The sequence below is a fragment of the Glycine max genome, chromosome 14 (assembly GCF_000004515.6).
Source record: "Glycine max cultivar Williams 82 chromosome 14, Glycine_max_v4.0, whole genome shotgun sequence".
In the NCBI taxonomy this organism is placed as follows: Eukaryota; Viridiplantae; Streptophyta; class Magnoliopsida; order Fabales; family Fabaceae; genus Glycine; species Glycine max.
Genome location: NC_038250.2, coordinates 23531918 through 23592865, shown reverse-complemented (window position 1 = coordinate 23592865; position 60948 = coordinate 23531918). Strand labels below are relative to the sequence as shown.

Here is a 60948-nt window from a genome sequence, read left to right as displayed (position 1 = left end):
GTTCCGCCGTGTTAACAGGGTTGGCCTATGTATATATGGCGGTTCAAGTTCCTGTTTTAGACTTCTACAAAGAAAGAAAAATATATCACTAGTATTTATATAAGTTTTGATATTAGATGATTTAGTATAGTGATAATTTACATGTATTTTTTTCTTGGTGAATAAGGTTCAAACCTTGCTGAAAGAAAAAGTATTTATATCCTTTATGGTGCTCCTAATTTTTGGTTACTTGTATTAGTTTTGAAAAGATTTCTCCTCAAAATTCAAATGAGTCTCATAGTTATAACACCTAATAATTAACGTTTCCCAATTAATCTCTAAAAAGATTGGTAGGTTTTTTTTCCAGCAAAATACTAATATCATTAAGTAAATGGGTGCAAGGGTACCCCAACCCATGTACTCTAAAAGGATTTGATAGTGTTAATTGAATAGAGCTAAAATTATCTTAGCTTAAGAGTGCACAATTTGAAGCATAAATAATCTATTGGCCTCACAAAATCACACATGCATCTCAACCTTCTTCGTAGTAAAAATCTATAGCGTCTCTTGTAATAAATTAAGTAGAACTGTGAGAGAAGCTAAATTGGGGATCACGAAATACATGTTATGGAACTCCTTTTTATCTTCTTCCCTTGGTTTGAGCCATATATTCAACCAAACTCTCTTTGTATTTACTTGAATTTAATCAATTCTCGTTCCCCTCTCTTTTTCTACCCATCCGTCCCTTGCCACATGAAAGCAACTAAAATTCGTTGAACCACGGGTAGTTTAATTGAATTTAAGTTCACAATAAATCTAGTTGATAATTGGTGCTCAATCACTATTCATGCAAGCCACTTAAGAAACCATTCACTATATATATAAAGGCTACGAGCCACTTTGTTTCTCAACCTCACTTGATCAATTCTCCAAATACCTAATATGGAGTTTCACATTCTTCCCATCATTACTTTTCTCATGGTGAGCCCCTACTCCTCTTCACACGCATTCATTTTTCTTTAAATAGTAGCGGCTTAATTTATCTATAAATAAACTATTTATTTAATCGCTATAGTTATGTCTAATTTAAACTTTAGTTCCTATACACACAATAAAATTATAAGTTTTAATCCCTACATAATTTTTTGTAGCAACTTATCACTACTACAAAGTTTTTGTAGCGATTTTATATCATTAAAATGTTTTTATCTAGTGTTAACAATAGGGATCAAAACTTAAACTTTTATGCATGTAGACTAAAACTAAAATAATAGCATCTATAGGACCAAATAAGTAGTTTATCTATTATTTATTTTCTTTTGTAAACTTCTAAGTCTCTATTTGCATGTGAAAATGATTGTGTCATTGCAACCAAAAAAAAATGATTGTGATAAGAGAAACTGAAGAGGTTGTGTTATGAAATGCAGCTTGTTGTGGCAACTAATGCTGATGCTGCATTACCTCCTGCATTTTACTGGAAGTCCAAGCTTCCTACCACACCAATGCCGAAAGCCATCACTGATTTGCTACAACCTGGTCAGATTATTGGCAATTCTCGTAGGCTTTACATATGCATGGAATATTAGTTTCGATTGCTTAATTTCAAGTTCTATTCTATCAATAATTTGGCACAAAAGATCATTAAATAATTAAGAACATTTCACAATTATTTTAGTTCATTCAAATTTTTTTTTTTAGTTTATGCACCTCAATATCTCTGTTTTATATATGTACAGACACTAGACAGGGTATGTTGTGAATACGACAGGAACACGCACCTAGTAGGAGGGCTACAGGCTAGTCCTGTTGTGTTAAGATAAAGAGAAATATTAGCCATACACCTTTCTTAATACACCATTTAGAGAAATACCAATAACACTAACATTATCACTAAGTTGCACTTTCTTTTATGATTAGATGAAATCCATGTGAATTTTATTAAATATGTGGGTCTCATTTTCGGTGGATCACATTCTCAAACTAAAAAGACCCACATTAATTTTATTACTCGGAAGAAGTAAGTGTGTTCCAAAGAGCTGTAAAAAAAAAGTGTGTTCCAAAGAGATAGTCCGTTGTACGTAATTACGATACAGTAAAGCATAAGCGTCAAATATTAAAATAAAATCACAAGCAATAGGGCTATGGTCGGATGGTTTTAAAATAAAAATAAAAAAAAACTCTTCTTATATTTCAGAATTGTTCATATTAAACAGACAATAGAATATATTAATAATGAAAACGGTGTCCAACTAACTATATCTCTAATAGTGAATTGTATATAACCAATTTCGATGATTACTCTTTTTTAAGTGAAACCTGAAAAACTATGCAGATTGGAAGGAAGAGAAAGACACCTCTGTGGATGTAGGGAAAGGTGGAGTAAATGTTGGTGTAGAAAAGGGAAACCAAGGACCAGGAGATGGCACTGATGTTAATGTTGGTGGTGGAGACGGTGGAGTGAATGTGCACACAGGACCAAAGGGTAAGCCAGTTCACGTTGGAGTGGGCCCACATTCTCCATTTGATTACAACTATGCAGCCAGCGAGACCCAATTACATGATGACCCCAATGTGGCACTCTTCTTCTTGGAAAAGGACTTGCACCACGGAACAAAATTGAACCTTCACTTCACTATCTACTACACCTCAAATGTTGATGCCACGTTCTTGCCTCGATCAGTTTCTGATTCCATACCCTTTTCGTCAAACAAGGTGATGATGGAAAAAAAAGTAATAGAACAATGTACATAGATACTAGATTATAGCATGTTAGTATAGGGATAATGTATAAAAGGCTATCAAACACTAACCTAAATTCGCACTCATCTCCATGAAAGTGATTTGGTGGGAAAAATCGTCAATTCCTCATTGGTAGGAAGCTCTTTACGGACTATCTACTAATGATTGACTCAATCCATCACATAATCAATTTTATCATAATTCCATACAAATATCCGTAATCTAGTTATATTAGTTGTTATATTTTTAACTGTCAATTGATGATTAAAAAAAAAGATAATTGATTGATACTGATTCACAACAATTATTTTAACAGGTGAATGATGTATTAAACAAGTTTTCAATCAAGGACGGGTCAGATGAGGCTAAAACTGTGAAGAACACTATTAATGAGTGTGAAGGACCTAGCATTAAGGGAGAGGAAAAGCGTTGCGTGACTTCACTTGAGTCCATGGTTGATTTCGCCACTACCAAGCTCGGGAGCAACAATGTTGATGCTGTTTCCACAGAAGTGACAAAAAAAGATAATGAGTTACAACAGTATACAATGGCACCAGGGGTTAAGAGGTTGGGTGAGGACAAGGCTAGTGTTGTGTGTCACAAGGAGAATTACCCTTATGCAGTGTTTTATTGCCACAAATCAGAAACCACAAAAGCCTATTCTGTCCCATTGGAGGGTGCTGATGGAAGCAGGGTCAAAGCAGTTGCAGTGTGCCATACTGACACATCAAAGTGGAATCCCAAGCATTTGGCGTTTCAAGTGCTTAAGGTTCAGCCAGGAACTGTTCCTGTCTGCCACTTCCTGCCTCAGGATCATGTTGTCTTTGTTCCCAAGTAGAAACACACACGAGTCCCATTTCTGATGTTGGTGAATAATTTGGCAGTTTTAATAGCATGAAATGAGCTTTTAAAACTGAATGCGTAGTATTTGCATTATGTTATCCTACGTTGTCAGCATGTTTGCTTTTACAGGTTTACTGTTATCTCAATATATGTATATGTACTAGTGATGTATTAAATGTGCTAATATGTGATATATATATATATATAGCTTTTTCATTCACATGAAAATCTGTGTCCATGGTTTTCTGGGGTGGGTCACTTATTTGCACGTCAATGTTTATTTCACTAAATTTACCTACTTTTATTAGAAATAGGCAAGCATGTGATGGAATGTGCATTTTTTTTATTTGGTATTCTATCATCTAAAAAGGAAGTGAAATGAGATTTGGGAATTCAATAAATCACTAAACAAATGTAAAATGAATTCGCTTTACATTAGCTTTGAATGATACAATGGGGAGAGAAGATCATGTTCATTTTTCTTTCCAACTCAACCCTACAGCCAGATACTTGAGTATATACAGATCCCTAAAAAAATTTGTATTCCTATCATAAAAAAGGATTTAATGAAAAATAGCAGTGCTATCAGTGGCTAGGCACTGAAACTCATTTTATTTTGAATGACATGGACACGTCAATATTACAAACACTCATTTGACACACTGCCTGGATCGTTTTCTTCTCGTGTCACATTACTTGTGACATCTATCACTTCGCTATCTTCTATTTCTTTTTCAGCATATGGGTGTACACAAAACATTACCCTTTTGTCTATTACTCAGCGAGGACTCCAGATACTATACACCGTAAGCCTCTTCGTCATAATTCTTCCCTTGGGCATTCGGATAATTCCCCACCACACCAAACCTCCGAATCAATTATGGAGAATGCATCCTCAACATCATCAAATACTTTATCCTTGGGTCATAAAAATAACCTCTGTGCTTCAGGATTCAGCCACAAGAGTGGCATTGTTGAATTTATCGGATGTATATGGCTCCAAAGATCCCCATGTTCTTCCAACCTTAAGTTTGACATGCAAAGGAACTGCAGAAGCATAAATGTAAATAGTGAATGTTTTTTCACCATACGAGCAGAACTTCAATTCATTTTACCAACCTCCATTCCCCCCCCCCCCCCCCAAAAAAAAAAAAAAAAAGTCCCAAAAGAATATAGTTAATGGAATACGAACCAAGAAGTGAGACCGCATTCTCCATGCTTGTCTGCAATAGTAGGGCTGCTTCTTTTATCACAGAAGGATCAACTTCCAACATTAATTCATCGTGTACCTATTAACAATCAATATAACTATATAAGTAGTGAAACAATTAAACAAACAAGAGTAAGAGGATACAAATCCTCTAAAATTTACCTGTAACAGAATCCGGCAACGATCTTTAAGCATGTGAAACTTGGTTGCTAGTGAAGAACTGGAATCTGGACTATCAAATCCAGTGACAATTGCAGAGTAAATTCTTAACATTGCAATCTTAATTATGTCTGCCGCAGATCCCTGGGAGGGGTAGAGGGAGATGAAACAACACAAAAAATACTGACATGTTCTGAAATAATCATCCTCAACCAGGAAGAGAGAGAAAATTGTACTACACCTGACAAATGGAATTTACAGCTTGCCTCTGAGCTTTTGATTTTTCTGTACTGCTGCCATATTTTATTTTTGACAAAAACCTTTTTCTTCCCTTAAGAGTCTCAACATATCTGGATCATGCATATAGAAATGAATCCACAATTCCCAAAAGTAACACAAGTTTCACTAGAATGTATAAATACAGTGCAATAATAAATCACCTTTTATCATTGATAAGCAGTTTCCAATATGGTTTGATGTAGAGATCACAAACAAGAATCAACTTGTGTGCAAATTAAGAGATTACATATTTTAAATACCAAGAAAAATATCAATTTGCAATAAGAATATCTTAAATCCTACCAAAAAATATCAATTTGCAATAAGAATATCTTAAATCCTACCAAAAAATATCAATTTGTAAAAGGAAAGACAAAAGCACTGGCACAAAATAATCAATACAATTGTCCAAACAAGAATAACCAATGCTTACCACAACAAGAGTATGTTAGTTATTGTATCACTGCAAAAGGGATATTTGAGTTGGGATACGCAAGAGTGGAACAAGGTCTCCTTACCCTTTACTGCGACAAGACGCAACGGCTTCAAGAAGCCAGGAAGAAACACCAGGAAAAGAGCTTTTGAAGTTAGCAATCTTTTCAGCAGCTTCATCAGAAGTGCAATCCAGTTGTTCTGCAAGGCTATTGACCCCCATACCATAAAGAATGCCATACACCATCCTTTTGGTCTGCTCTCTCTCCTTAGAACACACAGAAACCTCAGGACACCCAGTCCATCTTGCTGCTATCATTGTAAAGACATCACCATCAGGCTTACTGAGAAGTTCAACAAGTGAAGAGTCTTTAGAGAAGTGAGCCATCAATCTCAATTCTATCTGAGAATAATCTGCTGTTAACAGTAACCAGTTGTCCTGCAATTGAAAGAAATAAATGAGGATAGACCGCAGGTACACCAAATATTTAAAACACACAAGACCAGAAAGTTACATAGAAAATTAAAGGAAAAAGCAGAGGGAGTGATGAATTACAAAACGGCAGTTCTGTATTAGAAACTCTAGGATGACAGTAACGTGCAGAAAATAACTGCTGGTAGTTTTGTATTATAAACTGCAAGATGGTATTTATGTATAGAAAATGACTTCTGGTAGTTATGCATTAGAAGTACATATGTGTAGGTTGTGTAATTAGGAGTGTGAAGTTATTTGCAGTTTGCGGACAGTGAATACTCTCTGTAGGACACTTGTCTATGGGATATATTGATGACGGGAAGGGAAAGTTGCCTTCCTCTGGTTAAAAAGCTTTAAGGGAAATTTTCTTCACCTATTTAGAGAGATAGGATGGAACAGAAGACATAAAAGTTTAAAATCTTGGGAGGTAAGGGAGGGGATGTTCCCTTTGTTCAAAAGTACATGACACGGGAGGGGAATTCTTTTTTTCTTGTTTGGGAGTTAGAGTGGAATTAAAATTTCAAATAGGCACATTATATCATTATATATTCCTTTTTAATTTTATACACCTTATTATACAGATGGTTAATTGCATGTGAAGAGATTTACTCTACAGAAATTAAAAAACCATATAAAAAAGGATATCTTATATTAAATCATTTTCAGTACACACGTGACATTAGTTTTATTGCATTCACCCATCAGAGACTGACAAAAAAACGTATATGAAACTGGGCTATTTTATTTTTAAGAAACAACCTAGCATATATGAAGTATCATTTTATACTTCTCAAAGGATAATAATAATATATAAAAAATAAAAAAAATAAAAAACTGTTTGATATGTTTACTACTTTTCTCTCTTATTCTTTTGGAAGAGGCAAAAAATTATTTTCCATCATAGCTCCAACTGTGGTAGGCATGACAATGGAGCCCGAACCCGCAGGGATCGCCCTGGACCTACCCCGATTTTGACGGGAAAAAATCCCAAGTTGACTGGGTCGGGGTCGGATTTTCCCCGACAGCCAAAATCGGGTTTGGGGTCGAGAATGAGATTATTAATACCTGCCCCAAACATGCCCCCGAACCCGTCCCCCTAATAATTAATTTACAAAAATATCTTTGCATATATATAACACACTAAAACTATTGGATTGGATTTTATAATACTGTTGAATTGGATTTTATGTTGTCATGTATGATCTAAAAATATATTGTGGTTGCTATTCAAAATTGTATTTTTCATTCCATGAAAAATTGTATTTTTTATAGGATTTTATAAGCATGTTGAGGGCGGGACGGGGCGGGAAAAACCCGATCCCATCGGGACGGGGATGGGGGGTAAATCTACAGCCTCGTTGGGTTTCGGGGGCGGGGGAAAAATGGGGAGTCGGGGGTGGAGTAAGCAAAAATCGTCCCTAACCCACCCTATTGCCATGCCTAAACTATGGGACATGAGAGCTATCCCAAATTTTGTCGTTCATTTCTCTCATTAGCCAGAAATATGAAGAGAGGTGAGAGCATTGAGTTCTCTTGAAACCCTTCCTCCTTAGTTATAAAATTCCCAAAAATAAAGCTTATGTTCCATGCTCAATTGAGGACTACATAACATATAGGTAATAAATGTGCCCTTGAGTATGGCATAAGCTTTCTGAACTTGACGAGAATCTTTTTACAAAAACCAACTTCAGAAAAATCAGGCATATACTTGTGAATCTTACCTAAAAGTTCCATGATTGAAATAATTTTGTGGTTATTTTAGGGAAAATAATTGCATGGAGAGATTAAGATAAGAAACTCACATTAATAAAATACAATTTAGCTTTATGCCAGACAGATGGACTATGGAAGCAAGGTATTTGCTATGACAATTGATGGAGAGATACTGAAGAAATCAAAAAGTCTTACATATGATCTTCACTATTTAGGAAAAGGCTGGCTGTCAAGATAGGTGTCTTGCACTAAAGCAAAACCAAAGAAATATCAACTATGGGTATCAAAAAGATTCTAGGATGCAAGGACCAATAGTAATCAGGAAAGTGTCTTCTAAATCCAGAGCCTGGGATCAAGCAACAGAAGTTTGTTTTGTTCTGCTTTAAAAGTGACTAGAATATCAGTAGGTGTCTAGCAGTATGTTTACAACATTAAAATTCTTTTCATGATATACACGAATATTTAAGTTTGTCAATGTGACATTGGAAAGGGTGTTTTACAATATCAGCAAACAAAGTCTTAGAAAGTGGATAATGGGTCTAACTCGGCCCTATAAAACCGGTTTGTAAGGTGAGGTTTACACCTCACTTATATACACTACTTGGCCATATCACTAGTCGATGTGGGATCTCCAACACACACCCCTCACGTCAAGGACTGGACATCTCAAACGTGAAGTTTGCAGGACTGGACATCTGTTGGTGGTCTGATAGCAGGTGGCACGATTGTCCAACATGGGATAGACTCTGATACCATCTTAAAAAATGGGTTATGGGCATAACTTATTCCTACAAAATCAGCAGGTAAGGTGAGGTTTGCACCTCACTTATATATACTAACTAGGTCATATCACTAGTCAATGTGGGATTTTCAACACAAAGAACACAAGTACAGAAGAAACAAAAAAGTAAAGTTAAAAGCCTATCACCTGAGTAGGAACAAAGAAATCACGAGCATTAATTGTACAATAACTCTCGTCAGCATCACCTTCATTTTCATCTTTCATTTTGAATTCTACTGCATGCTCAACACACTGCAGCACTCAACAAGACAGTACATAACATTAAATGTAATAAACCAACTTCAAAAGTTTAAGCTATTAGGTGAAGACACATGAATCATTTATATTATATTTCTAACATGCTCCCTCATTCAAGAGCCCTCTGGAATTTATGCGCAGATAATGGACAAACCACAAACCCATATTCCTTGTGTCGAAATTAAACTTTTCTTTATTAGAAAAAGAGGAAATTGCACCTGTACTCCCTGAGTTTTTAGCGAATTGCGTTTAATACCCCTCTATTATTTGACCCTATAAAAACCCCCCAAATTATTTACCAAGAATAATACCGTGTACCCCTCCCACCAAACGCCATTGACACTTTACTGGAAAAAGGGCCTACGATTACACTTGCACTCACTGTGTTTCCTGCAAATCGTGCCAGATACTCCTTACTTTTATTAATACAATACTTATATAATAATAAATCATTGAGTGATTATAACAAAAGTTAATGTGTGTATGTGTGTGTATATATATACATATAAATATATATATATATATATATATATATATATATATATAAATTAATATGTATATATATATATAATAATTTATTTCATAATTTCTTTCGACTGCAGTTAACAGCATGTTCATTAACGGTGTTATAATAAGGGGGTAAAAGTAATGTCAAATAACGGATGGGATCGGGCGCAATTTGCATAAAACATAGAAGTGCGAGTGTAAATTACTTTTAAAAAAATGAAAGCAACTAGCGTCATACTCTGGACTACTTGGTTATATAGAGGTTTTGATACCTTTTCATAAGGTGAGGAAAATTGCTTTATATTGTATTTCTATCGTTAAATATAGCAGTTAACTGAAAGAAAAAGAAAAAGAAGACATGTTAATAAAATAACCCAAACCTGAAGATTAGGTTCCTCCATTGAAAGCCGACCAGTTGCCGTGGACGTCTGGAGCCAATGACCATGTAATGTATACTTCTGTGTGCTTACAGATAGCCTAGCCAGGGAACAAATTGATCCTAACGTAGAGTTCAACAGCTTTGCCATTGTTCGATGTTCTTTAATGACTGGAACAATGGGATGTTCATGCCTGAAATAATAATCAAATTTCCTAGAACACGGTTTGCAAATAAAGAATACAAATCTAAATTCCTACGTGTTGCACACAACGCATATTAGTAGAGCTGAAAAGTTATAGAACTTTTAAATAGCAATCATAGATATATGGGATATATCTATACGGAGATATAATGAATATTTTTTTAAAATTAATTTACACTCTCCAGCATAGTAAATATACACTCATCCTGAATGTCTACGTTTTAGTTATTCGGAGATATAATGAATATTAAAAAGGAAATTGAATATTTTTTTCATAGATATATGAATAACTAGAGAAATGATAGGGAAGATTTCTTGTAATGTTACTAGAAAATATGAACATAATTTAGTTGTCAGAGATGACAGTAAGTAACCCCCATACAAACATATTACAAGTTGCATAGAACCAATCCTTTCTAACATGCTTCTTTTGTTGCCCTGTTTTAATATTCCCTATGACCATCAAGAAGCTAAAGGAAAATTATACAAATCACATAAAAGAGCTACAATTACATTATCAACTAATTTTCTTAATGATATGAAAGCACAGTCAAATGTTTTATATCTGTTAGATAGCATATTTAACACATGATAAATATATGTGTGGCAGTTGCCGAAAATTAGGGATACAGTTACTATAACTTGGGATTTGCTTTATTCAGATATATTCCTTCTATATGGTATTCAGATATATAGTAATTGAGTCAATAAAGTGCTTTGTCACCTTTTGCTTTGGTTCACTCTAATATTTGGGGTCCAGTCCTGTCTGTTCGACTTTAGGTTACTATTATTTTGTCACCTTCATTGATGATTTTTTCTGCTGTACTTGGTTATTCTTAATGAAAAATTGTTATGGCATTTATAATATATTTCAAGGTTTCTACACTGAAATTCAAAATCAATTTGGTTCCTCTATTAAAATTTTGGACACTAATAATGCACATGAATATAAGTCTTCTCAGTTTCAATTGTCTATGACTTCACAGCATTATTCATCAAACAACTTGTGAACTGCTTACACACCACAGCAAAATCAAAAGAAAGAATTAGCACTTGGACTACCCGTACCCTTCTTCACCATAATGTTCCTCTTCTCTTCTGAAGTGATGTGCTTCTCATGGCATGTTATCTTATCAACTGCATGCCTTCCTCTGTTCCTCACAATCAGGTTTCCAACTCTCTTATACAACCAATCTATTGGGATTAAAAACCCCCTCAATCCACACATCGTTTTGTAGAGATTAAAAATCAAAGAAAATGGAGATCTATGTGCAATATGAAACTAGAGGTGTGGACTTTGATTTGCAAACCTAGGAGTGGTCAATGTTATTACTATTGTATTTATAGTCTAAAGTGACTACTAACAGAACAAGAAAGCATAAAAAATCATTAAAAAATTTTCTTTTAATACGGATTATGGTATGGGATACAAATGGGAAAGGGAAAGTTGTTTAATACCTCAGTGCATCCAAGCAGTGCTTGCTAGTACTCGGATGTTGCTTTCCCTTATTCCGCACATCAGGTATGGGCAGCTTCAAGTGTTCATACAGCACTCTTGCAATATCTGCTGGCATATTTAATGAAAATGTCGTTCCAGCCAGTTTATAAGCTTCCTTCTCAAGATGCTTTAGCCTTTTAATCAACAATTTACGAGCCTGGATGCATCTCTCCAAATCAACACCAATTCCCCAAAGCTCCATGTCAGCAACAACATTCACCTAACAGAAATGTTAGTAGTATCAGATAATCCAAGCATGTAACCTGTAAAGATCCCACATCAGCATAGGTATAAAGGCAAAGTATCCCTTACTTTGGCTGTCCTCTCCCTTGAACTAGCTATACAGGTTGATTAGCCCAATGTATTCTCGGTTCTAATATAATCATTTAAATTAATTGTATACATAAAATCTTAAAGTAAACAAGAAGGTAACTTGGTATAGCTAATAATAATCTTACTCCTTTTTCCTTGATTCCTTTTCCTAAACTGATCACTTTCTCATCCTTCTTGCTTCATATTTTCAGCACAAGTATTAAATTAAAAGTACAGCATAATATATATATATATATATATAGAGAGAGAGAGAGAGAGAGAGATCAAATAACTTTTTCATATGTATGTATCATGCCCACAATAATCCAAAATTGTTTTGTGCTCTATCAAATGTCTTAAAATTAACATACAACAGTAACAGCACACTTTACAAATAAAAGCCCACATCAACCATTTTAGTTACATTTGTTTTTGTATAATTTCATTTTTATTGAAGTTTCCATGCAATATCAATATTAGTATGTATACTTTAACTGTAAAGATCATCAAAATCACTTTCTACAATAAGTGTTTGGTGTCAAGATTGACAATGTTAACCTAACCCTTTTAAGACATGTCACCAAATATATAAAGTTTAAAACATAATACATTATTTACATTCTTCACTAAAGGTAAACTACATCAATAAATAAACATTTAGTCTACATAAATATATCAATATGCAATATAAACAAATAACTTGTGCAGGAACTAACTTCCCCAAAAACTTAAGCTGTTAGGTGACTTATGCACAATTTTACATTGAATATGCTCCTTCATGCCAAAGCGGGTTGGAATTATAGATAATGCACAACCCCAGCTAGCAGCTACATTGAGCTGAAACCCAACTTCTATTTGGTAGTATAGAGGTACCAAGGATCAAACTCTAGGCCACTTGGTCATAGAGACTAATACGTAATACCATGTCAAGAACCTCACAAAAGATAAAATTTAACATGTAAGGTGAAGGCTCATATATGGTTTTATATCTAATATAATCTTTTTAATTTTTTGTGCATGTTGCAGGTGTTAGAAAAAAACAAAATCCTTAAGAACGGACCAAGCTGTGTTAAGTGAATGATTAAGATGTATCTGTCACATATTGATGAGAGCATTCTAAGTTAATCCAAAAATTGTTCAACATTAGATTTTTGTTTTATTTTGATAAATATTCGATATTATAATTTATATTTTATTGTAACGCATACTGACATGCTTACAAAGAAAATTGAGTATAAAATAGACATCAGACATAATACCAGTCTTTGAGTATACCAAAGCTTCATAAATTCTTACCAATGGGATTTCTATATCCATAAGCACTTCAACAAGTTTCTCAGAAACAAGTAATTTCCAAAGAACAGAACTTAATGCTCGTATTTGAGCAACCCGACGGCAGCAACCATTATGAGCAGCCCTTCGCATCTGATTCCTCCACCTGCCACTCTGATTGGCGACTGCAGCATCCTCAGAGGATAACCTCTTCTTTACCTCCTATATTATCAACATAATTGTTAACACTAGTAAGATACACTACGAAATCATCACAAATTGATGCCAAACAAGTGAACATGTTTGTACATTTATGTATGCAGTACAAGTATTTACATTACCTTATCCAGGTTTGGACTAGAGCTACTCTCTTCATCGGGCCAAAGAATCCAAGCCACAATGCACATATCAATTGCATCTTTAACATGTATAGGGGGCAATAACACATAAGAATTGTCTACAACTTCAAGGTCCATACTTTTTCCAAGTGTGTCCAAGCAACCAAATCTCTGAACTGAAAATGCTGGCCTTTTCAGCACCTGCATCTGAATCTTCAAATTCCAGGTGAACTTTCTGACATTTATTTTCCCTATTATTTTACTAATTCTGTTCCATCTAGATCTAGCAATCTCTAGATCTTGCTTAGAATTAGAAGATGAAACTTTCTTCTTATGACTGCATGCACTCAAGGATAAACAGCCATCTTTTATACTGTCAGACAACAGAATATCTCTGGGAAGATTAATGTAGTACACAGAAGAGTTTTCCCAACAAACAGCTATGCCATGTATTTCAAAGGGAGCAGTAGAGTGCAATTCCAATCGTTTGATATAATGGATATCAAAATAGAACTCTGGCATAGAGTCCCATAGATCCAAAAATGAATCAAGCCCACCAGGACTACTAACTGCATTAATGGGACCTTTCTGGCTGGAACTACCAGCATTACCACTAGCCAAATTTCCATTCTTATGCGCTTCCTCTGTACAATGAGCATCGCACCCATCATGTACACCAGATTTATCATTTGGTTTCTGCAATTGAACAGAGAGAATGGTCATGTCTGCATTTTTGGTATGGTCAGAAGTCCTATTGAGTTCATCCATTTTAGGTCCTGCAACTGGAACACTGGACAAGCTACATATCATCCTGCTTCTTGATTTTCCTTCTACAGAAGCCACAGTACCGTTAACAGATAATTTTATTAAGTCTTCTTTTTCTTTATCTAAAGTAAATTTATTAGTATTATCAATGCAATCTGCATTAACAAAACTATGACTAGTATCAGTTGTGTCACTTCCAGAGGTACTTCCAGTTCCTAGCCTGATAGAATCACGAGCAGCAGTAGATAATATTTGAGGATCAAACTGTGGGACATTGAACCCAAGTGATTTAAAGGCTGAGAAAGCAGCGTTACTTGCCTCCTCAGCTTTATCAAAAACAATCTTGCGGGCACCATTCTTTATCTTTTTTGCTATACCAAATTGAAATCCCCTTTGTGCAGAACCTTCAAAAGAAATAAAATCAACTCTCAATATATGAAAAGTCAAAAGCAGCTTCACAGACTCCAAGTTAAAAGATTGATGTAATGAATTTAAGAAACAAAATCTACATAAAGAGATAAACTTGAAAAGATTAAAAGTAGACTACATTGCCAATGGGGTTTCACTTTGAAAAAATGTTAATCCAGTTATTTTAGTTTCATATTTACCATATATAGTTTCCAGGGACCTAGATCAAAATATCAAACTTAAACCAACACAAAAGAATTCAGATAACTTAATCCACAGATCACCTTCTGTGGCCCATGATGAAGATTCAAAAAGTGCTTTTACTATCTCAGGAATGGATGCCTCAGCAATTGCATGGGGTGTACGTAAACCAGCTTTATAGAGTGATCTGGCTCGAGAACCCTGAAAATTGAATGAAAGAAACAGAGCATAAAATTACTAGTACAAGCCAATAACAATAGAAATTATATCAATGAGTATGTCAAGCTATCATAGAACTTGAGCATGCTTACTTTAACATAGGGAATAGTGGTAAGTTCTACAATCTCTGCTCTAACTCCAAATGATACACGGTTTTGAAACTTAGCAACTAAGCCTTCAAGATCATGCCACCCAAGTCGCTCACAAAACACAGCAACCATAGATGCAAACCTACCAGCATTCTCTTGCAAGGCTTGAACCATTCCCCTGGCAACTTTGAATGCTTCACAAACCTCACCCACAGGAATTTCCTACATAAAATCACGTTTATTCAAGAAACAATATAAGCTCTAATGAAATTCCAAGCCTTAGATGGAAAGGGAAAAAGAGAGATGAAGACAAACCAGAAAAGAGTAACAATAATTACTGATGAGACTCTTAAAACATAAAGCTCGCCTAATACCCTTATTAGCCTATTTATATGAATAACGTAGGTATAGTGCAAGTTCAGTGCAGTCATCACTAGCCCAGCCCAATAGCACTCAGAGCATACAAAGAAGTACTCTAACATAGGATGTGTTAATATTGTAACACAAAATACTAAATCGCATAGCTTGTTACAGATGAATATTAGAGATAGCTATGTACTAGGAGTCCTGTTATATTAGTAGTTCTTCAATTGCTAGTATTACACAAGCACTTGAACTAGACTATCAATATAACAGGAGATATGTTTTCTAATATAACTCATTGATCTATCACAAATCAGATCTGTTAAGATGAAGAGGAAACAAGAGACATATAGCCAAACCCACGCACAGCAAAGGCTCTACAACATGCACTAAAAATCAAAATTACAAGAATCACTAAGTATTCCAATATCCAAATTACTATGATTAAAAAATATTATTAACCTATCTAGATCATTTACAATTTTTCCAACAAGATCTAATATTATTGACAATCATTCTCTCTTTTCCACTTTTTCCTCCTCTTCCACCTAATCAAATAATTTTAACAAAATAAATACACATAAAAGGCCACTTAAAAACATAATGATTCTATAAACTACAGCTTCTAATGGGGGCTTAGAAACAATGACTTGCAACTACAATCAGACAGAAAGCAAACACTTGGGAAAGGCAACAAAATGAGAATATAGCTACATTGATGCACAACCAAAAGAGCAGGCAGAAAAGTAGTGAAGCAGTGGAAAGATAGACTCTGCTCAAAAAATACAGTGCAGGAATGCAAAAAGCAATTACGGAAAAAAGCACACTGCAAAAGAGACACATTTCCTTGACAACAATTGTAAACAAGGTAACTTAAAGACCAAACATATTCAAAACATCAATTGAAAACCTCAAACAGAATCAATTACTTCAAAATTGAGCTCAGGAGACCCTAAAGAAAAAGGGAATAACACATAAGTTCTAAAACATAGCCTGCTAATAAACAGATCATTTAAAGGTGGTTTAAGCAATTGAGACAATTCAGTCAACATTCAGCCTGGAAAGCAGCTCAACTCAGAAATAAATGGCTGTCACAAAACTAAAATGTGGTCAGCTAAATGTGGAGAGATTTCTACTAAAAGTTATTCCACTTAAAGGCTAATCAGCAACCTCTGGATATGATGATAAAGTATTTTTTTTAGAATGGGAACCATAAAAGAGTTAAAGATAGTCTACCATCTTAGGATGAACTTTTCACCACAAAATGACATCAGTCTGGCCTTCAATGATGAAGATACCAGAATGTGACAGGCCATTAAAGTTTGAAGTTTCTGGCACCAAAAGCATCACAAAGTATGTGGTAAAAAACAGAACAGCTTGCTTGAAAGGATATTCCAGAAAATTACAAGCAAGACCCAAGCTGAAATTTCAGAGAGCGGGCACTGGACTGACTGGAGATTGACGGAAAAGGGGGAAACTAGTTCAGTGCCTGGCAGCAGCATAAAAAACTACTCCGTGGAGCTATATACAGAGTAAAAATCATAACAATATAAATAAGTTCCATTTGCTAAAAATTATACATAGTGGAGCCATATACTGGCTACAAAGGATCAAACCCACATTCTAAGAACTACTAACTACTAAGAAAATATAAACTAACACGAATATTTCTTTTCATGACAAAAAAACATTAATCAACAAGAAAATGAAGATAATTACAATTAAAAAGGAATGACGGATCCTTCTTTACATAAAAGGAAAACATGAACATTAAATAAAAAAAACATCAATGCAACATAGTTGTCCAATCCCTCAACAAATCTGCTAGGGAGTCTCTTTTCAAAAGATCATGCATTATATATCAAATAGAAGTAAAATGACTAATTTTATCCCAAATCACTTAATGTAGGAAAGAAACCTCCTAAAATGGGTTATGCCCCAACCATATGCACCAAAGTGTAGCAAAGATTGCATATTTGCCACTAAAAGTCTCCTCAATTCTAGCAAAGCCACTATGTCAATCACCAAAAATTTGGCCAGAGAACACCCAACATTCATCAAAACTCAAAAAGGTCAAAGTATACTCAACTATTCTAACAAAACAACAACAACAAAGCATTATCCCACTATGTGAGGTCAGCTACATGGATCACATGACGCCATTCGGCATGGTTAAAAACCAAAGTTTCAAAAATACTATTTAGTTTAAGATCTCCCTTGATGACTTCCTCCAACATCCTTTTTGGTCTCCCTCTTCTCCTTTTCCCCAAGCTAAAAATCATGCAATCTACTCTTCTAACAAGCGCCTCTTGTGGCCTTTTTTGTACATGCCCAAACCACCTTAACCGGATTGTCTGTCATCATTTCCTCAATGGATGCTACACCAATCTTCTATCATATAATGTCATTCTGTATTCTATCTTTTATTGATGACCACACAAAAATAAGGGGGGGGGGGGGGGGAATAACTAGAAGCCAATTGGTGATCAAAATAAGAGATAAACAATAAAACCAACAGAAAACCATGCAGTAGAGAAAATAACTTCGTAGTCATAAAAGAATTTGAAACACTATTGTGCATGACACTAAATGTTTGGGCACTAGAAAAACAGCAACTACATGTACCAAAGGATGCTCAAATATTCTAAATAAACAAGAACAGATTTGCAAGGGGGGAATTAGAAGCCAATTGGTTATCAAAGTAAGAGGCTGACAATAAAGCCAACCAAAAAGCAGGCAGTAGTATAGAAATTTCTAAATTTATGCCGAAAAAAGAATTTCTAACACTAGGTTATGTACTAAAAAATATTAAATAAAAAAAAGGAAGTGGGATAATTGAGGGGATTACAAGAGTAAAACATTACATGAAAATAATGAAGGAGAAAAATGTGGTAAGAAAAAAAAATATATGATTTTTAACAAATAACAATAGGACAATAAATACTTCATTATTTTTCTTCCAATGGATATGAGCTTTTTCCAGACTTTTAACATATGAAAGATGAAAAACTATAACCAAGTTCCCTTCATTGTAAATCAAGCTTAGAGGGCCCTGGCAACTGAGGCAGTATACGGGGAAATATGTTATGGCAGGGTATTAGAGTAAATACTCTAATACAGCGGGATATACATGTTCCATTAGAGTTGTCAAAATGGGTCGTCCAACCCGGCCCAGTGGGCCAAGGTGTGAAAATCAGGTCAGGTTGAGCCCGCCCGAATTCTTTTTGGGTTATACATTTCCTAGCCTGGCCTATCGGGTCAGGCCAAACTGGCCCACTTTATTTTTTTATCAAAATTATATCAAATTTAAAAAGTATATATTTATAATACTTCCCCAACATGTCAATGGCCCATTGAGGCAGGCCAAATTGACCTAGTTCTTTTTGGAACTCAATTTTGAGAGAGTCCAGCCAGGCACATCAGCCATCGGACCGGACCAATTTTAATAGCTCTAGTTGTTACTGTAGTTGGAGAGGAATGCTTGGTTTTTGTGGGTAAACTGTTGCTAGAATTTCCTTTGGGATATGACTAATAGTTACACATGCAAAGAGATTGGAAAGCTCTACATGTTGGCACTTTTTGCCTTAACTTGTGTTTGGTTGCAGTCCTATCATCCTATGACATCTACCAAGAATGATTCTTTATTCTCCTTCCTTTTCATCTTCTCTATTCTCTAGAAATATTCTTTTTAGAAATTAGTAGTAATAGTAGAAATATTTGAGGTAATGCAATAGAGAAAAGCACCTGAACTAGAAGTGACAAAATGAGAGCAACATAGAATCTTCTACAGACACGAAGTGTTTGATCATCATAGTTAGCTGTTGCACTGGAAATCCCAAGTTGATTTCTTCGTTGATTGTGCAATGATCTTGTATTATCTCTTGACTTGTTTGAAGCACGTAGTGGTGCACCATGTGCCATATACATCAAGAATGGTTCTGTCACACCTACTCGATTGCCAACTGACTGCAGGCATAACATAATTAATTAATAATACTTACAAATATGCCATGTTTTTTTGTAGGAAAAATTAAACTAATATAAATCTGATGAACTCCAAGCAATTCTAGTAACATCTTTTGCCAAAAAGAGAAAAGAAATTCTGTTTAACGAAAACCAACCTGGTCAAGCAGAGACAATTTCACAAAATGCTCATAGTACAATTCCCAATCTGGCTCAACATCTACATTGATTGGTGTCACCAAGTAAACTAAATGCAAGTCAGATGCAAGGACAAATCCTTCCCTTGCCCTTGAAAGATCAGCTAACACAATCTAAGAAATCAAGAACAGAATGGGTTATTGCCAATAACAGCATGACTATACTACAAATTACCTACCCATATTTTAAAGTCTCCAATGGGCAATCAAAACACTTGAAAATATATGGGAAAAATGAATATTGTTTTTTATCATAATATATATATATAGTTCTAACCTAGTATTTACACGGAAATAATCCTACCAACATCACAAGAAATAAAAATGGTAACAAAAAATAAAGGGATATATTATTTACACACGATACGGATCAAATGTCCAATCATCATATTTTTCTCATGTCAAACCCCCCCTCCCCCAGAAGCTGTTGAATGAATATCTATCATATCATTCTCAGCATGCAAGAAAGACCATGGAAGGTCATACATTGTAGCTACAAGATCAGTGTCCAATTTTTCCTCTTTGTGCAATGCTAATGAGGGATTCATTATCACATAGAAGGTTCATAGAGACTTCATACCTTATTTAGAAATTGTCTAAAATGATCCTCATTCATAGTGTTGAGAGAAAAAGAAAACAAGACATAGAGTTTGAGAGAGAGATAAAAGAATAGAAAATATTATTATTGATGCAGAATGGAAAGTTGGTTACAACAGATTCTGTTTCTCTATTTATAGAGAAAACAGTTATGGTTACAGTGAACCTGACAAAGGCAGTTAACTAACCATAGTTAGTTACTGCACTAACAGAATAACAGAAAATGACAGCGGTACTAACAGCTGCTCTAACTAAACAAGAAGTAAAACTTACTTATACACTAATACCTCCCCTCAAACTCAATGGGGTTGAGAATCAGAAATAGACTCAACTACATTGAGTTTGGACCTAAGAAAAAGAAACCTAGTTGGTGATAAAGGCTTAGTGAGGGCATCAGCCCATTGATCTATAGCAGGAATATGATACACCTTGAGCTCTTTAGCTAAGACTTTTTCCCTGACAAAAAAGACATCAATCTCCATGTGCTTAGTCTGAGAATGAAGAACTGGATTGTGAGTGATAGCCATGGCACTCTGATTGTCACAGTAAATCTCTGGGGTTTGAAAAGGAACAGATAACTCTGTTAAAAGAGTTTGAATCCATGTTACTTCAGTTGTAGCTTGAGCCAAGCTTTTGTATTCAGCTTCAGTAGAAGATCTAGCCACAACTTGTTGCTTTTTGGACCACCAAAAGACCGAATTGTGACCAAAATTAATCACTGCACCAGAGGTAGACCTTCTACCATCTGGATCCGAGGCCCAATCAGCATCAAACAGGGCTTTGATAGTGAAAGTCTAAGAGGAAGGAGCAGCCTTGAAATGCAGACCATGATGAATAGAGCCTTTGAGATGCCTTAGAATGTGTTTAACAGTTGTCCAATGAGAGTCCATAGGATTAGCCATGAACTGACAGACCTTATTCATAGCATAGCTCAACTCAGGCCTTGTAATGGTTGCGTATTGGAGAGCACCAACAACAGATCTATAGAGAGAGTTGGATCACTAAATAAATATGAGCTAGCTTTGGTTAACTTGCAATTAGCAGTCATGGGGGAAGAAAGGAATTAGTGTATTAAGTAAGTTTTACTTTGTGATTCAGTTAGGACAGCTGTTAGAACAGTTAGGACAGCTGTGGTATGTTATTTCTGTTAGTTTGTTAGAAGTTGTTATTTCTGTTAGAACAGTAACTAACTTTGGTTAGTTAATTGCCTTAGTTAGGTTATGTGTAATCATATTTGTTCTCTCTATAAATAGAGAAACAGAATCAGTTTGTAACTAACCTTTCAATTCTGAATCAACAATAATATCTTCCAGTTTCTTCTTTTCTCTCTCAAACTCTGATGGTTTCCAGAGCTTGAGGTCTATCCATGGCGACTAATCAGAATTTCACTTCCACTACTGCTTCTTTTCATCCGATTTTCTCAAAAGTTGGATGATTCTAACTTCCTACTATGGAGGCAACAGGTAGAACTTGTCATCAAGGCTCATAAACTTCAACGTTTCGTGGCAAGTCCTCAAATCCCAATGCGCTTTCTCACAGAGGCAGATTGTGAAGCTGGAAATGAAAATCCAGCATACACTGATTGGGAACAACAAGATCAGATTCTCTTATCGTGGCTCCAATCGACTCTTTCAGTTTCCATCCTATCTGGAATTATCTGATGTGTTCATTCATATCAGCTTTGGGAGCAGAAAACAATGCATGAGTTTCTTTTCTGCATCAAATGCATAGTCAATGCGCTTGGATCGTGTGGAGATCATGTTCTTCCTCATGAACACCTGGATGCAATTCTTGAAGGCCTACCAGAGGAGTACAGTCCAGTGATCTCAGTGATTGAAAGTAAGTTTGAACCACTTCCGATTGGAGAAGTAGAGGCAATGCTGCTCGCACATGAGGCACACATGAAAAAGTTTCAGAAGCACTTCGCTGATTCACCATCAATTAATGCTGCTCAAGGTTACAATTCATCTTCAAATTCTTACAATTCATCCTCGAATAATTTCAGTTCACAAAATCAATCCAATTATTCTGGAAATCGTGGTGACTTCAATCGTGGCATTGGCTACAGTCATGGAGGCAGTGATTCTGACCACGGCGGTGGCTACAGTCACGGAGGCAATGGCTTTGGCCCTACTGGAGGTCGTCGTGGTGGCGGCAAAGGCCACGGTCATTATGCAAATTTTCAGTGTCAAGTTTGCTTCAAATTTGATCACACAGCAGCGGTGTGTCATTTTCGCTATGATTCTGATTTTCAGCCAAACGCATCTCTCACGCTGATGGAACCAATGTTTCAAAGCAATTCTTTAAACACCTTCGGTTCAGAACAAAATCAGGGAACTAATTCTCACAAAGACTCCCAACCTAGTGCAATGCTGATTAATTCTGAAAATCAAGATCCTAAATCTACTACTTGGATACCTGATTCGGGTGCATCGTTCCACGTAACTAGAGAGTCTCAAAACATCCAGCAGCTTGGTCCATTTGAGGGACCAGATCAAATATACATAGGTAATGGCCAAGGCCTTTCTATTAAGTCTTCTAGTTACACAAAGTTTATTTCCCCTATTAATCCTAGAGTCAGTTTGTCCTTAAAACAATTATTACATGTAACTACCATCACTAAAAACTTAATCAGTGTCAGCAACTTTTCTAAGGATAACAATGTTTTCTTTGAATTTTATCCTAATCATTATGCTGTGAAATCACTGGGAACCAATGAAGTCCTACTTCAAGGTTCATTGGGTCCTGATGGCCTCTACATCTTTCCACATCTTGCACTCAAAGATCCTGCCTCAGCCACCTGCTTACTTTCAAATTCCAATGTTGATTCTGCTGTTACTTCTGTTTCTAGTAGTTCTAATACACAAATTTCTGATTCCTTTGTAAATGCTGTTTCTAATGTTAAAACAGCACCTAGCACTAGTTCTCAAACTATATGGCACCTTAGATTGGGCCATCCTAATGCTAATGTTCTAAGGTTTGTGCTTAATCATTGTAATATACCCATAGTTAATAAAACTATGTTCGAATTCTGTGCTGCTTGTTGTGTTGGAAAGTCACACAGACTACCATCTTCTCTATCTCAAACTGTATATTCTGCTCCTCTTGAATATACAGTGATTTGTTGGGACCATCTCATACTTCATCCTCAAATGGTTTCTCTTATTATATCAGCTTTGTTGATGCCTATTCTAAGTTCACTTGGATCTATTTTCTTAAAAATAAATCAGAAACATTTTCTTTTTTCAGCAATTTAAAACCATGACTGAACTCCAATTTGATACCAAAATTAAAAGTATTCAAACTGATTGGGGAGGTGAATTTAGACCTCTTACCTCATTTCTTCAAACCCATGGGATCATTCACAGGCTAATTTGCCCTCACACACATCATCAAAATGGTGTTGTGGAAAGAAAACACAAGCATATTGTTGAGTTAGGCCTTACTCTTCTCAACAAGCTTCTCTCCCTTTAAAATTTTTGGGATTTTACCTTCCAAACTATTGTTTATTTGATAAACAGACTTCCCACTGCTTCGCGTAAATTTCAAGTTCCTTATACTGTTTTGTTCAACTAGTCACCTAATTACAATTTTTTGAGGAACTTTGGATGTTCTTGCTATCCTTTTCTTAGACCCTATAATAAACACAAACTTGATTTCAGGTCACATGAGTGTTTGTTTCTTGGTTATTCCACCTCTCACAAAGGCTGCAAGTGTCTCTCTCCTAATGGCAAATTATATGTTTCCAAAGATGTTATCTTCAATGAGCTTAAATATCCTTCCAATGATCTTTTTCCACCTTTATCCAACTCTGTCACTTCTTCTAAGAGTGATTTTTTACCTACTGCTCATATTCCTCTTGTTTCACCTTCCCCTAATGAACTCACTCATGCTTCTCAACATGCTGAAACTAATTCTAATTCTATAAGTGTTGATCCCTCTAGATCCCTTAATATTGAATTCCCTAATTCTCAAAATGTCAGATCATCTTCCCCTCTTTCAAATGCCGAACCAAATTATGTTACTAATGAACACTCTAACACTGTTTCCGACTTAAACAGAAATCCAAGTGAACTGTCCAGTACCTCTTCTTCTCAGTCCCATTTTTATTTTTATTTTATTTTACACCACGTTTTTTTCTTTCTTTTCAGTCCTCTTTTAAATGGTTGAACCATCCGCCATGACATCCGCCATTTTCCGCTACGCCATCCGCCATATTTTTATGGCGGATTTTTGGCTTTCCGCCATGAACCACCATCCGCCATTAACAACATTGATAAAAATCCTACCAGAAGCAGAAAGGTCTTTGAACCAGTGCCAAGTCATCCCTTCCATACAGATTTGAGCAAGGGAGATGCACTTGTCAAAAAGGGTATTGTGGACAACAAAATACATCTTTGCCTTGGCCAACCACCCCACGGGGTCGTCGCCGATGAAGGGAGGAAGGTCCACACGCTTGGAGAGCAGGATGGCATCATCAAAATAAGCACCACAAGCCACTGAGGGGTGATGGAACTAGCCCACCGACCCGAAAAAATGAGGGAAGGACTCACATTTCCTCGCAGAGAGAGGATACTGACTTAGAAAGGTCCCCCATGGTGGAAAAGAGGGAGGTATAAGAGGATAAAATACTACTCTCTCACTACTCTCTTATAGGAGGAGAGTGTGGTCGATTGGGCAGTCATGGTGGATTCATGGGATTGCAAGGTAAATTTAATGGCATCGAGTTCGGCTTCAACGGCATCGAGGCATTGGGAGGTTATCCTTGTACACATACGAGAAGGGAAAACTCAATGAAAGCACCAATGATACATGTTGTATCACTGGTACCTGCAAGAAAAGGAAAATGACAGAAGAAAAGAAGAAGAAATGGAAATATCCAAGAGCCAAGCTCCCCGGCACAAGAGAGAAGATTCTCTGTGCTCCCAATTTCTATAATGATTCCTTGATGATCCCGACATCAGTATTCCCTTATAACAGAATACCCACACCCTTTTTCCATTAACTAACTGATCAATTCCCCTATTACCGCCAAGCATGAGAGTCATGCACTAATTGGTCTTGGGTATGTGTTGATACACCTTAAAGGGCTTGTCCCATTTAGAGATCTGGTTAGAGAACCGGTTCCTATCAGAGAGCACGTGAAGCGTTAGATGGGTTGTGATATTTTGGGATCCAGCCAATCTTTAGGTGGCACACCCCTGGTCGTGGTCACCAATCTGAGCGAGCATGGTCAGCATCAGCAATGATAGTATCGATGGTGTTCTCAATAGCAAGAGCAAATACTATTAATAAGTACTTACCCAAAGGTGTCAACTGTCAAGGAATGAAACAAACATAATGAAGGTGCCTAAGATTGCCTCAATGAAGACGGCTACTATGGCTGTGCTGCAGCCAAGCTAACAATTTTCACACAGAAGCAGACTCCCAAATCAAAAGGTCTGATATCAACTTAAAAATATATAAGAAAAATGAATATTTTATTTTAATGATAATGATAATTGTGAGAGAGCACATTTATATACTAGTTTTAACCTAGTAACTACAGGGAAATAATCCTACCATTATAATTACAGGAAATAAAAATAAAAAAAATTATAAGGAACTATTCTGTACACACAATAAACATGCCAAATATCCAAACATCACATTTTTCACATGTCTAACATATTCTAAACAAACAAACAGGAAAAGCCAGATTGCAATAAACCCAGAGTGGATTAAGAAGGGGGGGAAAGCAATGGCACTAAATAAACATATAGAGAGAAAAACTTACAAGTGACTCTTGTGGACAAAGAGAACTGCCAAAAGATGCACGTCCAAGAGGTGTGGTACTGTAGAGTTTAGTGTCTTCATTCCATTCAAGAAATTTTCTTTGGCACAACCATCGAAGGGATTCTTGTGCAGATTTCACCACGTCTAGAAATGGTTTTGTAGAATTTAAAAGGGTACATCTAACATACCGGTTAATATCGCTAGCAGTTTGAACAATTCCTCCAGCCACTACTTCTAAGATTGCATGAGTCATTCCATTCATGTCTTCGGACAAACAGGAATGTAATGGAGGACAGCTTTCATTAAGCAGTCCCGAAACCTTTTTTAGTTCTTCTGGTTTACAGATAAGTATCTGTGTAAATCAAAAAACAAAAAACCACTCAACTCAGACCTAATTAATTAAAACAACACAGCAGCCAATGAGACATAGATATGCCCAAATAAACTACGATATCAATGTAAAAAAGAAAAATGAGGGAAAGAGAAAAAAAATCATATGTTAAGTACAACAAAGAGAGAGTTCAAAACAAAAAAAAAATAACAAAAAGAAAAGGTAGCATGTATGCTTATGCTTAGTAACACCTAGCAGCCTGGAAAAACCACATAGACACTACCATATAATAGTTGAAAGCAAAACAGAAAAAGTCATACACTTTCTCCTTTTGTATCAATTCCAGTTCGACCAGCACGACCAGCCATCTGTTTGTACCTCGTCCCATCTAGAAAATCACAACCAATTCTAGGTTGGCGGAAAATTACCCTCCTAGCTGGCAGATTTACCCCAGCTGCTAAGGTTGACGTGGCAGTTAAGACACGTAAAAGGCCCTTCCGATAACAGGTTTCAACAATCTCTCGTTCCTCAACCTATGAAACAGCAAAAAATGGCTTAGGCCTTGAAGGTTGGTTAAATGAAAATAACTTTTTCATTATCTACATAAACTGGAATCAAATATCAACTTCTACTACCCAAAAAAAGCATGCAATAACAGTTCTAGTGGAAGCCATGATACAAAAAAGAAAGAATGGAAGATTACCGTAAGGCCAGCATGGTGAAATGCAACACCAGAAGGAAGAGTTTCCTGTAATATGGGGTCCAACCCAGCAGGGCACTTTCCCAAGGAGTTAATAGCAGAAGTAATATCGGCAAACTCACAATCATTAGCATCAACAGTAAAGCTTTTAAGGAACTTTGCAATGTGCCTTGCAGTTGACTCACAACCCTTCCGGCTAGAGCAAAATATTAAAACTGAGTGTCCCTCTTGAACAACCTTTAAAGAATATCAATTGTTCATAATTATTCAGTTTTCAGTATTACAAGGTTTAGAAGTTGCAGTTAAGACTCTAGACCACCAACCTCATTACATAGTTCAACAACATGATCTGGATCTTTACCACCAAGTTCAGCCGCTTTTGAGATTATTCTACAAAGTTCCATACTTTTGTTGTAAATGGAATTACCAACTTTTATATATTCTTCTAGAGGAACTGGCCGGAACTCGGTCTGGTATAGTGCTGCCTTGATGCAAATTTGAGACAGATTTATAAGATAATATCAGAAAAAGAAGTATTCATACAAATGTGACGTCAAATATGCCAGCAATAAATAGTCATCAATTTTTTTGTGTTCTGTTTGTTCTTCCTTCACACATACAGGTCTGTTTCTCTTCCTTCATAATTCACAGTACACACTTACCTAATTTTAAATTTGAAGTTCTTATTTAATTCCACCATCATCTTTCATTTTGACTTCATTCACATGTTCTTATTTTAGAGTACGACTTGTTTATTATGAATTTCTTTAATTTTGTCTATTTTGGGTAAATTTTTTTATTTTTAAGTATTTATTTAGTTTGTATTATAATATCTGAAATAGTGGTCATCCTGCTATCTGCTATCCTACTATAGTGTTCTCGGAGCGAGCCACTATCCAGGATTGATCATTATGTGATTTCCCATTTTAGCACTTTCCTATATCTTCTTTCTTCTATTTCATCAATAATCCTAAATAAATCACTAATGTCACTAAATTTGGTTTTCTGCTACCAATGGGTGGTTGGTTCAGGTGATACATGCTGGATTCCTCTTATGCAAGGTTATAGAGCTTTGTGTATGAAAAAAAAAAAACAGCAGAGAGCTAGCCTCACCATGCTGAGGATGTTCCCAACTCAAACAAGATTGCCTCCCTATGGAGGATAACTGTGGTCCTACACAAAAAAAATGGTTTTCTAGTAAAAATTATAGACGGATGGTTCAATTAATATTTGCAAAATCTGATTTTCCTCTATTTCCGGTTACTGTTCAATTGCATGTAGCATTTTTTTCCTTTCAAATGTATGATTCAGAGTACCAAACATGCTGTAGCTAACATAGCAAAATTAGGAGGAATTAGATCTTTTAAAGAATAAATACCAATTTATATAAAGTTATGCTGATCAAGTTTAAACAGATTAACTCAATTATACAACCAAAAGTCACAACAAAACACGACAGTTGGCCAAGAGACAGAGGAAGCCCAACAATGATCTATGCGCATGAGGGTGCTTGTAATTATGCTTACTTGAAGCCAGTCAGCAACTGCTGCAACATTTGGCATTGTTGCACTCATTCCGACAATTTGCAGACCTTGGGCAGGATCAGCCTTATCACTGCTTCCACCGGAACTTTCTCCATCACTTGATTTTGGAATACCTTCCCCTGCTGCATAACGAAGCTTTGTCAACATAAGTTCAAGTAGATAACCTCTTCTTGGATCACCAACCTGTTAACAGATGTAGACAACAATAAACCATGAGAACCATCCAAGTGTACCATTTGCTGTTCAGCTTTCATAATAGTCCAATAGAAAAATACAGGGGAAAGTAGCAAGTAATAGAGCTCATGGCATAAATAAAGAGTAATTGATGATACCATATGCAGTTCATCAATTACGATAATTCCCATTTCTGATAGACGCCCCTCTTCCAATAATCTATTAACTAGTGAGTTTGCCTTCTCTATAGTGCAGACAGCTACAGAAGTATCTTTAGGAAGTGTTCCACCACCTTGGTTTCCATAATAACTACGAACATGTTTACCAAGTGGATCAAGGAGACGTTCGAGGTGTTCAGCCTACATGAATCCAAATGAAAATACAAAACAAGAAAATTCAAAATTTTGAAATATTTTAAAACTGAATGCCTCAAACAAAACCCACAAGACCACAGCCATAAATGTAATTTCTAAATTTAAGGGGCTAGAAAAGAGAACCTTTTCTGCACAAATTGATACATACGGAAGAACAAGTAGTGCCATTTTTCCAGTTATTATCACCCTCCGCAGCATTAAAATCTCAGCAACAAAACTCTTACCAGCACTGTGGCAACAAAGAAAAACATTTAATACATGCCTTCCTCAAATAAAAGACCAGAGGTATCACAACAAGGACAGAGTAAAAACAGAAAGTGAAAAAAATAACAAAGGAAAACAAAAAAGAGACAGGAGAATCGTGTCATGTCAAGAACTGAAAACATAATGGAGAACATGCAGTAGAATTACAAAGAAACAGCATAAAGAATTCACCAATCAATGTAAGAGAAAAAATTATAAAATCATGTACGGATTCAGTAAGATGAGACGTTCAGTACAGCAAAAGAAATATGAAATGAAACAATGATGTTGTATATCAATAAATTAATGGTCATTACCAAAATTGAGACTCTAGCATTCTATGTAAATGAAATCTATCATGCACTTGTCCACCTCGTTTGAACAGAAACCATAAAACCATTCCCTCCCAAAATTATATATTCCACCCCACATAATTCCATAACTTTTAAATAAATGAATAGGACAAAAATATAACATAAGATTCACATTAATTGCTATTTTGAGAAAAAATAAATACCTTGTAGAAGCACAATATACAAGATTTCTTCTCTGTAGGACACCATCCACTCGAAGGCAATCAACCTAAAAAAAGGAAAATAAATAAAAAGCCTTATTAAACTTACATATGCCAGAAACAATAAGATTTTAAAATAAACCATTTTAAAGAACCTTCTCAGTAGATACGTTAAACTCCGGGGCTAAGGAGCAATGAGAAAAATTCCAGACCAAAAGGGATAATCAAACTCAGTTACAACTCAACCACAAAGCCACAACTTTTGAAAAGAAATTAAGATAAAACAACTAGTAGTAGAAGAAAAAAAAACAAAGTAGCAGCCATGATTAACACAAGGAATTCATTTATTTAGATGGTAAAGCACTACAAAGAAGTGATGACATGAGAAGCATCTTCATATAAAATGTGTACCTGCCAACTGTAAAGTCTTGAGATTCCTTTCTTTCTATATATGCTGCATATTTCAGGAGGAAGCCAGCTGTTTAGGTCAAAATGATCATTAAGTGATACACTAGTTGAAGGAGTACTGGCTTCATCAGATGCATGTGCACTAATCGGTGTCCTGACCTCATTGTGGGGTGAATTAGATGTCATGCTAACATTATCCTGACAAACCCTTTTGCCTAATGTATCTACTAAAGTATTCTCTTGCACTTCATTCATCTTTTCATATGTATGACCTATCATAGAACATGAATCATACTGTTTACCAGCCACACAAGTAACATTGATTGAATCACCAACACGACAGTCTTGCAAGGTATTTTCTTCCAAATTGTTGTCCTCAAACGAAAAATCAAAATGTTTAACAGGAAGGCTGGATGCTTCTTTCACAGAATCTTTAGTGTGCATCCCAACTAACCCTAAAGGAGCACCCATTTCCCTATTCCGGATTCTGTTTTTACTTTGATCCAATATTTTCCTTGGTTTGCCATCATAATTTTGTAAATTGCATGAGTTCTTCATCTCAGGTTCCTCTTCCACCACATTACTTTCTCCCATAACCTTAGAAGGATCATTACCCATGGGAACACACAAACCATCAGCAAGTTGAATTGCCTCATTCCAAAATGCCTCTCCAGGCGAAAATGATGAGCTGCCGCGTGTTGACTTTGGAGTCTCCCTAACACTTGCTTTAACAATCAAAGACCCCGGTGTGTTGTAGTATTCAGCCAATTTCATTGATGGTTTAGGTGTATTATTACATTTCCTAAAGCCTGTCTCAAAGCCAGTAGTATCACCACCACCAGAAACCTGTCTCTCACAAGCCAAAGCATCAAACAAAAAATATACCCTAAATCAATCAAAATATCAATCTAGCTACAAAAAAATCCAAAGCGGTATGAGTTTGAGCTTAACCTTCGTACAAGAGCCAGGAACACATCCCATAGAATTATTATTACCAACAACACCAGACTTGATGTCTTCATCGATCTTCACACTCAACAATGTATTTTCACCACCGAAACATAGCTCACCAGCAGTGTCATTATTCTTCCGCAGTAAAACACTATTTCCCTCTACTAATGTTGGTGAACCATGTCTCTTGTGATCATCCATTTTCATCTCCAACGGCAAACCCACACTCGGATGCAATACACTGCACATAGCATAATTAAAAAGCTAATAAACAAACACATAGACAAGTAAAACAACACAAAAGAGAACTAAAACCACAAAGTACCAACACCAGTCCTCCATGAACTAAAGTGGAGGTACCCACTAATCCGTATTCATTTTTTTCAAACAGAGAGTAAACTACCTGCAATACAAAGACAAAAAGTCAGCAGCAAACTGTTTCCTCTCCGATTTCGCCACACCCTGTCCAATTTCACTCGGCTGAATAGATTGAGAATCTCCACACCCTTGACCCAATGAAACAGTATGCTTATTAAGCTCATTGTCAAGAGAACCACCAATCTCCGATGTCAAGTTTCTCTTAACCTTAACAGTGTTTGCGTCACCGCAGCCGTCACCACCACCGTCCTGTGACGAAACCAAGTAACCCTCCAAAGTGCCTTTGGCACTCGGAGACTCATCAGCCCCATGCCTCGCACCTTTTTCGAATCTCCCGGCTTTAGGAACAGGCGACGCTGCTTTCCTCTTCTTCGAAGCGTAAAACTGCCCACATAAATCCAATAACAAACAAACGCAAGCGAAAAAATCACAATTAGTAAAATTAAATCATAATTCGTAAACCACAGTTAAGCAGCAAGGTTCAAAAACTGTTCAATTCAACATTTTTTGTGTGTTTTGATTTTGTGATGCGAGGAAGGTAATGCGGGGTCGAAACGGCGTCGTATAGGGTTGGGGAAACGGAAACGGAAAAAGAGAAGGACCTGATCGATGCGAGAGCGATGCGAAGGAGAAGCCATGTGAAGAACGAGAAGCGTTGTGTTTCGTTGTTGTTCTTCTTCTTCGCCTTGCGCTAGGCATGAGAATGATGATGCATCATACAACGTCGCATAATGCGTTGCTTTGATGCTTCGCGAGAGCCGAGTTGAAGAGACACGACGAACCGAGCGGTTTGTGCTCTTTGGAGTGGCGCCCTGACTGAAAGCTGCAAATTGAAATTGAAATTTTCGGGGGAACGGGCGGTGTTTGGCTTCCCGGCAATGTTATACCTACTACCGGAATAGGAAAAATGGAAAATACTAACGTTAATACGAAAATGAGAAATATTAAGTTGTTTGGTTTGACAAAATATTTTTTGTTTTTATTTTTTGGAAATAATTTTCATTTTTAAATTTTCAAGTTTAAAAAATATGTTTGGTTTAATTTTTTCTTTTCTGTTTTTAGAAATATGTTTGGTTTAATTATTTGCAATAAAATCTCATCAAATGATTTTACTATAAATTTTAAAAAATATAATATGTTTCCTGAATCATAATTATTAAAATTGTTATACTATTTATTTTAAAAAATAAAAATTAATATCAAATCTTAAGTCTCACAAACAAAACAAATATACACATAAATCATGATCAAGTATGACAAAATAGAAATCAAATCAATTTTTTTTACCTACAATAATTTTCTCACATCTGATTTACAATAGTTTCTCGAACTTGTGTCATTTCAACAACATAATTAGCATTCATATTAACACCTTCTTGGTCTACACTTAAACCTTGTTCATATGTAATTAACTCTTCTTTGTCATATTGGTTAAAAAGAGTATCTATGCTTTGTTGCAATATGATAAAATTATATATAGTGCAACAAGCAATATGAATAAGTTTTTGTCTTCTAACAGGATAATTTGGCATCAACTTCAAAATTGGAAACCTTTCTTTTAGTACTCAAAAACATTTTTCAATGATGTTCCTTAATAAAGAATGCCTATGATTGAATAATTCTTTTTTACCTCGTGGTTGTCCTGCCCGTCACGAAAAGCACACAAATGATCCCTCTATCTACGGAATGCGACAAGATAACCAGGAATATTTGGAAATCCAAAGTCAACAAGATAAAATTGATTTGTAAAATAAAGAATGCATTTATTCAATAACTCTTAAAGTTTAAATAAAGAAAATGCGAATAACATACCAAAATCGCATACTGCTAACACATTTTGTGTTACCAAGATTTTTCTCCCGCAAAAAGCAATTTGTTTAGATGCAAGTGCCTAAGCTAAAACATGTGTACCATCAATGGTACCAATGCAATTCTGCATAAACATGAATAAGAATTAGTATAAAAAGAAAGAAAAATGTTAAATTTTTTAAATATATGAAGAGAAAATTTACCTTGAAATAAGAAAAATACTTTAGGTTTCATTCAATATAAGGATGTGGAGTTGTCTGATTTCTTTGGCAAATAATTGTCATTCCTGACTTACATATTTCTCTCAAAACAATTTTGAACTATATGCTTACAATATGCAAGGAGTGTTGAAAGCATTCGCCAACAACTCCTTGACGCAAGTTATGACACATTATGATTAGGAACATCACAATGGCTTCCTCTATGCTTAACTTTTTCCATCTCTCAAATTTTCAAAATTTCTTAAAGTGTGTTTGGATGAGGGAATTTTAAATTTTGAGAAATTTTAAATTCTAAGAATTTCAAATACTTCAATTGAAATTCTTTTATTTTCAAAATTTTGTGTTTGGATAAAAAAAATTAAAATTGTGAGGGTGAAAAAAAATGAATGTAAAGAAAAGAGAATATATGGTTGGTGTGCTTCCAAAGAGAAGAATATTGATGCGGTATGGAGAGTCGCAAGGGAACTGGGACACGATGACATACAACACCATACCCGACCACAACATTCAGTCAATGGTGCAAGGCATGGCCCAGGCCCTCTGCGTCGACAAGCACCTCCATCACGTGATAGACAGCGATGGCTGCTCCGCTGACTAACGGGTGCAGTTCTATGTGTCCCCCTACGCTCGCACCCGATCGACGCTCCGCGAGCTCAAATGGTATTTTTTGAAAAAGAGGATCATCGGCGTGAGGGAAGAGTCATGAGTTCTAGAACGAGATTTTGGGAACTTTCAGGTGGCAGAGAGGATGAAGGTTGTCGCAACCTGCCCTTCGGCGGGGGAGCGAAAAGGGCCTCTCGGATGGGCCAAATGATGCGTCTTCCGTTGAAGGAAAACGCGTGGAGTCGCCACCAACATTTATTCGAAAAAAACGTCGGAAAAACCAAAATGGAAAAGGTCGAAAGTCTGCATATTTTGAAAATGAGGGTTCTGGAGTTGTTTACGCATGGGGAAGATATTAGCACCCCACGTGCTCGTCACAAGGGACGGCAACCTCTAATCAAGTGTACAAATCATGGCTTCAAAGCTATGTATTTTCCCTTTTTATGTTATCTTTTTCCCTTTTATTTTTCCCTTTTTATATTTTTTTACTTTTTTGGGGTCGACAAGGGTGTTTCCCTCGCTCCTACGTATTCCTCAATTGCGATGAGGAAATCAGACCTACGTAATTCTTTAAGAACTAAATGTTGGTTAATTTGTTTTTTTATCTTTTTTGAAAGATTGATTTTAATTGTGAACAAAAGTCGTTTAAGGCGTTGGACCTTTGAAACGATCTTTTGATTTTTGAAAAGAGGAGAAAGAGTCATTAAGGCGTTGGACCTTGAAACGATCTTCTCAAGTTTGAAAGGCGGAGAATCGTTAAGGCGTTGGACTTTGAAGCGACCTCTTGATTTTTGAGAGGAGAGAATTGTTAAGGCGTTGGACCTTTGAACGATTTCTTGATTTTTTTTATGAAATGAAGAAGTTTATGAGTTGGTTTTATTTGGTTTTGACTCATTAATCTTCAATCCCTTTTTAAGATAACTTGCGGAGTTGATGACCGGTTAAAACTTATTTTACATTGATGAAAAGAGTTTAAGACACAAACGATCGATCAAGTGAGATTACAACACAAACGATCAGTTGAATTTTATTTTAACGGCAATTAAACGAGATTATGGCATGAACGATCGGTCGAAACTTGCTTTAAACAAAGAAAAAGATCACTGATGACTGAATAAGGAGATGACGATGCACAAAGTATAAAGGGGACCCCTAAGGGTCCATAAATCAAATTCAAATCCTTAAAGCAAGCACTAACCGGATGAAGAACGAAGAACGAATGAAGAACGGTGAAGAACGTTCACGGAATTGATCACAGAAGCATTACGGAAGCGCCTCGGCCTTGATTTTCTTCTTCTTTCTCCTTTTTTTCACTAATTTTAAGTGAAATATGCTTGCCAAGGGTGTTGAACCCCTTCCCCTCAGCCTTCCACACCCTTTTATAGCCAAAATAGGGGAGGAGCTTGCCGCTCAACTCTCCCAAGCGAGTTGAAGGCTTCCTCCAGAAGCAACATGCTTGCCCAGGCGAGCAGCTATTGAAGCTTCCTGATGGACCTAGATGGGCCCAGTGCTGAAGGACACCCCCTGAATTGATATTTTCACCCCCATTTTGAGTTTTTTTGCTCATTTCCTTCCGAAACATCGTGAAATCTTACAGGTCACGCGACAATTGGCTTTAAGCAGCTCAACGTGACCAGCAAAAATCCGCATGTCGACAAGCAATTGTCTCCGAATGAAATTAGGGTATGACAAAGGTTATAAAGGAAATACACAAACGTTTTAGAAGGTTCTTCTATCAAGAAGAGAATTTCAATTTCTCAGCTTTTAGAAGGAAATTTAAATTCCACATTTTTAGTTGTTTAAAATTCTTTCAAAATTCCAAAAATTTAAATTCTTCATAAAAAACGTCCAAACAATGAATTTTAGATTAAAGAAATTTAAATTCTCTTGTAAACTACTTTCCTCAATTAAAATTATCTATCCAAACACACTCTAGAGTTTCAGTAAAAATCATAAATGCATCCTTCATTCTAAAATTCTCATAACATCTAGCTTCATGACTTACCAAGAATTCAAGAGTATACATCTTTCCGATCAACATAAAAGCCTTGCACGGTGTCTTGGTAATAAAATTTTATTTATTTTCCTTGATCAACAATACAATAATTAAATCTCCCGAGCCATTCAAATAAGAATTATTGCTACTTTCACTTGAAGTGTCTATAGACATATTAAATTGTTCAAAATAAACAATAAATAATGTTAACTAACATGAATAATAATATAATATAAAGCATTCAAACACTTGGAATAATGTAAAATTAAATGTAGGAAATAATAATTACCAGCAACCAAACACTTGCAAAATAAACAAGTCCACACAAAATAATAAGTTGCTTAAACTCATACTAAAGTCATAACAATTTGACATAAATTTATTCACTAAACATTACTAATCAAGATATGTTGGCCATTTATTCTTCCAGCACTACTCATCGAGATGCTAGCCATTTTCTCTTCCAACACTACTCATTAAGAAATGCTACCATTTGTTCCTCCTATTTGTCGACATGTGAATAAACATGATTCTCCAAGCATTATTAGTAAACTTATCCAAAGCCTTATTGTAAACTTTATCAGAAATATCTTCTATGGAGTCCAACAATTTCATGAATGCGTGAACAGAATAAGGATCAATTATTGGACTAGTATCTTGTGCTTTATCTCAATTTTCCTTAGCTATTGATGCTTCAACCCTTGCACTCATTGCTTCAGACTATTGACTTAAAGCTACTTCTAATGTCTCAAGTCTAGAATTTCTCATCTCTCGATGACGATGCTCACTTGAAGACCCTTTACCTTTCCTTTTAGTGTCAAGATCTTGAGAATCACCCTCAACAACAACATCTACTTTGATTCCAATGTGCACACCTTTTGAAAGAAAGTTGCCCTCTATTTCTCTTTCTTCATCAAAGTTTGGTGGCTCTTGAGTAGAAGTTTGACTTAATCTTATGGTTGCATTGCTAGAATTAAATATCTCACCAAGAATATCATAGTTATACAAATACACAAAAATAATATAACAAATGATAACAATATTATTTATTTAAATAAATAAAGTTTAACTCATTGTGTACAGATCTTTCTATACTTCTCCAGGAGCATTGACTTTGTTATTTTCATTATCACATGTAACTCCCGTACGCGATAACAAAGTTGAAAATTCACAATGTTGAAGACGTAGGCGATTAAATTTTCCCTTGAGTCTATCTACACCATAAGGTTAGGGTGTTTTGATTATCTTATGCAACTCATTGTTTATATCTTCCTAAACTATCATCTTAAATGTTGACCCTTGCAATTGTCCCTGTTTCATGATCATAGATTATTTCAATGAATGCCTTTGTGTTTTGGTATTTCCATTCCATGCTCTCTCCCTTCTCACTTTTTCCTCTCATCTCATGTTACTAAATTCATATTGAACAAGTATACCATTAAATATTAACCATAATTGGCAACCAATATTTAATAAAAATAATAAAATTATATATAACATATGAAATTCAAAATTCATTATTATATAGAAATAAGAATAATATCTTTTTAAAAATCCTACAAAGATATTGAAATATTTGTTTATAAGCAAAACCAAGTTTTAAGAAGACTTTTTTAAGGAAACTTTAAAAAAAACTCACATTTTATAATTTAGTCTTTCTTAAAGATGTGAAATGAAGAAATAATATTAGAATACATGTTAATTTAAAACTTTAGAAGCACACATTAATTAAAATATATTAAAATGTTAGAATAAAGCAAATTGTGATTTGGAATTTGCATCATGCATTAAAACACTTATTTTATTGATGAAATATGAAGTTGTAGATGTAGAAAATGATAAGCATAAACGTACAATAAAATATAAATAAATAAAATAGAAAAAAATATCAATACACACTCACAACATTGATAGAGAATGAGAGAAACAACAAATAAAAAATGAAGAGATAAGAACCTGAAAGTAGTTTATGGAAGAAAAAATGAATAAAATCAAGTCAAGCTCAAGGATTTATAGGCCAAACTAAAATAGAACATTATGGAAAAATCATAAAGGATATTTTCAATCAAAATTCTCGTAACCTCAATATGAAACAAATGTACCCCAATTTCTCCAATGATAAGTTGGCAGATATCTTCACTAAGTCTCTAAGGGGACCGATAATTGGTTATATTTATAACAAGCTTGACACATATGATCTATATGCTCTAGCTTGAAGGTGAATGTTGAGAATGAATATTGATATTATGCATTCATGGTAATAAATATAGTTTATAGGCACATAATCACTAATTTAGAGGAAATCAAATATCCTTCATTTGTTTGTAATAAGTGCAATAAGCCTATATAAACTTAGAATCGTGTTGTATTTAGACACACGATTTCAATCTCAATATGCCTTTATTCTTTCTCCTTTAACACAAACAAACATCAAATCTTTTGATTTGCTGGAGCCAGGAATTGCTTGGTACGTAGTAAAAGAAAACTTGGGTTGTTTAAAGCTTGCGATAAACTTTGTTGTAAGAGCCAGAAGTAGTTGTAAACAATATTTGTAACTTTGTTAAAGTTAGTGAAACTTTGTGGGTTGCCAAGAACAATATATAATCTTAGTGGTAGAGACGAACCAATATAAAATCCTATGTTTGATCTATTTATCTTAGCCATTTAATTTGTCCAAGGGTTTGAATTTGATTTTGTTTTGGAAAATTGTTTTACAAAATTTGTTAGTTGTCATCTAATTCTATTTGCTTGTGAAAATCTTGTTTTTTGTATTTATGTTGTATGAGACGATTACATTTCTTATAAAAAAAAGGTTACAAAAAATTTTAAATCGAATTTCATCTTTCCTTCTTGTGATATTTGCCTTTACACTATCCTCAACATCATGCCTCTAATTATATAAAGCTTTTGATATATGCACTTTGTCCTAGAAAACATGATTGTCTTTCCAATTTTTGAATAAATCTCTTTCTGGTAGTCTTGCTTTTGATTGCAGAAACTATGTCATGGAGAAGCTTCCATTGTAAGCTTATGCTTCACACTTGTGCTATGATTTTGAATATGTCTTGTCTTAATAAGAACACGTCAAGCAACCATTAGTAGCTAATTACAGTAACTTCGGTTAGGGGTGTTCGCAGTGTAGCTTTTGGTGTGAAATTAGCCCAAACCAAATAAGAAAATTATGTACGGTGAGGTTTTTTTTGGTTTAGATTATTTATGAAATCAGTACCAAATCAAACCAATATTTTGCAGTTTGCTTTGATTCGATTTTTGTAGTTTGAAAATTCAGCTAGTGAGTATTAAAAACATGCTTAAAAAGTTTGTTATTAATTAGACAAAACTTGATTAATAACTAGTTCCACAATTGAACTTAAAGTAAAATAAAATTATTTTCAAGTTGAATAATACTTAAATAATAATCATTCAACTTAAATAATAAATCATTCAACTTAAAAGTAAAAAACATTACATAATATTTATAATGCTTGCTTCCAACCTTGGAAACTTAAAAATGTAGATATCCAACAACAAAAGGCTAATTACAACATTGCCTAAAACCATAGAAACTTGAAAAGCAGATCTCCAATAACACAATAATAGATCTTCAACAGCAACAACATAACATAAAATCATCAATTGCCAAGAGTTGCATCCTGTATAAAATAAAGCATAATCAATTACAATAAATACAATTACATGCATTTTAAGAAAATAAACATAATTTATAAATTATATATCATACCATATCAAGTGAATTAACTCCAAGTGTAGCTACTAATTAAACTCAATATCAGAATTCTATTCAATTATTGGTGGGATCGAACCAATTTCTAAAAATCAATATGAATGAAAAATTAGACAATAATAATTAAACAGTTGTACAAGTGAAAAATACATTAAAGTAATACCTTGCTCAAGTTTTTCAATGTCATTTATGAGCTCTTCAAAGTTTGTTGACCATGGGGAGCATTGACACCATTTTTTGTACATATTAATGCTTCAATTGTCTTTGGTGAAAGAGAACTCATGTAGCAATTAAACACTTTACCTTCAGCGCTGAAAGCAGACTCTGAAGCAACAATAGACACATGCATAACCAACAAATCTCTAGCAATGTGACTAAGAATAGGATATTTGTTAGAATTCGCCTTCTACCACATCAAGATGTCAAAAGTGTTACTTTTCCTCTCCAAAGCCTCCATGAGATATGAATCCACTTCATTTTTATTCATACTTTCATTAAGACTCGTGTCTTTCTCAAATTCCATAGCAAATTGTATTTCGAGTGCATCAAAGTCTTCCATTCCCATTTTAGAAAAGGGTTGTGTAGAAGTGTCAACCTATTGTCCACTACTAATAGAAAGCATATACACTTCAAACATGTGATGTAATGTCTCATCTACCTTGTTCCACAAAAATTCAGCAACTTCCTTCTCATAATTTTTTTTATCCCCATTGAACAAATTGAAACTTAGTCTGAGGATCAAGCACCACAACAACAAAAATGAAAATGTTCATATTTTTAATGTTCCCCCTAATACTTATCATATTTAGCTTTCATTTTCCAGCCATGATTCCAAGCAATTTGTCAAAACTCCCTACCCGTTTTTGAAATGAATTTAATATCGTGCAATGCTCATTGAAATATTGAGAAGAAGTTACAAAACTAGTCCCTAGCACTTTCTAAGTAATATCAAAAAATATTTTTAAGAATCTAACAAAACATCTTGCATTTTTTCCAACCCTCATTATTTGGAACAACACCATGCAAAGACGCATATTTAAAACACTTCTCACCTGATCTCTTAAACGCCTTATGAAATTTCAATGCATTTTCAAGCATCATGTAGGTGGAGTTCCACCTAATAGGAACATCCAATTGCACAATAGATTTGTCAACTATCCTAGCTTCCTTAATGCAAATTTTGAACATATTCATGAAACCAGGTGATGCACAAACATATCAAATTGCCTTCCTAATTTTTCCTATTGAAGAGCGATATTCCTTCAATCTATCATTCACCACAAGATTTAGAATATGTGCACAACACCCAACATACATGTGTTCTCCTTTTAATGGATGTGAGTTCCAATCTTCCATTCTACTTTTTAGGTAAGAAATTGCTACATCATTTGAGCTAGCATTATCAATTGTAATGGTGAACACTTTACCTAATAACTGACCCTCAAGCATTTCTCAATTCTCCTACCAATTGTTTCTCCCTTGTGATTCTTAATTTGACAAAAATTTAGAATTCTTTTATACAACTTCCAATTATCATCAATGAAATGTGCAATAAGACAAAAATAGTTTAAATTTTGCATAGAAGTCAAATAGTCAATTGTGAGACTTATACCTTGATGGGAATGATTCAACATACTTTTTAACTTTTGTTTTTCAATTACTAAAGATTCCAACAATCCTTAGCAATTGTAATCCTACCCGAAATTGGGCATTTAAGATGCAAGAAACTAATGAAAAAGTGAAATCCTCCTCCCTCGAAAAATTTAAAAGACAACTTGTTCACAACAACCATCCTAGCTAGAGCTTGTCTACGTACATCAACATCAAATTGAACATTGGTAAGAACAATACTAGTTCCTTTCCCATATTTTTTCATTTGTTGAGAGGAAAGAGTTTCTTGAGAAGGATCTAAAGACTCTCTTGGATAATTGGGACATTGTTTTAACAAATGGTTATGAGACTACTTGTACCATTTACATGACCATCAGGAGCATAAGACTTGACACACCCATTACATATAGCTCTAGGTTTTTTTGCTTTTAGGATCTCTTGTAAAATGTTCCTATGCCCAAGATCTAGGTCTACAAGGCTTTGTGATGCAATCCTACCCCACAAGGGCATTGGATAGAAGACTCCAAGTAGATTGGGCCAGAGATGCAAGAGAAGGCCCTAGGGTTCTCATGAGCCTTAGGATAGATTTCGAGTCCATGGACTAAGTATGAGCCCACTTATCTTTGTACATATTAGATTAAGGTTTCATTATTTTTGGGCCTTGTATTTAGGGCTCCATAATATAGGTAAGGTACCCTAGAAATGTAAGATTTTCCAGCCCTTGTATTTTAGGGCACCTAGACTAGTTTTTTGTATTAGGGGTAGTTTTGTGATTTCACATGCATTAAGTGAATATTTGATGCGTGTATTGAGAAATAAATTTAATTGAATTGTGAGAAGCCCAATCCAATTAAATTTTAGAGGGGGAGATGAGCATTTGCTTGCTACACCCCATTGCCACATCGTATAGTCACACTTTGTGCATGTCCTTCATGCTTTACATGCCTCATGACACCTAAGCACACTTAGTGAAGAATCTTGCACTTGATCTTGGATTAGTGAGCTGAACCATAGCTAAAATTCACTAATCATAATTAGTGAAATTTTGGCTTCAAAATTTGGCTCCACAAATTCAATTTCAAATTCCAGTGAAATTTGAATAGAAATTCAAATTTCCCTCCAATTTTGTGTGACACTTAGGCTATAAATAGAGGTCATGTGTGTGCATTTTTTCAACTTTGATCATTTGAAAATTAAACTTCAGATTTCAGAGCTCTTTTAGAGCACAAAATTTCGTGCTCTTCTCTCCCTCTCCCATCATTCATCTCCTTCTTTCTCCAAGCTCTTATCCATGGCCTCCTATGGTGGTGAACTTCTTCTAGACTCATCTTTTCCTTGAAGTGGCGTCTCCTCTCTCTCTTCCCTCTCCATTCTGCTGTCATTCATCTTCCAAGAAGCAAAGGAACCATTGATGAAGAAGATCCTAGGCTTACAAGCGCCAATGGAGCTTACATCACTTTGATTTACCTGGATCTCTATTATTGTTGGATGTTGATTGTTTTATAACTTTTCTTTTCTTTTGAGGTTTTTGAACATTGGAGTCTCCTTTTTGACTCTCCACACTTATGGGTTCATTTGAAGCTTTGTTTTAGATTGACTATTTGAAATTTGATCATTACATTGAGTGTTTTTAGCCTGCAACTTAGACAACACATGAACTTGATACATATATTAAATACGAAACAAATTTAACTCAACCAGTGATGGGGAAGGGACTACCTCCATAGTAATGGTTGATTAATATTTACCTAGAAACAACAAATGATTTGAAAATCCAGGAACTTGAGGTTGAGTTTTATTTTGGCATAAACATAATTTTTTTATAAATAAAAAATACAAGAGTTTAAACTCAAAATTCAAGGCCCAATAGTAATTCAAATTCAATCCTGTTTGGGCATAAAATACTTGATATCAAATGAATCTAACTAGATATAATATGCCAAAAATGTTTAAGCTATAAGGATTTTGTTTGTCAATAATATAAGAACTACAAAGTGAATTACTAACACTGTAATAATTCATATGTGCTAGCAAGTTGAATGGCACATAAAATAACATTTTAAAGGTTATAGGTAAAAGAAAATATCTAGAAAAATTATATTTGTTTAAATTTAAAACTAAAAGATCTTAATTAAGTCAAAAACTTTGTCGACCTAAATGATTTCAAGAATTTCAAATGTTGTCACAATTAACCAACCATTGGAAATCTTTGCTTAATTTACACCAATCACAAACTACACTGCAAAATAGAAACCACTAATATATATATATATATATATATATACTAGATTCACAACTTAATGCTTTAAAGACATCACATAAGTAAAATGACAAGTGTCAATGCCTAAATCATATGAAGTATGAACTATGAACAGAGAGAAAGCGACCTAGAAATCAAAGAAAAGGCCTACAGAACCAGTACTATATTTATTGCATTAATAATAACTTCACTTAAGCAACTTGCAAGTAGCCAAACACTATATAGTGAATTTTGAAGAGTGAAAAGAGGTACACTATATGGTGAGGCCGCACAGCCGCATGGAGACAATATAGACGCAGAGAGGGAGAGGGACATAAAGTGACTCATAAACGTAGATGAAGACTTACCAAAGATGGAGACAAAGAAACTGGATCCACACTGAGCCACCAACACACCACTACAGGGCTCATAATAGAGTTTCCAATTTTAGGTTAAGCTACACTTCCTCAGTTTCACGAGAGAAGAGAGAGTGGGAGGAGTGGTTAAGCGTTTTATTAGTAGAAATCTAAGTTGGATGTCATTTGATTAGTTTCTCTTAAAGAATGTGGTTTGATTTTCATGTGTTAAATTGCAAACTGAATCGCAACATGCTATTTGGAAAGAAAAAAATCAAACCAAACCGAAGACCTTCAGTTTTTTTTAACACTTGGTTTGGTTCGATTTTGAACACTCCTAACTTTAGTTTTGCTTCGTAGTGACTTGTCATTATTAAAACATTTAGGTCTTGGACGAACTTTGTCTCAACATTTTCTACATCATATGAGTGACCTCCATTTGCTTCATCCCCTACCATGGTCGCATAATTTGACCATTTAAGTGTTAGACATGTGGCCTCAGAAATCTTAAGAAAGGGTGAATTAATTTCCCACTAACAAACTTTTAACCCCCTTCTAAAAGAGATTGGCTAAAAATGCAGAAGAAGCAACAATCAATTTAATAATGTTCTTTGAACATGAAAGACAAAATTGATTGCAACAAAATAAATGAGAAAAGGGAAGAGAGAATGCAAACACAGTTTTTATACTGGTTCGGCAAAGTCCGTGCCTATGTCTAGTACTCAAGCAACCCACTTGAGATTTTTCACTCCCTTTGTAAAAATCCGTTTACAAAGTCTGAACCATACAAGGACAACCTATCCCTTGTGTTTAAGAATCCTTACAACTTAAGAGACCCTCAATCACTTAATCAATCTCTTTGAATGAGAAGAAAGAAAGAAGAATTCTCTCTTGAAGAGAACGATATTACAATTGAAGTCCATGGAGAAACTCTTAATGGATTTGCAAGTGTTTGCCGAAGAGTTTCTTTGAGAGAGCATTTGGCAATGAAGTTCTCTTGAAATATCTCTCTCATACATTTTGTGTCCCAAGTCACCTATTTATAGGCCTTTGATGACCATTCAAAAATCTCTTGAACAGATGTGACTCTCAGGAGTTATTTTCTAAAGAGCTGTGACTCTTGGAAGTTATTTTCTGAATTTTTGAATTCTTGACTTGGATCAAACTTGAGAAGCGCTTATCTTTGGCATCATCAAAATCATGTATACATACATTCACATTGTCCCCCTTTTTTATGATGACAATCAAGTGATTTCTTTTCGACATCATCAAAACAATGCATGATCCACATTAAGGAGTCCCATCAGCTAACCCTGTAGAGGAAGTGTGGTTGTATCAAAAATAAAGAAGTGTGGGTGTTGGCTTACCTCTATAAGGTTTGCATGGCCTTACATCTATAAGGATTCCCCCACTCATCTATTTTATAGGGTCATTCTCATTAGCCACCACGAAACACCCCAACAATAGGTTGAGAGCTCACTAAGCACCCTCAACTTGCGTGCATACCCATAATCAACAACAACTATACATCAATTGTGCACACACACAAAATACCAATGATAAAACATACTTGGAGTCCCTTGTGGTCCTAGATAGGACAACTTCATACCCACTATCTCCAATGGTCTGACTTAAGGTTCCAAATACTTGTTCTCACCCAAATAATCATATCATCCCTCACATTCTTAAATGAGTCAACTAAGCCTTTTATAAATCATTTTGGTCACTTTGACATGCCAATCAAACTTAAAAGGAAACATATGGGTGAGTAGTAAGGAGGATATCGACTAAGTGAGACCCTAGGTCGCTTGAGTGAATCAGAGTTCTAACATCTAACTCTCCCTCCTAGAGTAGTCATTTTCTTAAAATCTTACAAAAGGATTGAGTTAACTCATTTTGAAATGTACAAGGATAGTGCTAACATCAGAGTTGTTCACCATAACATATATCATCAACTCAACCATAATATATTCACCTCATAAAGTACAAACATCTTAACAACAATATAATCTAATATTTTCTTCAATAAAGTATCCATAGTCTAATCACTACCTTATAAATTATGTACTAATTTAAAATTCTAACAATTATTTAAAGGTCATACATAGAAGGTAACAACATAGACATACATAAGCTCCACATAGAACCCTTCACATAGCTTTAAACCTTATTTTGGGCGTTTCACACTTAGTTTGGCATCTTTAGAACCAAAATCTCCAATATGTTCTTATCAAACTTAGCCTCTCAAATCCTAGACTTAGTGAGAAATTATTTTTGAGTGATATTTTGTGTGAGTTTTTGTGTTATTTTGCATGCATTATATTGGCAGAACTCACGTTTGGACACTAGTTTTGTATTGTAGAAGTACAACTGCTCGATTGATTAAAAGAATTGGAAATTGTATGATTTTATGAAGATTTGAAGACTCTGAGGTTAATCACGACCATGGTGCATTTACCATGACCGTGGTAAGTAGCATGACCATAATAAGATGATAACAACCCTCTAGAACAACATCAACGATGAGGGTTGTGGTGAATTTACAATGACCGTGGTTAATTCATGAGAATCATGGTCAACCATGAGGGCCATAGTCAATCCATAATGGCTCAAAGTCGTGGTTAATTCATGAGAGTCGTCACTTTGACCATGATCATGGTGGATTTACCATGGTCGTAGTGCATCTTTTTGGACTGATATCTTTAGAAAACTATATATAGGTCTCTAGACTTTGTAATTTTTAATTTTTTATTCACTTTTATCATTTTCGAATTTGAGATAACCTAGAAGGCTTTAAAGAGTTGTCAAGTGTGGGTAACACCATTAGGACGGATCGTGATCATCACTCCTACATATTGGTATGCCTATATTTATCTCATATAGGATTTCTAGTTTTGCTTTGATCATGAGCGACTATTTCCCTTAGTCCGGGGGTTATGATGTAACTGTCCAAATGTACTCTCTCCTTGCTCTTAATGGAATTCCTCATTGTTTTATGTTAATTAATTCTCTTCCTTGTTTTTACTATTTGTTTGGAATCGACCATTCTAATACTTAATCAATTACATAATAGTGATCATCTGCATGAAATTGATAGATCTAGGTAGAGAATGTTTTGCACCAAATTTCATGATCAATCTGTTTGGGTAATCTCAAATAGATTAGTTAATCTTTAATTAATCATCCATATAATTAATTTTATCCTTTGACTTAAATTGATAGATCCATGACCAATGGGGTATTGATTTAAGACAAAGAGCATCTTTTGACCTTGATCATAGACTTTAATTAATTTTGGGAATCGATAGTTAACTAGCAAAGGAATTTCATTAGGACTGGGATAAGCGGAAAATTGGTACTAGTGAGTCATAACCCTTGGTCATTCTTATCATCACTAAAACATCTCTTTGCATTTGTTTATTTTCTTTCTTCTAAAAACCAAAAAGAACAAAAACATTTAAACCCTCTTTTTAATCACCTCAATTGTTATTTTAAGAAACTCGACTAATTGAGAATACAACTGATCCTTTGGGTTCGATATCCGAATTTTTGAGTCTTACATATTTTATGCATCAAGTTTCTAGTGCTGTTGTCGAGGACTAGTTGCAGAATTCCCAACTAGTTTAATTTTTTATGCCAAATAGTTTTGTTTATAGAAATTCTTTTATAATTTATTATTATTATTTTATTTCCCATTGCACTTGATTTTCTCCTCTATTTTGTAGTGCATGAAAACCAGGTTCTAAAATCCACCACTATAGTACAAACTAGATATTAATAAGCTAATCCAAAAACTTTGTGCAAAAATCTATGAATAGAGAGAAAAACAAAGGCAGCTAATCAAGCTTAGACCCTTATGGACTACCTCACCCTTACCTTGGGGGAAACTAATGGCATCCAACTGCCCGAGCTACTAAAGAGAGTCATATTTGACTTTAAGCATGGGTTCCCACCGATGCTAGAGAACAAACAACTCGTTCGGTGGTGCTGCCCATGAAAATCCTATGCAGCACCTAAGGAAGTTCACCAAGTTGACCAACACAATTAGACAAAACCGTGTACCAACAGAGTACATCAGACTCTATACCTTTCCCTTCTCTCTTAATGGGAAGGCATGGGACTGATTATGCTTACTATTTGAGAACAACATCACTACATGAAACTAGTGCACAAGTGCCTTCTTAAGGTGGTATTTCTCTCCCATGAAGACAAGTGAGTACATCTTAAACATTGAGAATTTTGTATAGAGGGAGCAAGAGAACTTACTTGAAGCTTGGGAAAGGTTGCAAGAGATGATTAGCAGTTGTACACAACATGGCATTACTTAATAGAGACAGGTCCATATATTCTATGTTGGAATGTCCTCACATAATAGGATAATTCTAGATTCTTCTTGTGGGGGTAACCTCATATTAAAACCCTTTGCTGATGCCATCAAGATCATTGAAGACACATGCTCTAAACCCTATAACAACTCATAAGGATATGAGGATTATGAAAGAGGCGTCAACTAGATGAAGAAAAATGACTCCCAAACTGAATTGGGAAAATGATGCATGCCCTAACATTGAAGATTGAGATACTCATGAGAGCTCAAACTCAAGTCCCCATTAATACACCTTTATTCCAAAATTGTGATAAATGTGGGATTGTGCATAGGCCATGAGAATGCACTATTGATGACAAGCTATCAACTTTGTTGGGGGAGGAAACGATTCTTATACTTAGTACCCCAACAATTTCAATCAAGGACAGGGCTTCAGGCAAAGTCAAGAAATGTTTAGGCCTAAACCCATGCAAAATTAGAGGCTTAGACAATAGGAGAGAACACCCACTCTTCATGAATCATGCTTCAGTATATGGCCCAAAATGATTAGAGAATATAGTAAGTGGAGTTTTAGTTGACTAGTATACAATTTGTCTTGTCACAAAAGCAATCGGACAACCTCCCTTCACAACTTGAACCAAATCCTAAGAGGGAGAAGGTTAATGTTGTGATGACTCGAAACAAAAAGGTATAAAAGGACTCCAAGGAGAAGGAAGGTTCTTTCCCAAAAGCCGCAAATGATGTCTTTATTGAGAAAGACCAAACACCTAAGAAAGTTGAGGTTTCTACTTATGGGAATTGAGTGCCAAAGAAGGAAGGGAATAAAAAGAAGGAGATACTAACATCTCCTTAGGTAAGTCTACCATTTCCTCATAGAGTTAAGAATGACTAACAAGGTGTACAATTTAGAAAATTTCTTAAGGTTATGAGTAAAGTGCACATTAACCTCCTTTTTGTTGAGGCTATTTCATAGATGTCATCTTATGCCAAGCATTTAAAAGAAATTTTATCAAACAAAGGAAAATTGGCAAATTTTGGCACTGTGGGTCTTACTGAGGAGTGTTCTGCTATAGTCCTTAGAAAACTTCCTCCTAAGTTAAAAGACCTTGGTAAATTTACTATTCCCTACTTGATAGAGGGTCGTACTTTGATAAGTGTTTATGTGATTTAGGGGCTAGTATAAACTTGATCCCCTATTCTATCTTTAAGAAATTTGGGGGTTGTATTAATTTTTATAACAAAATATAGTTTAAACATAAACATATCATATTTGTAGATTTACAATATCCAACAATCAACATCATAAATCACAATTAACATGTACCATCACAATCCACAACATAGTGTTGTTGCCAACATCCATCATCACAAACCAACAAATAATATGGAACATATTTTATCCATCAATTATCACAAACTCTCTTCATAACTCAATTATCAGAAACATCAACATATCTGATGTACACTAGGACTCCCTAGCAACTCAACCATCACATATTGGCTCTACTCCATAGAGTTTCAACATCATATGAGCGATGCTCCATAAGTCTCATCCCCTAACATAGTACTCATACTTTGACTATTCAGGGAGTCTCTTGGACTAACCCTACAGAGGAAGTGTAGTTTTATTAAATATAGACAAGTGTGAGTATTGACTTACCTTTGTAAGTTTGCAAGACTATACGTTTACAGGGCCCATTTCCATTAGCCATCGTGAAACTTTCTAGCACTAGGTTGAGATCCCACCTAACACTCTCAACTTATGTGCCTACTCATATGTCCATGCACTCAATGTATAGACACGACAACAACAATAACCCTGTCCCTATATGCCAAAAGCGTCAACAAAAACCTCTTGAGAAGTAATTTTCATCACTTTGACACACCATTCGAAGTGAAAACATAGAGATGGTACTTGGGAAGATATCCCACTAGGTGAGACCCTTGAGTTGCTTTAGTAGGGCAGAGATCTGGCATGAGACTTTCCCAAGTGTACATTTTTCAATAAAAATCTTTCCAACTGACATAGCTACTCATTTTAACATACAGGGATGATTTTTATGCAAGATTATCATAATCTCATTAACATTTCATTAAGATCTCAAAATATCACACTCTCCTCCATATCACATATATATATATATATATATATATATATATATATATATATATCCTCATGTAAATACCTCAATTTAACTTAATCATTTGTATTTCAACATATCATTCATCCATCTCACGACATCATCAATTCTTATAAAATGTGAACTTCCTAACATAGTTCTAGAATCCATCCAAATGTGGCATTTTCATAATCCTCACACGTCAAAGATAGGTTCAATTAAAATTCATTTAGAAACCATTTTATAAGTGTTCAACATGAATTTTCACTTAAGCCTCACCTAAATCTTGCTTAATCGTGCATTCCTGAAGCCATCTCATTTTTTTTAATATTTTTGCTTAAGCCTAGGTAAATCCTTACTCAAGCCAAATTTTCATTTAAACCAAGAATTACCTACGCTTAAACCTAAAATTCAACAATAAAATTTTCATTTTAGCTAGTTTCACTTGAGAGAGAATAACTCTTGGCTTAAGTGATGTAGGTTACAAAACTTTGAATCTCTACAACAAGATCTCAAATGGCTTCTAATTCAATCCCAATTCAAATTACACTTAATACATAACAAATAAACATAATTCCAAACATAAGATATTCAAACAAAACACATAATCAAACTAAAGCATTCCTCACCCTATGATGGGTTCAATTTCAAATTTATCAAATCCTTTTGAGGTGTTTTGAAGGATGACATCAAGTGGTTTTTAGATGAGTTTCATGCCAATGGAGTCATGCTTAGAGGGTGTAACTTATCCTTCATGACCCTGGTCCTAAAGATTGATGACAAGCAAAATCTATGGGATTTTAGACCTATTTCATTGATAGGATGTATGTATAAAATTCTTGCTAAAATTTTAGCAAGCAGGCTCAAAGTTGTTTTACTTGGGGTGATTGATAAGAGGAAAAGTGCCTTTTTGGAAAGGATACAACTACTCCACAATGTGATGGTAGCAAATGGAGTGGTGGAAGAAGCAAAGAGGAGGGAAAAAAATGTCTTATGATGTGTCTTGGAGTTTCCTTTTGTCCATGCTAAGAATATTAGGTTTTGGGGAAAAGTGGATTGGATGGATACATCACATATCTCTGTCTCGTTGAATGAGAGTCCTACCAATGAATTCATTCCTTAAAGAGGCCTTAGACAAGGAGATCCGTTAACACATTTTTTATTCAACATTGTAGCATAAGACCTTATGGGGATGATGAGGTAGGCATCAACAAAAAACCTCTTCAAAGGGTTCATTGTAGGGAATAGTAAGGTTGGTGAATCAGCTATAGTATATGCATGAATGACATAGTTTTTTTGGGGAGCTGAGTGCTAATAATGTTACCACGTTGAAGATTATGTTGAGATTTGAGAGGTTATGAGATGGTCTAGAGGCTTAAAGTCAACTTCTACAAAAGTTCATTAGGGGCAGTTGGGGTGGACTTTTGGGTTTTTTTGCTAACCGTTTGAATTACAAGTTAATGTCTTTGCCATTTACATATCTTGGACTTCCTGTGGTGGCTAATCCTAGGAGGAAGGAGACATGGGATCTTGTAGTGAGGAAAATAAAGAAAAGGCTGGCAAGATGGAAACACTAACTTGTGTCTTTGGTGTGGAGAGTATGTTTAATAAATTATGTGTTATTTTCCCTTTCACTATTTTATTTATCTTTTTACAAAATTCCCCAAGGTGTGGTAAAAAAGGCTAGGAAATTACAAAGAGATTTTTTGTAGGATTGCGAGGAAGGGAAAAATAAAATAGCATGAGTAAGATGGGAAAAAGATTTGTTGTCTTAGAGGAGGGGACTTGGTGTGAAGGACATATCTTCATTTAATGATTCCCTTCTAGCTAAATAGAGGTGGATTATTTTCCATGAGAAGGCTAGCTTGTGGAGAGAGGTTGTGCAGTCGAAATATGGAGGGTGGAGGGGGTTTATAAGTGAGGGTGTTGATAGGAAGGCTTTAATGTGGTGGAGAGATTTGACTAAAGTCTGTGGTGATCATAATGAAGAGAAATGGTTTGATAGTTGCATGGTGTGGAAAGTTAGGAATTGTGGTAAGATGTCTTTTTGGCATGATAGGTGGATTTGGGAAGAGACCTTGGCATATTCATACCCTAGGTTGTTTGCTAACTTAAATCAACAAGATAAGGTCATTGGGGAGGTAGGCTTTTTGGAGGGGGACGAGTGGAAATGGAACTTGGTGTGGAGGTGAAGATGGTTTAAGTTGCTCTAAAATTGGAACCATCAGGATGCTTCACCATTAGATCGGCCTACGGTGCCCTACACAATGTGATGATTCAAACTCAAGTTGATGAAATCTTTCAACATATATAAGCCTTGGTTATTCCACCAAATGTTGTACATCTAATTTGCAGAATCATGCTCAACAAGATTTTGTTTGGAGACAACCTCAAGAAAAAGAATATTCAATTAAGTGTATATACATGCTCCTTTTGTAATGAACAAAAGGAATCCATTACACATGTGTTATTGTTGTGTAGGGACATTGACCATGTATTGAAGAGATGTTTTGGGTGGCTAAATTCATCTACAATTATGCATAATAACCCCAGGGCCCACTTTCTTCAAACTCTGAATGTGCTAGTGCAAGGAACACATTAAAAGATGGAAAGTTCTTTATGTTGCACTCATTTGGTGTACCTGACATATGCACAATAAATGCCTGTTTAATGTTGGAATATTTGATATAGACTTTCTATTGCAACAAATTCATTTCACTACTTAGTTATGGTTGTTGACAATGTCCAAGTACTTTCATTATCCCTTCCAATAGTGGAATGCAACATCAAGTATCTACATTAGCAATTCACAACTTTTTTTGTCATATTGGCATGTAATATGGCCCTTGCTGTGTCTGGTAATTCGAGGACATAACATGGTGGATTGATTTGATACCTGAGGTGCTACTAGGGGTGGGTCTCTATGTTGGCATGCAGGGGACAATAATCTGGTTATGTAATGTTGTAGGTTTTGATGATGCCAAAAAACAAATGGCAGAAAGGCGAAAATAAAATAACATGAAAAATCTTGAACACGAACAAGCCAAGCAATTAGAATATTCAAGACTTAGGTTAAATTGTTAAAAGGTTTTTCCAATAAGTATATTTGGCCATTTGATTAATTTAAATCAAGTCTTTAGGTTTCTTTTAAAAGTGTTAAAATTGTTTTTCAAGTTCCGGAATCCATGTAATTGATTACCACATCATGTAATCGATTATCATAAATTTGAAATTGCACAAAAATGTGTGTTTTGAAGAGTTACATCTTTTGGGAATGACCCTTAACGATTTACACAAATTTTGCCTATAAATATTCATCATTTTAACACATTTAAAAAGATGATGATAAACACTTGGTTTACATTGCTTCACTTAACCTGAGCTACATTCAATTGTCCTTAACAAAATAGTAAAGGGTTTTACTAATCAATGATTGATTACAACAAGTATTTTGACCTGTCACTCCTGACTTTACAAATATTCTCCAGGCTAACACAACCCTTAGACTCCACCTGAATCTAAGAACACTCAAGTATTATTTTGTCACTAAGTCACTCCTAACTTTCTCAAACAATTAGTTTGAAGAATCATTGATTCTAACACTCAAAAAGTGCATGTACAATAAAGTAAAACTCAGTACAAGAACTTTGCTAAGCAAAGGATAGACTCTATGAGTACTATTTTTCTCACAGTAGTATTTCTCTTGATTTTTTCCTACTTTTTCTTCAATGTATGAATGTTATTCATCAATCTTGAGCGATGTTTTTATGTGCCTTTTAAAAGAGGAGGATGATCAGTACATTGTGGAATCTTGTCCATTTAATTTTTGGTCATTGTTGATCTAATTCTTCTGGTGCCACCTGGGGACAGATGGACTTGGTGCAATTTATGACAAGTGTGATATGTTCTCCTCAATGAGACTAATTGCGGATCAATTGTTTTTAAAACTATCCTACATATTATGATTTCAAATGTTAGTGATTTATAAAAGGAAAGGTAATATTATGATGTATAATATTCCTCATATAGACGGATATTTATAACAATAGAATAATTTGATCACACTTAAAGTAATAATCTGATTCTTTTTTAAGCATAATTAACAAATGGATATCGACCATGACTAAATACAAGGCAGATTCCAGTAAAGGATAGTGGACGATAATCATGACTATTTAGGATAAGAGAAGTCTTACCATATTTGTTTGAATCATACGTCCTGTCCACTTATAAGTAACTCATTAGTCATCACAAATTTATATCTTTGTGTTCATCAAAACTAAGGGATAATGGATGGTCCAATGATGGATCGTCCAGTTCTAACACGGTTGGCCACACTATCACTAATGCACGAATCACACATAGGCATGACAAATAATCTCATAGCTGCGGGTATTGCCTCAGACCTGCTTTGACTTTGACGGGAAATACTCACTTTGATTGGGTATGGTACAAGTATTACTAATCGGGGATGAATACCAAATTATATTTGTACACGTACTTGTACCCACCATCATTACATTCTTATAATTTTTTTGTCATAACATATATACACATAATATATATTAAAGGTTTTATAGTCATAATTTTTTAAAATATAAAATAATTAACTTAATAGTTAAATAACAAACTTAAAAATATACATTTAACTAAAAATATAATTGAATTCTTAATTTTTTAATCTTTAATTTCTTTGTCATTAAATTTATATATTGTTGAATTAAAATATAATTAAAAATTTAATATATATTTTATTTACAAATATAAAAGGAAAAGTGAATGATATGCAAGTATACTCAATCCTAATAAAATTACATAGGAATGGATATTAAAATTTTAAACTCGTTTCTTTTGTATCTGAACCCATCCTCATCTTTTGGAGATACATAAAGGAGAGAGTAGGGGTGTTCGTGGGTTCAGACAGATTTTGACCAAATTCAGGACCCAACCCAATCAAATTTGATCGATTTGGTTTGGTTTTCACACTTTTTTTTGAAACCCAACCCAACCCATTCATGAATGGCTTGGTTTGATTCACACCAATAAGTTATCCATTTAAATTTGATCTTTTTTCTTCTTCTTAGAACTACTATTATATACCATGATTCATCCCAATATACAATACAATTAATACAATATTATCAAAGGTCAGAAAATAGTAAAATTGATTTATTTAATACTATCACAATAATATTCTAACATAAACTAATACAAATTAAAATAAAATATTTTTTTAATGAGATTTATTAAATAGTCTAAATCATAACCATGTCCTACAAACTATTCTCTTGCAATAAACTTTTCTACAATCAGATTTGTTGAAACAAATGAATAAAATATGATCTATTAATATTATAACTATAATATAAAAAATAAATATAAAAAAAGATAAAACAAATAACAATGTATCTCAAAACAATATAAATATTAGTAATCTCAATACTTATCGTTGTCCCAACCCTTGTAATTCTAATATTTGGAATCCCAATATAAAAATATTTTAAAGCCAAATCAAATAATTTTAAAATTTTTAATTAGTTTAATTTTGATCAAATTTATAAATTTAAACTCATTACTAAACTTATACATAAATGATTTTAATCAGGTTAATTAAATTCTGACTTAAATATATAAATAACCAAACCAATTAATTATTTGAATGGATTTAGGTGCATTGGAATTCATAAATTACCGTACCATTGAACACCCATGGAGCCACACGAGTCCCGTTGTCATCCCTGTATTACTCACACACACACAACTGCTATCTGCTCTCTCCAAACCGTGCAGCAATTCCTCTCTTCCCTCTATCCACCCCTCCCATGGCGGAACCAATGGCTGTCGACTCCAATCCCGAATCCGGTCTCGACTTCGAGTCCCCTTTCGCCTGGGGGAAGAAGCGAGGCATGGGAGGCAAAAAGAAGGACGTGCAGTTCTACGAGTCATTCTCCTTCGACGGTGCCGAGTACGCCATAAACGACACCGTATGCCTCCAGAGCGGGATCGGCGGTGGCGAGCCCCACATCGGGAGGCTGATCAAGATCTGGGAGACCCGCGACAAGTCCAGGAAGGTGAAGGTGCAGTGGTTCTTCCGCCCCGCCGAGATCTGCAAGTACTTGGTTGGGATCGAAGTGAAGCCGAACGAGTTGTTCCTCGCGTGCGGCGGCGACGGCGCCAAGGGCTTTGCCAATGTCAATCCTTTGGTATGTTTTGGATTCTGAATCTCTGCTCTGTCGTTTTGAGTATTATTGGCTATTTTTCTGTCGTTTTGAGTGTTTGCTTCCGATGCTTTGGTAAGTTTCGGATTTTGAACCTGTTTTCTGGCGTTTTTAAGTGTTTGCCATTTTCTGTCGTTTGAGTATTTCTTTGGCTGTTTTTTTTTATGTCGTTTTGAGTATTTACTTCGCGAATACTGAACCTGTTTCTGTCGTCTTGGTAAGTTTTGGATTCTGAGCTTGTTTTCTCTCCATTAGATGTGTTGGTCTTTTTTCTGTCGTTTTGAGCGTTGGACATTTTTCGGTTGTTTTGAGTGTTGGACGTTTTTCTGTTTGTTCGAGTGTTTTTGTCCATTTTTTTTTAATATTGTTGGATATTTTTGTGTCGTTTTGAATGTTTTGCTTGTTGTTTGCACCAGGAAGCTATTGTAGGGAAATGCAATGTTGTTTGCATTTCTAAGGACGTTGGGAATCCGCAACCGTCAGGTGAAGCAAAGGCTGATTATGTGTACTATCGTTTCTTTGATGTTGTGCAATTGAAAGTAGTGGATCAGATAGATGTCAAGGTTGCTGCGGGAATTGAAGGTATTATGTGATCTTATTCGTTTGGAATCTGTGCTGTAAAATTTTAATTGGAGTGAATAGACAATTTAGTCTCTGAGATTGTATTCATTTTGCATATTAGTTCCTAACTTAATGTTAAATTTAAAATAGTCCTTATTTTTGTATGAGTGTTGCAAAATAGTCCTTCCGTTAAATTTTAAAATAACGCTGTTAGTGAGATCAATTTTAGTGTCACGTGGACTATTTAACGTGACACTAAATGATGATGTGGCATGACAAGTGAACATGCCTCCTAAAGGATGTCAAGTCATTTGATGATAACAAAACAAGTAAATAGGCAATTTAGTCTCTGACTTTGTACCCTTGTTGCATATTAGTTTCTAACTTAATGAAAAATTTAAAATAGTCCCTATCTTTTGCATAAGTGTTACAAAATAGTCCCTAACTTAAAAAATGCCAGAAATCATGCTTAAAGTGTCCATGCATTGCAAAGGTTGTGTGGATTTTTGGTTTTTTTTATTTGTGCAAGTGTGTGTGAGTTCTTTTTCGTATATATGCCTCAATTGGTTCAGAACCATCAAATTTGAAGAAGTCACTCATTCTATCATCATCAAATGACGTGACACTAAAATTGACCTCACTAACATGCAACAGGGGTACAAAGTCAGGGACTAAATTGTGTATTTACTCGTTTTGTTATCATCAAATGACGTGACATCTTTTAAGAGACACATCCACGTGTCATGCCACATCATCCTTTAGTGCCACGTTAGATAGTTCACGTGGCACTAAAATAGACTTCACTAACGGCGGCGTTACTTTAAAATTTAACAGAAGGACTATTTTGCAACACTTATGCAAAGATAGAGACTATTTTGAATTTAATATTAGGTTAGAGACTAATATGTAAAATGAGTACAATCTCAGGGACTAAATTACCTATTCACTCATTTTAATTGTTTGTTGTAAAGTAGTTTTTTTTTTTGATAAAAAATTAAGGGGATTTGTCACACTTGACTTGACATTCTCATTTGATTTTTTTTTTATTACTCTTGTGGTTTAAATAATTATATAAAATTTTTGAATGGAAGAAAAAATCCACAAGATTTGGTATGGCATTCTGCCATGTGTTTTACAATCAAAGTTAGGTTATTATCTTCGGTTGTTTAGTGTAATTGGAGAAAGTTGAAAAGTGAACTTGTGTTTGTTTGTTGAGTTGTTTTGCTTGTGTTTTGGATCTCCCAAGTGATGTCTACATTTCCTTTTGAGATTTGAATCCCTACATTGTAGCCAAAGTTTGTTGACATGTAGCTCTAATTGCCAACTTAGCCACACCTCTAGGTTTGGAATAAGAATGTTTAGCTGTCACATGGAGAGCTATAATTCATGTTTTCAAAATTGATTTTTTTTTGTTTAATCAGAATGTTTCAGATTTTACTATCTCAAAAAATTCTGTTGGAATGTAAGCTACCCCCTTAACCATAGGAAATATGTGTATTTCTATCTAGTGCTGAATTGAATTGCTGACAATCAGATGAAATGTTTTTCACAACTTGTTGCAGTTAAAAATGTTTCCAACAAATGAGATAGTCAAAAGCACGTTGGTGTTGTGAAACTCGGTCCAAGACAAGATAAAAGTTAGTGGGAATGGCAAGTAAAGTATTGAAGTAGATATTTCAGGTAAAAAACAGAGTTAGCCTGAAATTGAAAAGGTAGCCGGCAAATATGTTGATGTAATTAAGTTATTAAGTTCTACCTCCCACCAAAAATCAAAAGTTATACCGTAGTAGCTACTGTAATTAAGCTATTACTACTGCGGCTACTGTAAGTCATTTACTGCTGCAGATGCTGCTGCTTAGAATTAGGATTTACTTTAATCTGTAGACATGGATATGGTGTGTGGAAGGAAAATAATACTAATATCCTTTTTGAACTCGAGAGAGACTAAGAAAAACATTTTACAGCACTAATGGATAATTTATCAAGATCGGGAGTAAGATTGTGAATTAAATAAGTGTAACTAAATATTCGAGGAGGAACAAAGAATAAAAGGTCGTTAGGAAATAAAAAGGAATGAGGTACCTTGTTATTGACAGCAAAGGATTTCAAATGATTTTTCAAGAATCCTTTAATGAGATTATAACTAGCATTTTCCAATGAAGTTTTTTAATTCAAAATTGAGGAGTCAAATTCCGGACATGCCAATTAATTGGATTAGACTCCTATGGTAGCAATTACCAATGAGCGGAGTGTGAGCGGTTTCGGTGATATGAAATTTTCGCTTGTCATATACTAGTACTATGTTGTTGAAGTGTAATAACAAGAAGATTGATGAATTATTCCACAAGTTTCTACGAAGGAATTAAAGGGAGCTGTTGAGAATTAAAGGAAACTCCAACATATAGTGCTTGTTGAGAAGTAAAAGTTGTAGATTTATGCTTTTCGAAATGCAAATGTTTTGAGCTTGCATTAAATTTAAATTCAAGAAGACTCGAGCAAGTTCTTTTAAGCAATGACTTTCTTTTTTGACATTCAGATAGCTTTGTAGAAGAAGTTAGGTGCATTTATGTCAACACTTGTTTTCTTTTTTCATCGATGCACAGTATAGTCTTGCTTGTGTTATTATTTCTGTATAAGTGCATTCGTATAAGGATACTTTACTTCCATATTGGTCTTATTTGGATAACTTTTTTAATAAATATTTATAGAAAAGGAAAATAAGATAAATTGAATCTAACTATTTTTTGTATAAGTTAAAATAATTTGTATAAATTAATTTTAATTTATGAGAAAACTTACTTTTTTATGAGCATTTGTTTTTTTTTTACCAAATTTTATAATATTTGTTAAAAACTTTATTTAGGACTCCTGTTTTTGAGTTTAAAGGCATTTGCTTGCTTCTTGTAAATTAGTCACTCATAAGAATGAAGAAAAAAATCCTTACTTTACACCATGGTTATCAAAATCGCGTTTTAAATCATAGAATCACACGATTCTACAATTCCATGAAGCCTCAACGAATTAAAACAGGAGCATAATCGAAATCAAGTGGATTCGGTCGAGTTTGCGTAGACTCGGGAGAGTTAAGGTAGACTCGCAAGTCTGGGCTGAGTCTATGGGTTTGCGAAAAACCCAAAATGACATCGTTTCGTTTGCGCTTCATTTTTTGTCTTCCTCATACGTGGGTTCGTTTTGCGGTTACTTAATGGTTATTTCATTTTCTTTGTAGTTTCTTCCTCCTTGCGACATGTTCGATGTCAGAGTATGACGGTGAGGTGTGGCGATGAAGGAATCCTCCGCGAGATCACGACGGTGAAGTTCAAGTACGAGTGTGCGATGGTAAAGTTTGAGTGCGACTGTGCGAGTTCAAGACTAGGTTTTTTTATCCCTTCACTACCTGACCAATGCCTGTTTTTGTGATTTTGTTTTGTTGTTCATCTTCAAGATTAATGTTCCTTGGCATTTGATGTGTGAGTTTTGTTGGTCATTTGCTGTGTTAACTTATGTTTCTTGTTGTTACATTTTGGTATTGTGTTGGGTTGATGGCTACTGTTTTTACAACTAAAAGACTA

General features: G+C 34.9%; 3 protein-coding genes across 3 annotated transcripts; 2 read left to right on the top strand and 1 right to left on the bottom strand.

Moving 5' to 3' along the window:
- Positions 1 to 915: 915 nt before the first annotated feature.
- On the top strand, positions 916 to 3574 carry BURP2 (BURP domain protein 2). Its single transcript, NM_001249197.1, is given in 4 exon segments — positions 916 to 960; positions 1407 to 1515; positions 2312 to 2691; positions 3035 to 3574. Coding segments are annotated over 4 exon segments (1050 nt in total). The 5' UTR covers positions 916 to 921; the 3' UTR covers positions 3557 to 3574.
- A 402-nt stretch (positions 3575 to 3976) lies between these two features.
- Positions 3977 to 32472, bottom strand: LOC100813857 (helicase and polymerase-containing protein TEBICHI). Its single transcript, XM_003545536.5, has 26 exons — positions 32173 to 32472; positions 31596 to 31954; positions 31193 to 31433; positions 30245 to 31087; positions 29837 to 29901; positions 29200 to 29305; positions 28861 to 29061; positions 28511 to 28711; positions 27308 to 27469; positions 26988 to 27221; positions 26605 to 26817; positions 25955 to 26305; positions 19543 to 19695; positions 19166 to 19387; positions 15062 to 15280; positions 14834 to 14951; positions 13380 to 14545; positions 13063 to 13260; positions 11415 to 11674; positions 9756 to 9945; positions 8758 to 8862; positions 5728 to 6080; positions 5172 to 5280; positions 4934 to 5074; positions 4754 to 4850; positions 3977 to 4608 (listed from the first exon to the last, which is right to left on the bottom strand). Exons 1-26 carry the CDS (start codon positions 32206 to 32208, stop codon positions 4508 to 4510), a joined length of 6444 nt encoding a protein of 2147 aa, XP_003545584.1. The 5' UTR covers positions 32209 to 32472; the 3' UTR covers positions 3977 to 4507.
- A 23787-nt stretch (positions 32473 to 56259) lies between these two features.
- LOC100803692 (protein ANTI-SILENCING 1) lies at positions 56260 to 59309 on the top strand. Its single transcript, XM_003544614.5, has 3 exons — positions 56260 to 56800; positions 57232 to 57397; positions 58939 to 59309. Exons 1-3 carry the CDS (start codon positions 56420 to 56422, stop codon positions 58959 to 58961), a joined length of 570 nt encoding a protein of 189 aa, XP_003544662.1. The 5' UTR covers positions 56260 to 56419; the 3' UTR covers positions 58962 to 59309.
- The last annotated feature ends 1639 nt before the right edge of the window (positions 59310 to 60948 follow it).

Bases quoted from the DNA above. Each gene is read 5' to 3' on its own strand.
- LOC100813857 (XM_003545536.5), bottom strand. From the start codon at position 32,208: ATGGCTTCTCCTTCGCATCGCTCTCGCATCGATCAG. The intron at 29,902-30,244 runs GTACACATTTTA...TCCTTTTTTTAG, and splicing joins CAAGACTTTACAGTTGGCAG to GTTGATTGCCTTCGAGTGGA. The intron at 14,546-14,833 runs GTGATCTGTGGA...TTTCTTTTGAAG, and splicing joins TTCATCATGGGCCACAGAAG to GTTCTGCACAAAGGGGATTT.
- LOC100803692 (XM_003544614.5), top strand. From the start codon at position 56,420: ATGGCGGAACCAATGGCTGTCGACTCCAATCCCGAATCCGGTCTCGAC. The intron at 56,801-57,231 runs GTATGTTTTGGA...TGTTTGCACCAG, and splicing joins TTGCCAATGTCAATCCTTTG to GAAGCTATTGTAGGGAAATG. The intron at 57,398-58,938 runs GTATTATGTGAT...AACTTGTTGCAG, and splicing joins GGTTGCTGCGGGAATTGAAG to TTAAAAATGTTTCCAACAAA.